Source organism: Neomonachus schauinslandi, chromosome 13 (genome assembly GCF_002201575.2).
Source record: "Neomonachus schauinslandi chromosome 13, ASM220157v2, whole genome shotgun sequence".
Classification (NCBI taxonomy): Eukaryota; Metazoa; Chordata; class Mammalia; order Carnivora; family Phocidae; genus Neomonachus; species Neomonachus schauinslandi.
In genome coordinates this window covers 29,861,304-29,932,861 of record NC_058415.1, presented here as the reverse complement: position 1 = coordinate 29,932,861, position 71,558 = coordinate 29,861,304, and the positions used below count along the sequence as shown (strand labels likewise).

At 41.6% G+C, this 71,558-nt stretch overlaps 2 protein-coding genes, 1 non-coding gene and 1 pseudogene across 4 annotated transcripts in view; 3 read left to right on the top strand and 1 right to left on the bottom strand.

Moving 5' to 3' along the window:
* The window catches only part of SLC35D2 (solute carrier family 35 member D2), a 57,681-nt gene extending 54,460 nt beyond the window's left edge, over positions 1-3,221 (top strand). The window contains exons 10-12 of one of the 2 annotated variants that reach the window (XM_021677905.2): positions 740-818; positions 1,819-1,901; positions 2,567-3,221. In XM_021677905.2, the coding sequence (XP_021533580.1) occupies positions 740-818; positions 1,819-1,901; positions 2,567-2,669 (265 nt within the window). In that variant the 3' untranslated portion in view covers positions 2,670-3,221. The remainder of the gene's footprint in view (positions 1-739; positions 819-1,818; positions 1,902-2,566) is intronic. The other variant, XM_021677906.1, reaches the window with a different exon arrangement.
* Positions 3,222-6,636: 3,415 nt separating this feature from the next.
* Positions 6,637-7,303, bottom strand: LOC110569968 (annotated as a pseudogene).
* Positions 7,304-20,575: 13,272 nt separating this feature from the next.
* On the top strand, positions 20,576-62,448 carry HSD17B3 (hydroxysteroid 17-beta dehydrogenase 3). Its single transcript, XM_021677908.1, has 11 exons — positions 20,576-20,739; positions 24,138-24,184; positions 47,397-47,472; positions 49,361-49,468; positions 50,602-50,669; positions 51,956-51,991; positions 55,031-55,065; positions 56,369-56,450; positions 57,106-57,171; positions 58,561-58,710; positions 62,209-62,448. The coding sequence occupies exons 1-11, from the start codon at positions 20,586-20,588 to the stop codon at positions 62,305-62,307; spliced, it is 921 nt and encodes a 306-aa protein (XP_021533583.1). The 5' UTR covers positions 20,576-20,585; the 3' UTR covers positions 62,308-62,448.
* Positions 46,196-46,301, top strand: LOC123326530. The gene has a single exon (XR_006541153.1). It is a non-coding gene; the product is annotated as a U6 spliceosomal RNA (small nuclear RNA).
* Positions 62,449-71,558: the final 9,110 nt, after the last annotated feature.

The following is a 71,558-nucleotide window of genomic DNA, read 5'->3' as shown; positions in this document are numbered from 1 at the left end:
TATCCAAAGCCAGCAATCCCTCGCTGATTTTCCCTTCTAACCACCAGGGGTTCTCAGCTGGCTGCCTGTTAGTATTATCTGTGGAGCTTTGCTGCTGCAAACAGCCAGTGGGGCCCTATCTCAGACCCAATGAGGGAGAACTTCCATCAGGCATTGTGTGTTAAAAATATGCCCGGTGATTCTTTTTTTTTTTTTTTAAAGATTTTATTTATTTATTAGAGAAAGAGAGCACGACGGGGGGAGGGTCAGAGGGAGAAGCAGATTCCCCACTGAGCAGGCAACCCGATGCGGGGCTTGATCCTGAGACTCCACGATCATGACCTGAGCCGAAGGCAGTCGCTTAACCGACTGAGCCACCCAGCTGCCCCAAAAATGTGCCAGGTGTTTCTGATGCACACAGAGGATTTAAGACCACTGTAGCTGTAAAAAGCTTTCAGACCATTAAATAAAAAACTCCCCATCCTTACCCCCTTTACATGGGAACATAATGGGAAATGCACAGACAGAACAAACTTCCTAAGGTAGGAAGTTTGGCTAATGCTCGATTGGACCATTTTCCTGTAAAAAGTCGGAGCTATAAAGGAGATGTTTTAAGATGTAGGTTATAAAATCTTTATGGGATGTTTTTCTTTTTTATTTGTTCAAAGTACTTGTGGGTGGGTCATGCACAGACTCTTCTTAATCTGGGGTACCCGGCACAGTCAGGCACACATCCAGGTGTTTCCTTCCTTTGCCCCAGGTTTCTGTTGATGTACTCCACAGTTTTGTGCAGCTATTACAATTCGGCCCTCACAACAGCAGTGGTTGGAGCCATCAAGGTAAGTGGGTGAAGCCTTGGGCAGTGGGGAACTGGCCGTGAGCCCAGTCTTCACGAGAGAAGCAGAGTTCGATTTTATTGTTGTAACGGGTGGAATAGGAAGCGTGGAGGCTTGTGACCTTTTCAGCTGTACCTGAGTGATCTCTTCTTAGATCCTCTCGACCCTAATCCATGAAACAGAGGGAGGGCTTGCTAATTTAAACAAGGAGAGACAAATTATGACCTTTAATTTGGGGGCAGTTAGGAGGGGATGGTCTGGGAAAATGAAGTAAAAAAAGCAGAAAAATATTCCAAATTTCTGCACTCACCAAGATACCTTGTTTGGTACCTTGTTTGTACAACTTGGTTTTCTGGGAGAACCCGTTGACTAAGAAAGGGAAGCCTTGTGAAGAACTGTTTTTAATTTAGATATATGCTCAGTTATAAGGTACTAAACTCATGGATTGTGTGTAGGTATGTTTTGTATCTGTGTGTTTGAGTACACACGACAATGAAGAGGAGGGTGGGGTGTTCTGTGCTCTATCCCTTGCTTTGTTTTTCCAATCACACGAAGAGAGGAGTGAGAAGGACCGCCTGCTCTAACAGGAGACTTGTCTGTTGACTATGTAGACCCTCCTAGAATACACAGGGCAGGGCACTGCTTGGAATTTGCTGGATGTCTAATCCATGCAAGTTTAGGGTCAGTATGATTAAAATTCACTACCCAATGGTGGTAGAGAGCTGGGATCTGGAAAGCTGATTACAACTCAACTCTTTCATCTTTTTTCCTGTGTATTAACTGTAAGGGGCATGAATGCTGCAGTGTTCTGTAATTACCATGCCATATAAAGCCATATGTAGCGGTTTTTTATTCGTTCATTCAACATTCTGTGAACGGCAACTGTGTACAAGTCTCTGGGCAAAGTAACTAAAATATTTAGTTTCAGATTTTACCATATATATATATTTTCCCCCTAAATCCTTCCCTTTTAAAATGACTAATCCTCTCTCTTTTTCTGCAGAATGTTTCCATTGCCTACATTGGAATGTTAGTTGGTGGAGACTACATTTTCTCTGTGTTAAACTTTGTAGGGTTAAATATTTGGTAAGTGGGATTTCTAAATGAACTCATTTTAGTAAAATATGAATTTTAAAAAGTGTGATTAATCTGTTACAAGTGAAAGAACGGGAGGTGTTTTGACATTTTAGTTTCTAAGATAATTTTACTTAAATCACTCAGTTCATCTGTTTTTATGACATGCTCCGTGGATCATGGGGATGTGTATGATGAAGATTCAAGGGGCTGAGATCTGAATTTAATTCATGTGTCTTTCTCACCAAAAAAAAGAAAAAAAAAAAAAGGCTCCTAAGTTGTCTGCCTTCATTTTGTGAAGTGAGCCTTACTGACGTCCTGCTCCCAACATTAAGGATATTGGGAGGAGGGGCTGAGATACTTTTGAAAGGCATTTTGGGGTCCTAGGTGAGACACTGTCTTAGGATAATAGTATAGTTTACTCAATAATAAACAAATATTTATTTTCTCTCCAAAGTTTTGTATTGGATTTGATCTATTCTTTTTCTGCCCCAAAAGATTTCTAAGTAAGAGGGGGTAATTCTCATCAAGTAATCCACAAGCTAGGAGAAAAACAGGGGTCTCAATCACTCCCTTCAAATTAAGCTGGTTAGATCTATAAAGATGTATATTTTATACAGACCTGGTGGTACTACCTATGAGTTTATTTACTTTCACTTTTTTTTTTCTCCTTTCAGCATGGCAGGGGGCTTGAGATATTCCTTTTTAACTCTGAGCGGCCAATCAAACCCTAAACAACCTGTGGATGAAGAAAACATTCCTCTGGATTTGAAGAGTTAGAATCTGAGGCAGGATTGCCGCCTGGGAACATGGGGGCGGGGGGGGGCATTCCCCGCTGTAGGAATGTGAAGCCAGATGTTCTGGTCACCGACAGCACAAAGCCCCCTGGTTAAAGCACAGCAGGAATGTCTGCTGGCTGCGAAGAGAACCTACCTCAGATACTACTGCACAGTGAGCCATCCTTAGCCCCGAGAAGCGTATTTGGGCAAAGCCTTACCATCTGAAAGTGCATCTTTCAGAGGAGACCATTGATTAAAGGGATCGTAACCGAGTGCGGGCAGAGCCCTGACCGTTTGGTCACCCAGCCACATCTCTGAGCTGTTGTTCTGCAGTTGCGTTGAAGAGGATGGAAATGGCCAATGGTGTGAGAGTGATTATTATCAGCACCTTGGCCTTCATTTCAAGGATCCCAGCCAAAGCGAAGTGCCAGTGAGAACCATTTTCTTTTCAATTTAAGCAAACAGGTCTTTATTTTAATAAAATTAGCCAATTAACTGCAAGTTATTTGTTAGCTCTCATTTGATCATATATGTTGGTATCTTTTCCCAATCATCAAAGTAAAATAAAAAATAATTTATATGCTGGTCTCATACTGTGATATTATTGTAGATAGGCAGAAAGACTGCCTGAAGGGTGATATTCCTTTTAAGGCTCATGCTGGAAAATATTACAAAATAACTCAATTGGGAAAAAACCTCCATGTGCCCTCTTCACATTTAAGTAGCTCGTATTTCTCTCCCCATATCCCCAGGTTTGTTCAGGGGGTTTTGAAATTCAGATCACTTGGATTTTAACCAAAGGTATATTTTTTCATAGGCTCATCTGACCTCCCAGACCTCATTCCCTGTGTGGGAATGAGCCCTGAATGGATGAACATTATTATTTTCATTTCCATCAAGAAATGGGCTGGGGTGCCTGGCTGGCTCAGTTGGAAGAGCACGCGACTCTTGAACTCATGAGTTCAAGCCCCACGTTGGGTGTGGAGCCTACTTAAAATAAAGCAGTGGGCCATCCCTGTTGGGGCTGTGGTGGAGGGCGAGGCTCCAGTCTGGGAGACAGGAGCCGTTCTAATCCCACCTCCACCACTAACCACCTGACAGCCTCACAGCTTACCTTGCCATTGTGGCTGCCATTCTTTTAATCTTAAAGTTGAACTGGATCTCCAAATCCTTGCTAGCTCTCACTTTCTAAGTTTCTAGAAGCTGAGCCAGATGTGGGACAGAGTAGCAAATGAAGGAATGATTATATTGATGTGTTATTTCAAATTACCTTTTAAAAAAATTTAGTTTTGGGGCACCCAGGTGGCTCAGTCGGTTAAGCGGCTGCCTTCGGCTCAGGTCACGATCCTGGAGTCCTGGGATCCACATTCTGCTCCCTGCTCAGCAGAGAGCCTGCTTCTCCCTTTCCCTCTGCCTGCCACTCTGCCTACTTGTGTTCTTTATCTCTCTGTCAGATAAATAAAATCTTTTTAAAAAAATTTAGTTTTAATTGTAAAACACACAGAACATAAAATTTACTATCTTAACCATTTCTAAGTGTATAGTTCCGTAGTGTTAAGTATATTCAGATTGTGGTGCAAGCAATCTCTAGAACATTTTCATTTTGCAAAACAAACTCTGCACCCATGAAACAGTAACTCACCACAGCCCCTGGCAACCATCATTCTAGTGTCTGTCTCTATGAATATGACTACTCTAGATATCTAAGTGGAATTGTACAGTGTTTGTCTTTCTGTGCCTGGCTTACTTAGGGTAATGTCCTCAAGGTTTCTCCTTGTAGCAGATGTCAGAATTTTCTTCCTTTTGAAGGCTGAATAGTATTTCATCATATGGATGCATATACCACATTTGGCTTATTCATTCTTCTGTCAATGGACACTTGACTATGAGCATGGGTGTACAGAGGTGTGTACAGACCCTGCTTTTAATTCTTTTGGATATTAGAATTTATTTCCTCTGTATACAGAACACTTCTGACATCAAATGTGTGGGTTTTTGTTTTGTTTTGTTTTGTTTTTAATCTCATATCAAGGAATTCTCCTCTCTGGACACCAACCAGGTGTCCTACAATTCAATTCTAACTGCCTGGAGCTAGTGCAGACCCCACAGGTGAGGGACTCAGTCCCCTAAGTCTTCCCCCACTTCAGATGCCAATCCCACGTCCTGTGCTTCTGACCAACTGGCCATGAAATCAGGGGTTTGTACACCCCCCTCCCTCAGGTTGGATAATTTGCTGGAATGGCTCACAGAACTCAGGGAAAGTGCTTGACTCTCTATTACTGGTTTCTTATAAAGAATACAGCTCTGGAACAGCCAGAAAGAAGAGATGCATAGGAAGCGGTGTGTGGGAAGGAGCTTGGAGCTTCTATGCCCTCTCCGGGTGCACCACCCTCTCACACATCATCGATGTGTTCGCCAGCCCGGAGCTCTCCAAGCCCCATGGTCCGGGCATCCTTACTCTTTCCTATAGCAGCCGCACCATTTTACATTCGTGCAAGGGTTCCAATTTCTCCACATCTTCTCTGACTTGTTATTTTCTGAGTGTTTTTTTGTTTTGTTTTGCTTTTGTAGTAGCCATTCTGATGGGTGTGAGGTGATTATCTCATTGGAGTTTTGATTGTATTTCCCTAATTTTTAATGATGTTGGACATATAATTATGTGCTTGTTGGCCATTTATATGTCTTTGGAGACGTGGCTTTCTAAATCCTTTGCCAATTTTTGAATTAGGTTGTGTGTTTTGTTGTTGAGTCATTGGGGGTTCCTATTTAATTTTTTCCTTTGGAATCACCCTGAATACTTCCTTCCATGACCCTTTCTTTTTACCTTTCTGTGGAGGCTTCGCCTGCTTCCATGTGTGGCCAGCAGAGGGCGCGCAAAGAGCAGCCCGGAAGCATTTGCAGTTTCCAGACGATCCTTAAAGACCCAGTTTCCCGCGCTGTGGCGGTGGTGGGAGCTCCAATCTGGTTTTCGAATTAAGATTAGTTGAGGAAGCTGGGTGCGGAGAGGTGGTACGAAAGGGATTCATGAGCCTCAAGGAGGCTAAAGAGGAAATGTAGCCTAATGCCCCAGGTCTCCAGATTTCTTTTATTCTTACTAAAAGATGTTGCAAAAGCCATTTTACAATGGATGGGACAAAGAAAATTAATTTAATATCCTTGATATTTTGCTTACTTCTGGCTATTGTACTACAAATAACAGTGACACCATTTGTTAACTTGGACTTTTCCCTGCTGTGTTAATATTTTTCCTGCATATTAAATGTATCTCAAGTACAGGGACACTGGAGTTTCACACAGCTAAATTTGCTTAAAGACTAGAACCTAGTTTAGAGAAGAGTTATATATATTATGTATATATACATATACCCACATTTCTATTTCTATTTATATACAGTATCTGAGCCCTCAGGAAAATGATGGTTACATATGTCAATTTCAGACTCTTCAGTTACTTTTTTTTTTTTTTTTTAAGATTTTTTATTTATTTATTTGACAGAGAGACACAGCGAGAGAGGGAACACAAGCAGGGGGAGTGGGAGAGGGAGAAGCAGGCTTCCCGCGGAGCAGGGAGCCCGATGCAGGGCTCGATCCCAGGACCCTGGGATCATGACCTGAGCCGAAGGCAGACGCTTAACCATCTGAGCCACCCAGGCGCCGCAGTTACTTTTTTTTTTGCACAATCATTTGAGTTTAGTTTTCTCCTTTCTTTTCAACTTCATTGTTTTTCAGCTACAAAATAAGCTTAAAACCACAGGTTTGGGTGTACCCTCTGTGAGCATACATGTGTTTGTCTCAGTTCTGGGGGGACATCTGGTCACAAAGCACTCTGATGCTGGAGACCCTGGACAGGCACCGTCTGCCGGGAGTAGGGGCAGCGCCGGCCACAGACGTTGCCTAGACAGGCTGTGCTAGCGATGGAGGAAGAGCAAGGGGAAGGAGCACATCGCCGGGGAGAAGAGCGCTCACGCTCAGAAGCCGCTTTCATCGCCCTCCTTGATATTCTCAGTGACTTCTACAACTACTTGGTGAAGGCCATCCATCTCGGCTTCTTCTTGTAAAAGCTTCTCTGTGACTATCTGTTAGAGTCTGGAAATTTCAACCACTTTCCTTTGATCTGCCCCACTTCATCCAATAGGCTGTACTTCACCAATTAGGCACTGATTTTCTTGTCCAAACATTTGTGTTTCTTGCAGGGATAATTCATTTTCCCTTTGCCGTCTCCCTGGGTGCCTGATTCAGGTTGTGCTTTGCTCTGAGTCTTGTTTGGATATTGCTCAGTGACAGGTTTTTCTTCAGAGACTTTTGAAGGTTTCTGTGAATTTTCTCAGAAGACATGGATTCTCTTTGTATTTGGTTCTGGTTCCAACTTAGATAATCTTTTCTCATCACCACGTGCTTAACTCCGGTGGCTCTTTGTCCTGAGTGAAGTTTGCATACTGTTTTAAAGTAACAGGCTGTGAAATCTGAAACAGTACTCCTGTTCTTGCTGGAAATGTATCTCTGTGGGCTTGTGTTCTTAGTTGCCTAATGGCTTATGAGCAGATCCTCACCAACGTCTGAGCGTCCCTGGTCTATCTGATCTTCTGTGTATGTCGTCCTTCAACATTCAGGCATGATGTGGCCATAAGCATTCATATAATAACTTCTCAGTTTGCCAGTGCGTAAAATCTTGTGCGGGACAGAGCACATGGATGGTGACCAGTTGGGTGCAGTAAGGGCTAGGACAGAGTAGGTGTGCAAGGCACCGAGATAGAGGCCACAGGCCTTTTTTTGCCCCAGCCTACAACCATCCAATCCATCAAATGAAGACAGCACCTTCCTCCAAGGGGTATTGTAAGAATTAAATGAGATAAGGCATGGAGAGTGTTTTGGCATTGCTTGGCCCCCAGTGACCGATAAAAGTTAGTTTCTGTTGTTAATAATAATATTATTGTTATCGTTCTTGTTTCTAATTATGGTGGGAAGAACTCTAAAGAGAGCATCACTCTACAGAGAAGGCATATTGGAAGGATGACTAGGAATTTATCAGATGGGGACAAGGGCGGAAAAACCACTTCAACTTTAAAGTCTTGGTTACTTGGCCTTATGAATCATTTTTGTTTTCTGTGAATGAATATGTGTACTTGGGGATACATTTTGGGTGCTGGGGCTTGGCAAGGGTCAGCAACCTAGCTGACCAGTAGCTGCTGCTCTGTGGTAGTTTTCAGGAAACTGAGGCTCTCAGCAGCTCAGAATCTCTGTTTCCTTTCTGTCATCAGACACTGAAACATGTGGACAAAGAAAGCATGCCCCTTAGGATGAAGCCAGAAAATCCCAAGCCCTTCCTGGGGATGCTCAGGTTCAGGACATTCTGTCTGTGTGCCTTCTGACTTTTTCCTCCACTCCTCTCATGATGAGCCTCAGGTCATAATCTCAGGGTCTTAAGATCAAGCCCCGTGTCAGGCTCCATGCTCAGCATGGCGTCTGCTTGAGATTCTCTCTATCTGTCTGTCTGTCTCTCTCTCCCCCAACTCTCTCTCTCAAATAAATAAATAAATAAAAGGATGGATTCAAGACTTTCCTGAATGAATTTTCTATTGTAAATTTGACTTTGAAGCCATGTAAATGTTTTATACATTTATAAAACAAAGTTAAACCACAGAGAATTAAAAAAGATGCAATCTCTAAAAAAAAATGAAAGTGAAACAAATATATTTACACCTCAGAGGACAAAGTCAATGTGTTAAGAATCAAGATATTCGGTGTCAGAAAAATAATCCAAATATAAAATAAAAGATATTAAGTAAAACTCATATAATCCTAACTTTGACTCATGAAGTATATTCACTTAAAAGAGTTCCCCAGTTTTGCCCTAGAAAGGGTTAGAAATAATGACAAACTGGGGCGCCTGGGTGGCTCAGTCGTTAAGCATCTGCCTTCGGCTCAGGTCATGATCCCGGGGTCCTGGGATCAAGCCCCACATTGGGCTCCCTGCTCGGCGGGAAGCCTGCTTCTCCCTCTCCCACTCCCCCTGCTTGCGTTCCCTCTCTTGCTGTGTCTCTCTCTGTCAAATAAATAAATGAAATCTTAAAAAAAAATAATGACAAATTTAGTAACAAAGAGTACTCTTGGTGTCCAATCTATAGTCTCTAGATGTGGTTTTCCACTAAAAGGAATCAGGCTTCTCTGAGAAAAGGCACATTCTATGTCTGAAGCAGTTTTTCATTCTGGAAAAACACAGACACTAGCAAAGATTGCTGGAGTCTTGTCGATCTTGTCCAAAGAACCCAGGAGTGAACTTGAAGAGGTCCCACTGGCCAAAGTTGGGCCATGTTGAGCACTGATAAGAATAATAACTACAAAGGATTGAAACAAATAAAAAATGTTGAAATCCACGTTTCATAATGATTCTCTCGCCAAAAACCCCGCAAAAACAAAAAACAGACAAACCACAAAAAACAACCAACCAGGTCTTTGGTCCACCTTGTAGGATGCCAGGGAACCAACTCATTACTTTAAATCTGGTAAATAAAGAGAAAGAATCAAGCACTTACTTCACCTTTTCTGTATTAACTATATTTCAGTGTTCTGTGCAGTCCTGTAGTTTAGGTGTTTTGTTTGTTTTGTTTTGTTTTTTAGAATAAAGGAAGAAAAATGATAGAATTAGAGTATCACCATTTTTGCAACTCATAATTAAAGACTGGATGTAGGCACTGGTCATGAGTGATGCTGGTGTCAGAAAAAGAGACACCAGACATCATGTACCTCCTCTGGAAACACACAGCAGCACCTATGAAGAAGGCTTGCCAGAAAATCAAACCCCGAATCTCATCAAGTCTTTAGGGCAGGAGTTGGCAAACTATGGCCTATAGTCCAAATCTGGCCCACTGACTTTTTGTAAATTAAATTTTATCAGAACACAAGTCATTCACATAGTTACAGTTTTTTGTTTTTTTGCTTCTTTGTTTCTGGTATTCAGAAAAAGAAAAGTGCTTTTATCAAGTACTTCTTATAGCCCAAGTATTGATATCTATATTTATATCTATATCTATATATAAATATATGTATATAGAATATTATATATAGAGAACATATAAAATATATAATCAATATATAATATATAAAATATATATGTATAATATATATTATATATGCATAATACTGTATATATATTTTTCATTTAAAGGCTTTAGTCCTCATTTTATTTTATTTTATTTTTTATTTTATTTTTTAAGATTTTATTTATTTATTTGACAGAAAGAGACACAGCAAGAGAGGGAACAAGCAGGGGGAGTGGGAGAGGGAGAAGCAGGCTTCCCACTGTGCAGAGAGCCCGATGTGGGGCTTGAACCCAGGACCCTGGGATCATGACCTGAGCTGAAGGCAGATGCTTAACGACTGAGCCACCCAGGTGCCCCTATTTTATTTGATTTTTTAAAAGATTTTATTTATTTATTTATTTATTTAGAGAGCTCGAGTGGGGGAGGGGCAGAGGGAGAGGGAGAAAGAATCTCAAGCAGACTCCACTCTAAGTGTGGAGCCTGAGGCGGGGCTCAATCTCATGACCCCGAGATCATGAACTGACTGAGTCACCCAGGCGGCCCCAGTCCTCATTTTATAGGTGAGCAAGCTAGGTCTCAGAGCAATTCTGTAACTTGCTCAGAGAAGGATCTCTGCCAATGGGAAGAGTTGGGAAGTTTTAATAAAAGAAGTATCAACTCAGCTGGTTCTTAAAGGTTTGGTGGAATTTTAATTCCAATTCATGATTTTTAGTTACAAAAGTAATAAATTGTGGAAATTTAAAAAGTATAAAACAGCACAAAGATACAACTAAAAAAACAAGCCCTTAAATCCACCATCTCAATATAAAAACATTGTTAACATTTTGGTGACTATCCCTATATTTCTTTTTTGCTAATTGTCACATATAAATGTATAACTGGGACTACACTGTTGAGTCACCTGTATTTCTACAGATGTTATTTCATCTAAACTTCACAGTAGCTCTGCAAAGTAAGGAGTATTAATCCCATTTTATAAGAGTAACTTGAGGGGCATAAAGTTTAGCTTGTCCAAGTCACATGACAGAGCCAAAATGCACATCTGGAATGTCTTTCTCAGAGTCCATGCCTTCCTCCTCACTGTCTCCCAGACCATGTGCTATGCCATGGAGATAGCAGGGCATGGAAAGGAAAAAATCACTGGGAGGGATTGGTTCTAATGTCGGATTTGGTGACTGCTTCTATCTATCAAGGAAAGAGAGAAATTTCCAGATGACTCTAATTTTTCCAGCCTGGGTAGCTGGGAGAAAGTTGATCTCACAAATGATACTGACTTCAGAATCTGTTTAGTAATACATGTAATCTCTACTAGGCAAAAAGTATTTCCTCAATCCAGACTCACCTCTAACTCAGGACTCTACTAACCATGTGATCCAGTGAGGTTTTATAAAATCTGTAATCACCAGTCATTCTGCACTAGGGAGACCCGGCCCTGTCTGAAAATCTTGGGAGAGTCAGCATAGAGGCTGGGGCACCTCATTTGTGCAAGCCAAGGCCTACCCACACTGTGCTAAAAATGGTCCCCTCCCTAAGTGGACTTTATTTCTGCCCTAGCAGAAATGGATGGGAACAACAAATTTTTGCTAAAAGAAAAGAAAAAAATCAAAGCACAAAATATACTTCTCTAGGCAGCATGTTACTGTCTTATATCACTTACATAACAGTGATATTATTTGTTAGAACAGCACAGAGAGTTTTAGGAAAGGCCAGAAATACTAGCCTGGGATTTGGTCCCCCAGAGTTCCACCACCGAATGAAGGGAAAGAAACATGGGTGTGTAGGAATCGGGAATGTCTCTTCTGATTCCAGGCTCTAGACCTAAGCTATACTCTGCCCCATAGACAAGGAAATGTAGCCCTGCAGACAACAAAGGGAGAGGGGCTTTGACACTGTTGGGGAGGAAAAAGTTTTCCTTTGCCATTTGAGGTTCTGCTAACTGGACCAAGAATTAAATTAACATGAGACAGATTAACAAGAGAAAATCAAATTTAGTTCTATATGTATGGGGAAATATAGACATGAGAGTCCAAAGACAGTCAGGCAAAATTAGCTATATATGCCATTCTGAACTAAGGAGAAGGGGGTAGGGGTCTGGGACTTCAAAGGGAAGGAAAGCAATTCACAGAAAGATGAAAGAGAGTAAGTGTTTGGCAAACCGATGTTTGCCGGACCACTCGGAAACAATGGGACATAGAGAGAACTTTGATCAAAACAGCCACGCTAGTTTGTGCTCCTTGTCTACCATACCTAGTTCATATCATGATATAGTTATCTATGGTGACAGCTCTCCCTTTTTCTTTTAGGCAGAGTGCTCAAGGGGAGGTCAAAGGTTCTGCCTGAGTCTTTTGGGCCTTGATTGTTTTCTGCTCAGCATCATCTACCTGCCAAAGTGAACCATCTTGGAGCAGCTGTCCTTGGTCTCTCTCTACAACACAAAGAAGGACGAGTGGGCACATGTTTCCTGGGACCCTTAGGATCCTGGAACTCTTTGGAGGTCTGTCTGACAAATTCACCTTTGACCAAGAAAACAAGTGATTTCCTGGTCAAAGAGCTCCACTTCAACTACTGGCTGGACACCTAACATCCAACTCCACCCTCCACATCCCCCAAGCCCAAGAGAATTTGTTTTGTTCCTTTTTTCTCTCAGATTTTCTAGACCTTACCACTTTCAGGAAATTCACCCTCAGGAAGCTAATTTTTACATAATTGTTTGTTTGTTGTGTTTTTGCTTTAGGAAAGCTTGTTCTCCATTTCTGGATGAACTACATCCACAGAAAACCTTAGCTTTGCCATCTTTGACTCTTAAAATTCGGCCACCAAAAAAAAAAAAAAAAAATTTGGCCACAAAGTCAAATTCCCTTCAGGTCTTTCTAGTGTAAAATTTCCTATAATCCTTCTCCCTAACATATACCACAGATCACTCACATGAAAGCTTTGGAGAGAAGTCCAGGCCCTTACAAATATCCTACAGAGATCCTTCTTCAGGCCTGTTTCTTCTTCTAAATTTCTCCAGCTTCTGATTCCCCTTTACTCACTCCTATATATTTTTATCACACTGTATGCAACTGTTGTGTCCTCTATTATGTATTGGAATAGATAAAACACCTAAACAAACATTTGATAATGGGGTGATTGTGAATGAATCCCATTCAATCTTTTCCTTTTCATTCTCATTTTTGCATTTCCTCATTTCATGGGCTTCCAGTTGAGATCTATACCTGCTCCCTGAGACTTTGCAATCTGCACCTTACCTGTACAGGTATATATCATCTCTTCATCAGGAAGTTCTTAAACACAATAAACTTCATGGCACCCAACCCAGTGAAAGCTCATTTTTCCCTTTTTCATTCAGTGGTAAATATTTATTGACTACCTTCTATTTCCAGACACTGTTCTCACAAAACAAATAAAGTCTCTATCCAATGGAGCTGACGTTCTAGTGGCAGGAGACCAACAAGAAGCAAATCGATAAAACAGTAAATAATATACTCAGAAGAAAAATGAACCAGAGTCATGGAAAAGAGTGATGGGGAAGGGTGGCTTGGCTTTTTACCAAACCTTAGCAAAAATAGTTACTTGTTGTCTTCATATTTATCAAACATCTAAGCCTTTTATTCTTTTGGCAGCAGATGTAGATGCATTGAGATCGCTGATCAACAATACCTACTTCCGCCAACCACCCCTTCAATGGGAAGAGCAATAATGCTCATCTCTTGAGGATGAGACAAGATATATAATCCTTGTAAACTACATAATGCAGCATCTGATACACAGAGCATACTAAATATAGGGTGGCCTGAAAAAAAGGGAAGGAACGGGGAGCTGCTATCAGCAAAGGCCATCTCATTTGCTCTAATTTTAGCTTACTCTCCATATTATTTGTGCTTTCTTTAGGCAGCTCATAGCTTTATGAGCAATTGACCCTTGAACTGAGAAGCTGCTCCCGATAAAGATCTTAGCTGAAAGTGATATGATCAACAAATGGCACAGTTTAGAGAGGAATGTAGGCTGAACTTAACAGTGGCTGGTATGTCTCACTTTCCTCCCTGGGGCTCCTCTTCACCCACAGGATCTCGCTAGTCATCTGACATACAGGCAAATCTGGAACTGAGGGAGGTAAGAGTCCATGGCGCAACCTTGATCAATGGGCACAGGGCCAGTGCATAAACACACTTTACTTCTGTACTTAAGGGAGAAGAGGTAGCAGTGCATTCTACAGTTTCTCAGAGCTGTCCCCAGGATGGAGCCTCAGCAGTGACCAGCCCAATGACACATCTGTGTCTTTCCCTCTTTCCCTGTTCAATCTCCTGGTCCCAACCTAAGTCCTGCTCACTGGAATCACTTTCCAATATAATTATCTTCACAAGGCCTTCATATCAAGAAAATCTCAGGCTAAGACAGTCCTGCTATTTATGTGCTGGTCTTTCCTTTCAGATTCTACTTTCAGTATTTATATATATAAATTACATATTTATTCCTATATATATGAAATTATCCATAGTCTCTTCTCTTCTTCATGGCTCCTTCAAGTTAGGAAATTTCTTTCTTTCTTCCTTCCTTTCTTCCTTCCTTCCTTCCTTCCTTCCTTCCTTCCTTTCTTTCTTTCTTCTTCTTTCTTTTCTTTCTTTCTTCCTCCCTCCCTCCCTCCCTCCCTTCCTTCCTTCCTTCCTTCCTTCCTTCCGCTTCCTTCCTTCGTTCTTTCTCTCTCTCTCTCTTTCTTTCTTTCTTCTTTATTTCGAGTATAGTTGACATACAGTGTTACACTAGTTTCAAGTGTACAACACAGTGATTCAACAACTGTATACTGTATGCTATGATCACAAGTGTAGCTACCATCTATCACCCTACAACACTATTACAGTACCATTGACTATATTCCCTATGTTGTGCCTTTTATCCTTGTGACTTATTCATTCCATAACTGGAAGGCTGTATCTCCTACTCTCCTTCACCCATTTTGCCCATCTCCCCATTCCTTCCCCCCTGGCAAACATCAGTTTGTTGTCTGTATTTATGGGTCTGTTTCTGCTTTTTGTTTGTTTATTTGTTTTGTTTTTTTTAATTCCACATATAAATGAAATAATACAGTATTTGTCTTTCTTTGTCTGACTTATTTCACTTAACATAATAACCTCTAGGTCCATCATTCTAGTGTGTGTGTGTGTGTATCTCACATCCTCCTTATCCATTCATCTATTGATGGACACAGGTTGCTTCCATATTCTGGCTATTGTAAATAATGCTGCAATAAATATAGGGGTGCATGTATCTTTTTGAATTAGTGTTTTTGTGGGTTTTTTTGAGGTAAATACCCAGTTGTGAAATTATTGGATCATATGGTAATTCAATATTTAATTTTTTGAGGGTCTTTCATACTGTCTTCCACAGAAGCTGCACCAATTTATATTCCCACCAACAGAGCATGAGGGTTCCTTTTTCTCCACATCCTCACCAACACTTGTTAGTTCTTGTCTTTTTGATTTTAGACATTCTGACATTTGTGAGCTCATATCTCATTGTGGCTTTGATTTGCATTTCCCTGATGATTAGTGAGGTTGAGCATCTTTTCATTGTCTGTTGGCCATCTGTATGTCTTCTTTGAAAAAATGTTTATTCGGATCCTCTGCCCATTTTTAAATTGGATTATTTGGGGTTTTTTGGTGTTGATTTGTGTAAGTTCTTTATATATTTTGGATATTAACCTCTTTTGGATGTATCATTTGCAAATATCTTCTCTCATTCAGTAGGCTGCCTTTTTGTTTTGTTGATGGTTTCTTTTACTGTGCAAAGCCTTTTTATTTTGGTGTAATCCAAATAGTTTATTTTTGCTTTTGTTTCCCTGACAGAGGAGACATATCCAGAAAAATGTTGCTAAGGCCACCATCCAAGAGATTACTACCTATGTTTTCTTCTAGGAGTTTTATGGTTTCAGGTCTCACATTTAGGTCTTTAATTCATTTGGAGTGTATTTTTGTATGTGGTGTAAGAAAGGGGTCCAGTTGCTTTCTTTTGCATGTAGCTGTTCAGTTTTACTGACACCATTTGCTGAAGAGGCTGCCTTTCCCCCCCTGTATATTCTTGCCTCCTTTGTCATAGACTAATTGACCATATAAGTGTGGGTTTAGTTCTGGGCTGTCTATTCTCTTCTATTGATCCATGTGTCTATTTTTGTGCCAGTACCATATTATTTTGATTACAACAGCTTTGTAGTATAGTTTGAAATCTGGAATTGTGATACTTTCAGCTTTGTTCTTCTCTTTCAAGATTGCTTTGGCTACTCAGGGTCTTTTGTGGTTCCATACAAATTTTAGTTTTATTTGTTCTAGTTCTGTGAAAAATGCTGTTGGTATTTTGATAGGGATTACATTGAATCTATAGATTGCTTTGGGTAGTGTGGACATTTTAAGTCAATATAGGAAGTTTCAATCATCAGATTATCCCAGAGTTTCTCTACCAAGGACCTCTTAGACTGCTCTTTCAGTATATGTTTGGCTCTAGATTGGCCATGCTGATTATAACTGTTTCTGTATATGTAAGCAAAATCCAGAGATCACATCACTTGTTACAGAATTTCTCTTTGATTCACAAAGTTTACATTGCCACCTCTAGAGCTGGTGGACACAAGATCTTAAATTTTTTTGCATTGGAAAACTGTCATTTGGAGGGTTACAATGAACTGTCATTTTGAAGGTTGTATTTTTAGGGTAAAGATTGTCCTTTAATTCTGGAAGCAACATTTTGATGAACCTTGTGGTAATGTTAATGCATCTACCACTCCCTGATTCCCATTTTATTCATATATATATGTATATATGCAAATGTTTCAGACTGAGATGTTAAATATTCTGTTTTGGAATAAAAATTGAATGTAAGTAGCAAATTATCGACCTGTAACATTAATTTCCCCCCCCAAATGTAGATCTAAGCTGTTTTATAACTAAATGTTTTTATTTGCCTTTGGAAAGGAGCAGAGAGATGACAGCCTAGAGAAGCAACAAGATGGCAAGGCATGACCAGCAGAAGAGGATTATTGTTCCAGAGCCAGAGAATATAAAATTGCCTGGCTAGATGGGGAGAATTTGGGGAACCGTTTTTTAGGGGTTCCCAAGAATTACTTGAGGGGGAAAACCTAATGAAATACTGGACTCCTTGATGGCAGTAGAATAGAGACTTAGACTACTATTATTTGGGCATTAATAACTTCTGAAGACTGGAGAAGATGGGGACATTTTTTAAAATTTAAATTCAATTAAGCCAATGTATTTCGCTCAGCATAATCCCCTCCAGTTCCACCTGTGTCAAGGTAAATGGTAAGATTCATCCTTTCTGATGGCTGAGTAGTATTCCATTGTATATATGGACCACATCTTCTTTATCCATTCCTCTGTCGATGGGCATCTTGGCTCCTTCCACAGTTTGACTATGTGGACGTTGCTGCTATGAACATTGGGGTGCAGGTGCCCCTTCGGATCACTACGTTGTAGAAGATGGGAACATTTTAATCACACATAATTCCTGATACTCTTGCACATCTCTCTCCTCAACCCCTTTCTTACTTTCCTTTAAAAAAGATTTAATTTATTTAAACTAAACAAAAACAAAAACATTTTACCCATTTCTTCCATCCCTCATCCGCCACTTCTGGGGGGTTATAAATATATATATTTACATTCCACATATAAGAGAGATCTTACAGTATTTGTCTTCCTTTGTCTAACTTATTTCATTTAGCATAATGCCCTTGAGGTCCATCCATTCATATTGTATTTATGACTAAGTACCTGTGACTGCTTTTGCATTACAATGGCCAGGGTCTTTGCAACAGAGACCATAGGGCCCACTAAGCCTAAAATCTTCATTATCTGGCCCCTTAAGGAAAAAGTTTTCTGTCCTTGCTCTACATCTAAGTTTAGAACAAATATAAGAGACAGAGGAACATGTTTGAGTAACACCACGGAGATGTAATCAGCAAAATTCAAAATGTGGAAAACTCTATAAGACAAACAACTTAATTTCTTTACAAATAAATGCTAGTAAAAGAATTTTTTTTAAAAGAGTGAGAGAGGGAAACTTTAAGAGACACATCAACTTAATGCAATGTGTAGGCCTTTAAGAAAAATCCTGATTCAAAAGTCAACTTAAAAATATGTATGAACAGGGCATCTGGGTGGCTCAGTCAGTTAAGTGTCCAGCTCTTGATTTCAGCTCAGGTCATGATCTCAGCGTTGTGAGATCGAGCCCTTTGTCAGGCTCCATGCTTGTGCCTGCTTAAGACTCTTTCTCTCCTCTCCCTCTGCCCCGCCTCTGCTCACACACTCTCTCTCTTAAAAAAAAAAAAAAGTTTAAATATATGTATGAACAATCAGAGATGTTTAGTATTGACTGAATTTTGATAGTATTAGAGAATTACTGTTAATGGTTCAGTTGTAATAACGGCACTGTTTTTATGTTATTCTTTTAAAGAGTCCTCGCTGTTATGGGGTGGGGAGGGTAAGAAAAGTGGGTATATGCAAAGTAACAATGGCCAGCGAAAGGACAGCTAATTTCTGGTACACAAATCACACTAAATAAAGGGCATTTATTTAGTAAGCTATAGTTACTTATATAATATTATAGTTACCTATAACATATGGGTAAATGGGAGTTCATTAACCTAGTCTCCTACTTTTGTATGTTTTTGATATTTTTCTTAATATAAACTTTTACAAGTACCAACATTTTAGGAGAAATTATAAAAATGTATTGAGCAACATTAAGAAAGACATTAAGAAGACCAAAAAGAAGAGGTAGACTATGTTTATAGTTGAAAGACTTGATACTGCAAAACTGTCAGTTCTCCCCAGATTGAGTCCTAGTAGGGCTCACCTCAGGTTTGTCAGCATCCCAGTGGGGGTTTCCTGTCCCAGGTAGCAATTCCCTGCTAATTAGTCTTATCCTCTAAACTGGAAGAGCTCTGTCTCAGGCAACCCAGAGAACTTCTTCACCATCCAGGTGCCTGCAATCCCACACTCTCCAGTGAGGTTTGAAATCCAGCCTTGGGTCCACATTTGCTTGTCCCTTAGATACTCTCCTTCAGCCCTAGGGTCTTTTGAGTTCTTTTTTATGGACTTTTGGTAGCTAATTCCCTATAAATAGTTAATAATTTTTTGTATTTAACAATAATCCAAAATGCTATGTGGTTTGTTGTCTTCTGAGTGGACCTGACTGAAACACTAGTAGAACTGAAGTTGTATAACATGTAGGACCCAACAATTGTGTGTGTGTGTGTGTGTGTGTGTGTGTGTGTGAGAGAGAGAGAGAGAGAGATACAGAGAGACAGAGGCAGAGAGAGAGAGAGGGGAACTTGCACATGTATGATAAAGTAGAAATACAAGAATATTCACAGCAGTGTTGTTCAGCATAATCTAAAACTGAAAATAAATCCAATAATCTGTCAATAGGAGACAGACTAGCTGCAGTATGTGAAAGAAAGAGAGGAGTCAAGGATATCGCCAAGATTTCTAAACTGAACAACTGGAAGATGAGAGCTGCCATTCCCTGAGATAGGAAAGTCTGCAAGAGGAGCAGGTTTTGACATTGGAGATAATATCAGAAGCCAGTTTTATACATATTAAGTTTGAGATGCATGTTAGGCATTCAAATGGAGGTGTCAAGTAGGCAGTTGGATACGCAAGTCTGGATGACCCTGCCTGGGTTATGGTTGAAATTATACGTTTGCAGGTCCTCAGCATTCGGAGTCCTTACAATCAAGGGATTGGGTAATGCCACCAAATGAGTGAGTGTGGATAGGAAAGAGAAGAGGGCAAAGGACTGAGCTTTGGGATAGTCTTCTTGGATGACTGCCATTATCTCCTCACTCCACCTGCTTTGGTGGTCATTCCCACCCTCCATTCCCATCCCAAAAAGGTCATCTTCTCTTACCATCCAGAGTGATCTTCTAAAAGCATGATTCAGGTTCTATGACTCTACTGTCCGAGCCTCTTCAGTGGCTTCCTGTTGCTTGTAGACTAAAGTCCAAACTCCTCACCAAGAAGATCTGGCTCCTCCCCTTGCCTCTACCTTCCTTGACTCTTTCTTTCCCTGTTCTCTACAGACAGTTCCTTCTGCTATATAGTGCTATTTATTCCTCAAATACATGGATCTTTCTCAGGGCATTTGTGCTAGCTGTTCCTTCAGCCTGGATGGGGAACCTCATCTTTGCAGGGCTTCTTTGCTCCTTCTCTTAATTCAAATTTCAGCTCAAAATGCCACTTCTTCATAGAATCCCTTTCCTGAGCACACTCTTTAAAGTAATTGTCCACTAGCCACTTGAACAGGTCACTCAATAGCACTTTTTCATGGCACTGATATATGACATTATCTTATTTATTGGCACATTGTCTGTCTCCTGTACTAGAATCTCAGCTCCCCCATGGCAGTGACATGGTCTTGTTTACTATTGTGTATTCCCAAAACCTTGAACAGCAATGCTACCTGGTAGACAGTCAATAAATATTTGTTGAATAAATAAATGCATGACTTACAGGATTTTGCATCCTTCTTAACATCCTTTTTAGCTTCCAAATTTAAGGAGAGAAGCCTGCACAGCCATTTTTTCTTTGTCCAGGCTTCATCTTTCTTCATGTCCTTTTACTTCTTCACCAGCTCCCCCATGGTCACAAAAGCCCAACGGTGCTATAAAAATATTAGAAAGAATACTTTATTCTGAAGCCTATGAATGAGAGGATTGTGTAAAGAAGTTACTCTAATCTAAACGTCTCTACACAGTGGAATGCAGCTGGTGACTCCAAAGGGTGACTGACCCGCCTCCGGAGCAGCCACGCCCTCAGAGGTCTGTGGAGGGGCCAGGCCAGGTCTGGAACTGGTTGAGTGCAGTCATGGAGGTGGCTCTGGAACAGTTCTTCATCTTTGTAGGGCTGCTGGTGTGCCTGGTGTACCTGGTGAAGTGTGTGAGATTCTCCAGATATATTTTCTGGCACTTCCGGAAAGTTTTGCCAAAGTCTTTCTTGAAGTCAATGGGACAATGGGCAGGTAAAGACAGCTTTCCATCTCTTGTTTCTTGTTATGTCTTATTATCATGTATATCTCAAAATATAAATTGCATTTTTTCCTTTTGAGAGCAAAGATGTAATTCTTTTGGGTGACTTTTATTTGGGTGTCTAGAAAGCATGAGTGAAACTGGAATTGTCTAAAAGAGAAGATGTGGGGCATGAGAAGAATTAAGTGGAAGAATGCCACCCAATTCTTGCCTCTGTGCTTGTTCCCTCATCCTTATTAGTTGGGTTTTCTCCTTTTTGGAGTTTCTGGTGACACAAATAATAAGTACTGCAGAAATTTCCGCAACCTTTTCTCCAGATTTTTGAAGGCGCAGGGTACTGCCATTTTGTGGAAGGGTGTTTCAAAATTCAGAAATACAAATAATTTTACTTCACTTTATTTAAAAAAATTTCTCTGAGCCCTTTCATGAAGTGAGGGTATTACAAAATCAAGGTAACAAAGGTCCCTATAGGAAGACATGTTCGAGATGGTAGTCTGGTTTGTGTCCCAAGTAGATTAATCACTGCCTACAAAAGAATGGGATTTATCTTCTGGAACTACCACGCAGAATTTCAGCCTGATGACTGGGTTTAAGGTGAAAAACATGAGGCTATGGTTTCAGCATCTCTTTGAATGAAGTGCTAAGGTTACATGAAGAAATCCAAGGAATCCAGTGACTTAAAAAAACAACCCAAAGAATTTAAACAGCTTTAAAGGTACCATATGTGGCTAAATAGGAGAGATTATAAACAACCTTATAGGGCTTCCAGGTAAAATATAGGATACTGAGTTAAATTTGAATTTTGGATAAATAAGGAATAATTTTTTAGTGTATGACATCCCAAATATTATGCAGGACATACTTATACTAAAAAATTATTTGCTGTTTACTTGAAACTCAAATTGAGCTGGGCATGCTGTATCTTTACTTGCTAAAGCTGGTAACTGTACAACCTTAGTAGCAGATATAAAACAATTGCCATATGGAAGTTGCTTGGAATGAAAAATGTGTTTTTTGAGATTAAGAATTCCTCCTATCAGTGAGGTCATATGATACATGTCTTTCTCTGATTGACTTATTTCGCTCAGCATAACACCCTCCAGTTCCATCCACTTCGTTGCAAGTAGGAGGGATGGGGTGCCTGGGTGATAGACACTGGGGAGGGTATGTGCTATGGTGAGCGCGGTGAATTGTGCAAGACTGTTGAATCACAGATCTGTACCTCTGAAAGAAATAATACATTATATGTTAAAAAAAGAAGAAGAAGAAGATAGCAGGAGGGGAAGAATGAAGGGGGGAAAATCAGAGGGGGAGATGAACCATGAGAGACGATGGACTCTGAAAAACAAACTGAGGGTTCTAGAGGGGAGGGGGGTGGGGGGATGGGTTAATCTGGTGATGGATATTAAAGAGGGCACGTACTGCATGGAGCACTGCGTGTTATGCACAAACAATGAATCATGGAACACTACATCAAAAACTAATGATGTAATGTATGGTGATTAACATAAAAATAGAATATTAAAAAAAAAGAAAAATGTGTTTTTAACTGTTGCATGTTATGTTTGAAGTGTGTGTGTGTGTCTGTGAACACTCCTTCACTCTTGGGGAAGTATCTCCAGAAAACTTGCCAAATAGCTTGAACTTGAGTGCTCTGGATCCAAATACCCTGCTCCACACAGATCCAAATGCCCACACACTTGGCAGGGGGTGGGGTGGTTCTTAAAATTCTGTACAAGGGCCGCTCATCAGTGTAAGGCAAAGCCCTTCTGAAAACACACACTCCAAAAGAAGTTCACATGGGGCCAGAGACAAGAGTATTTGTTGACTCACATTAAAAAAACATAATCTTAACCTATTATTTGAGTCAATATTAAATAGAATTATCACTAGCAAGATTAAAATGTCTTTGAGCATAGGCAGATCTCTGGGAGAGCATATATTTCTGGTGAAGAGCCAAAGAAAATCCAATTACTAAAGATGAAATTGTTTAACTCCTCAGAACTCTGTGGTTGATTAGGAAATTATGTCACTGGTGTATCTTTATAGAATTGTAGCCCCAAAATCAGATAGCCGGGTTTCAAGCCCTGTTGTTCTCATCATTTTTAGCAATGTGACCTTGACTGAGTTACTAACTTTCTCTCCCTCAGCTTCCTCCTCTATAAACTAAGGAAAACAATGGTCCCTGCATTATAAACTTGCTTTGAATATTAAATGAGATGATGCATCTAAAACACCTGAAACAGTACATGGCAGAAAGTAAGCACTCAATAAAAACCAGCCATTTATTGATGTTATTATCTTAACTATAGTACAGACCCTATACTGGGTGATTTGGAAGATTCCCATAAGGGAGGGGAAGGTGAGGCAGAAGATAACCCTGAGCATAGCACCTGTACCAAGAGGAACAGATAATATGCCTGGATTCACCTAGAAGGTCCCAAGTGAACAAAGAAAACTATCAGCCATTATGAAAATGAGAGTGCTCTGGGGCACTTAGGTGGCTCAGTAGGTTAAGTGTCTGACTCTTGATTTCAGCTCAGGTCATGATCTCAGGGTCATGAGATCAAGCAGCAAGTTGGATTCCGTGCTCAGCATGGAGGCTGCTTGTCCCTCTCCTGCTCCTCCCCACCAACCCCCCACTCACACTCTTTCTCTCTCTCAAATAAATAAATAAAATCTTAAAAAAAAAAAAAGAAAATGAGAACACTCTGCCAATGTGTTTCTGGAAGCTTGTACAGCTTAGCTCTTACTCTCTAATAAGCTAAATGTATGTTTTATTCACACTTGGAAAGTATACCCTCTGATTGTTGTTCAAAGGTAAATTGCAGATACATAATACTTAACTGTAATATAATTTCAAATTGTGACATTCACTCGAATGAAGTTTACCCTAGAACTCAGTCATAAAATATGTGTGTTAATGTTGGATATAAAAGGACTCAGTCAATCTGATCATTACAGATGTCCTGTGGGGGTGGCATGGGAAGAGGGAAACACTTGACTTTTAGGAAGAATCTTGAAATGTCCTTACCGTGAGAGTTGAGTGTGTAGGTAGAGAAATAATAGGGTACACCGTTTGGGGTCCGAAAGAAATGTTCCCTGGCTGAGGTTCTTTGTTTCCTTTTGGAGGCTATCTTCCACAACCTTACCAACCCCTCCAAAACAAAAAACAAAAAACCCACCAAAACCGAAAGCTTCATGTGGAACATGTAATGAGGGGAGTCAGGGCTGGAAGCTCCAGAGTTGAGTGGAGTAGGGCTGTAGAGCAGAAGGGCACTGCTTTGAAATACTGTGTCTTAGGCAGTAAGCCTGCAAAAAAATGTAGCTGGTGTGAAAGAGCACTTTAAAGATTAAGTCTGTCCTTTAAAACCATCTCTGCTTTTTGCAGTGATCACTGGAGCAGGAGATGGGATTGGAAAAGCGTATTCATTTGAGGTAAGTTTCGTTCTTTGAAAATTTCTCCCCCCTTGTATTGAACACACCGTGATCACATGACAGGCACCCCCAACACTATGCTTCTGGTTATGAAAGCCACAGACATGAATTTATGAAGGCAAATATTTTCTATAAAAAAGAAAACTTAAAAATCATAATCTCACTCTCTGGATATCTTTTAAAAAAACACAGTGATATTCAGAGGTGCCAGGATCATCCCATAGGAGTTGTTTTAGGAATTTAGGGGATGTTGTTATTTTCTAGTGTAATTGTACCATAAAAGTTCATATGTTTAAATACAATTAAAACTATAAAACACTTTTTATTTATTCTTACATTATAGGTAGGGTATATATTGATTTTTAAAAAATTATTTGTGTAGGCAGGACATATTACCTATGACCATCATTTCAGGAAGATTAATGGGCATTATAAAATATTATGTTAAGGGGTGCCTGGGTGGCTCAGTCGTTAAGCGTCTGCCTTCGGCTCAGGTCATGATCCCAGGGTCCTGGGATCGAGCCCCGCATCGGGCTCCCTGCTCTGCGGGAAGCCTGCTCCTCCCTCTCCCACACCCCTGCTTGTGTTCCCTCTCTCGCTGTGTCTCTCTCTGTCAAATAAATAAATAAATAAAATCTTTAAAAAAATATTACATAAAGAGAGGATATGATAGGGCTGAGAGTCACCGGAATTTGATTAGTGTCTCTGAGTATTTCCTTCCAGGCTTTGTGTTTATCTGCAGATAGATAGATATATGGGTAGTTTTTAAAAATGCCCTTATAGTATATGTAGTTTTGTATGTTGCCATTGCTGTTATGATGATTATTCTTACAAATTCCGCATTTTCATTCATGAAATATTGTGTCCTGGAATTCCTATTATTTTATTTCTTCATCCTGCCCTATTACACTGACCTCTAGAATCACGTAAAAGACAACAAAAGAAATAGAATCCTTGAAATTACAAAAGGAGGAAAAAATCAATAATGCTTAAAAATATAATGAGAAGCACTTCAGTTACAAAAACTGCATTCAACGACAGGCAGGACCCATGCATCCTCTTGTCCCCAAAGGCCTGAGTCATGATAGACACCAAAACATCTTCTGTGAAGTGGACAGTGCAAGGTATATCAGCGGCACTGTTTCAGGTCTGTCCCCCAACTTCCAAGGATACTTTCTTTGGTATGGACATTCTGCTTCAACTCTTTTTTGGGCTAAAGAGTTCTTTGCTCTTACCCTAATTTGTATATAGCAACTCTCTGATGACTGCTAGTGCCCAACACTCAGAAGACAGGTGGTCATATTTGAGTGTGGAGGTTAGGGAGACCACTCAGCAACCACTTTCCAAAGCCTTGTGTCTTCCTCACCCAAAAATCAGAAGGAAAGCTTTTCCAGCTATTTGCATTAGAACTATATCACCTTTTATATAACTATTTTCCACCTTAGACCAGGTTTCTGGAGAGGGCCTAACCCCTCATCCAAAAGATCCATGGCCTTACCTCTTTCTTAGTTCTCTGGATTGCCTTGAAATCCAGGTTCTTTCTTCATGATTTTCCAGATTCTTTCTTCAAAGTCATGCTGACCTGACCTACTAATGGTCCCCCTTGGTGGTTTAAGACTCGGACACTTTTCTTTCTACTTAGAGGAGACCATGTGAAAACTTAGCCATTCATTTCTTCACTGTTTCCAAAAGCAATGGCCTGGGGGTCAGGAACTGTGGGTTCCTGTCCTCGCTCTAGCACTAACTGTCTGGAGATTTTGGACAAGGTGCCCATCCTCTCTGGGCTTTTGTGTCTTTACCAGGGCAAAAGGTACCTCCCAACTTCTAAGTTGTTTCTGTTCTAACTAATTCTTGCTTTGCTCTTTCTTGTAGAATCTTTTTCTTCATTTCCTGTTGTTCTTTTCTAAGTTTGTGTTAAACAGTTTTCTGGGTTCCTTACTTCTCCTTCATTCAGGCTCTTCACCTTCCAGAGAGCCTGTTCTGGTCTGCTTGCTAACTGCTTCTCCAAGAAAAGCAGTTCAGAGTGAGATGCTGCAGATCGACCGACCTAAGGGTTAAGAGCCCAAGGTTGGGAATCAATCAGACATCTGTGCGTTCAAACCCTGCTTCATATGCTTACTGCAGAATTCCCACATCAATAAACTGGAGGCCCTGGTAATCCCACTGCAGCTTTTGTAAAGGTTTAATGGGATGAAGTGGGCAAAATGCTTTGCCTAGAGTAAGCTCTCCAAGGTTAGCCTATTATTACTGGATGTTTAAACTGTTCTTCCTTTCCTAGATACTGTGTTTTTTGAGAGGGACAATGTATTGTACTTACCCATATTTGTACTCTTCCCTTTATTCTTTCTTTCCCCCTGATATTCCAAGTTTTGTTCTTTTGTCATATCCTTTCTGTTTAGAGAACTACCTCTAGCTATTTTTTAGAGTAGGTCTCTTTGTTTTCCTTCATCAGAGAATGTCTCGATTTCCCCTTCATTCCTGAAGGATAATTTTGCTGGGTATAGGATTTAGCACTGACAGTCCTTTGCTTTCAGCACTTGCAAAATGTGTGGTTTTCTCTCTCACTGCTTTCAGGACTTTCCCCCTTGACTTTAGTTTTCTTTCTTTCTTTTTTTTTTTTTTTTAAAGATTTTATTTATTTATTTGACAGAGAGAGAGATAGCGAAAGCAGGAACACAAGCAGGGGGAATGGGAGAGGGAGAAGCAGGCTTCTTGCCGAGCAGGGAGCCCGATGTGGGACTCGGTCCCAGGACCCTGGGATCATGACCTGAGCCGAAGGCAGACACTTAACGACTGAGCCACCCAGGTGCCCTTGACTTTAGTTTTCTTAGTTATGATGTTTCTTGGAGTGGATTTCTTTAGGTTTATCTTGTTTGAGGTTTGCTCAGCCTCTTGAATTCTTTCATTATTCTTTGAATACTTTTTCTGCCCAGCCTTCTTTTCTTTTTCTGGGACTCCAATCACATGGATGTTAGATCTTTCTTAGAGTCTAATGGGTTTCTGAAATGCTGTTCATTTTCTTCATTGTATTTTTTTCTGTTGTTTAGAGTGGGTAATTTCTATTTTTTTATCTTTAAATCCACTGATTCTTTCCTTGGTCCCCTCCATTCTGCTGAGCCCATCCATTGAGTTTTTAATTCATTTATTTTATTTTCAGCCCGAAAGTTTCCATTTGGTTCTTCTTTATATCTTCTATTTCTTTATTGAAACTTTCTCTTTTTGCATTTGTTTTAAAAATGTTTGTAATTGCTTGTCAAAGCATTCTTAGGATGGCTGTTTTAGAATCCTAGTCCAAGGGATGCCTGGGTGGCTCAGTCAGTTAAGTGTCTGCCTTCGGCTCAGGTCATGATCCCAGAGTTCTGGGATTGAGTCCCGCATCGGGCTCCTTGCTCAGTGGGGAGCCTGCTTCTCCCTCTGCCAAAGAAATAAATAAAATCTTAAAAAAATAATAAAAAATAAAATCCTAGTCCAAGAAGCCTAACATCTGTGTCATCTTAATGTGGCCATGTATTGAATGTTTTTATCTCACTCAAATTGAGATCTTCCTGGTTCTTGGTACGATGAGTGACTTTTGAATTGTAGTCATTTTTAGTTTTCTGTTATGAGACTCTGGATCTTATTTAAATCTCTTTTGGGTCTGTACCAACACTGCTTCAGCGGAGGGAGGAGGGGGTGCCAGCTTGTTCCTACCAGGTAAGGTAGAAGCCCAGGCTTTCTACTTGGCCTCTGTTATAGGGGTGGGGGGGGATGCTGCCTCCTTGTTACTGCTGAGTGGGGGTGGGAGTGCTGGCTCCCTACTAGGACACTCAGGGTGGGAGAGGCAAGAGTGTTTCCTTACTGCTCCCCAGGAGGCTGCCAGTGGTATTTGGAGGAGGTGGCCTCACCACCACTTGGGTGGTAGTGAAAGTCCTGACTCTCCACTAGGCTTCCTCCTTTATCATTGCAGGGGTAGGGTGAAGGGAGGGAAGGGAAAGGTTGCCTTGGCACTGCCAGGTGGAAGTAGGAGTTCAGGTGTGCTGACATGGGAGGGGGTGGCTGGGATGGATGTTCTACCTCCCCCACTCAGCCTTCCCTGATGCCAACCTGGCCGGGGGGGTCTCACCAGTGTGGAAGTCTCAGCTCCTGACACAGCCTTTGGGGGTGGGGGTGGGGTGGGACCATGGGGTGTTTGGTTTTTTGTTTGTTTGTTTTTGAGCTGTTTACCTGGAGTAAAGCAGTTCTTTTCTAAAGTTTGCTGCCTTGCTAGGCTGTCTCTTTTCTTGTCCTTTGGTTAGAGAGAGCAGGCTTTTGTTGGGACTTCTTAGGTCTGTACCTGTGGTGTTTCTGAATTGCCAGCTTTTCCACAATAAGTCTGGGATATATGAGACAAAAAGAAAACCCAGGAACTCACCACTGTGCTGTTTCTTGGGTCTTGAGGCCCCTTGCTCATCTTCTCCCTATCTTTTAGAGTCATTTGATCTTTATGTATTATGTCCAGGTTGCACAATTAAGTTGCATATCAGGGTAGGAATGGGGAAAAGTACTTCTCCATCTTTCTGGGAGCCTATTCTATATTGCATTTTAGCTTAATCTGTATTTATATTTAGTGTGGCAAGAGAGGCTTTGCCTCCTGCTAAGGGAATTTCAAGTAGTACTGGAAGAAGGTGGAAAACAATTGTGGTGAGGGACGGGCTGGGGGAGGAAGCACGAGACGCGTCCACTATTCCCTCCCTCTGAGGCCGCTGCTTTCACACCAGTTTTGCTCCTTCAGCACCTGAATTTCTTTTATTCACTGCCATACAGAGGAGGTCTTGTTTTCCCTGGTGTTCGTACCACCTGTTACAGATTAGCAGCAACAAGCACTTTCCCTGAGGCAGGCCCTAACATAAAGAAGGGAACAGCGCACATTCATCTCTGCCGCAGCCCTTCTGTAGGACGGTGCCACAGTGCATTCTGGGAAAGGGAGGGCTTCTGCCCCTCAACCCCCTGAAGGAAAAGAGGCAAAACCTGTGTATGGAGCCTGTCAGCTGGGACATTCTAGAAATAAAATTGAGCCTTGCTTAAGTGGACAAAGGGAACAATCCTAGCCCAGACAAGTGTTTTCCGCGCCCCCCCTCCTGGCCCAGACCGCTTCACATAGAAACTTTAAAATGTCTGCGGCTCTTGAGAGGAATGGCACGACTCAGGAGAGGCTGGAAGCCCACCAGGAAGCAAACATCCTTCGTGCTGAAAATGCAAATTGCTTTCCATTTAATGGACAATCTTCTCTTCAGGAGGCTGATGAAGTGAATTGTGAGACAAAGGTGCTTAATTATTTGGCCGCCATTTTGATGGATTCCAAGGCTCAAAATGAGGGTTTGGAGGTGCGTGTGGGGAGTGTTTTCCATAGGGAGAGAGAGAGAAAACTCTGCGATATCACTCGCAGGGTCAGTCTTTTTTTTTTTTTAAACATTTTATTTATTTATTTTGATAGACACAGGGAGAGAGGGAACACAAGCAGGGGGAGCGGGAGGGGGAGAAGCAGGCTTTGCGCGGAGCGGGGAGCCTGATGCGGCTCGATCCCAGGACTCTGGGATCATGACCTGAGCCGAAGGCAGACGCTTAACGCCTGAGCCACCCAGGTGCCCCAGGGTCAGTCTTGAAATGGGACAGTCCTGGTTTTTTATTTTTTAATCTTTTAACCTTCCATTTATTTTTAAAAATTTAAGTGGACTTAATTTTTTTAGAACAGTTTAAGGTTGACCACAAAATTGAGTGGAAGGTATAGAGAGTTCCCATATCCCCTCTATCCCCAAACATGTGTAGCCACACACTATTGACATCCCCCACTAGAGTGACCTTTGTTAGGATGGATGAACCTCCACTCACACTTCATTACCACCCAGAGCCCATAGTTTACTTCAGGGTTCACTCTTCTTGGCTTGATTTTTCTGTGGTGGTTGTTTTTTTTAGAGGAAAGCACAAGACATGCACAGCTGAAGATGTTTTTGTTTTAGAGAACCTTCTTCCGCTTTCCCCTCCTTTCCTCAGTCTGGCCAGAATTTAGCTTTATCTAGAGTCACTCAAAATCGACATCATAGTCTTTTAGAGATTTTCTGTGGTTTTTAGGACCTTTTAAATAATAGCTGTTCCAGCCGAACTATCAGTAAATACACTTTTTTGTATGTCATGTTTAAATGTCGTAGGATATTGACTATTGGAAGGGAACAACAGATGTAGAGGATCACCCTTAATTATCTTTTTTGTATATCTGGATATTGATTGACTATTTTTTATAAAGTGAAACCTCACTGTAGAGATTCTAGGCCAGAGGTTGGGCTTGTGATGATCTTTTATGGCTGAAGATCATCAGTTAGAGTGAATGTAAATTTATTTTAAAATACTTCAGCTGAAATGATAATGATAGCATGTGGGTCAGTTTTCTATTTTACACAGCTTCTTGAGATTTAACTCACAATCCATAAAATCTACCTGTTTTAAGTATATAATTAAAGGATTTTTAGTAACTTAACCAAGTGTTCATCCTCATCACCATCCAGTTGTAGAACATTTCCATCACCCTAATAAGATTCCAATAAGATCCCTCATGCCTGGTTACAATTAATTCCCTATTCCTATCCCAGCCCTGGGCTGCCATTGATCTTTTTGAACATTTTGTACAAATGCTACCACACAATATGTAGTCCTTTTTGACTGGTTTCTTTCATTTAGCATGTTTTTGAGGTTCATCAGTGTTGTAGTATGTGTTGGCCGTGTTTCCCTTTTTATTGCAGAATAATATTCCATTGTATGGATATACCCAATTTATTTACTTACCAGTTGATGAATGCTTAGTTTGTTCCCATTTTTTGGCTATATCGATCTTTCTCAACTTATAATGGGGTTACATCCCTGTAAACCCATTGTAAGTTGAAAATATCACAAGTAGAAAATGCACTTAACGTCCCTAAACTACTGAACATCATGGCTTGGCCTAGCCTGCCTTAACTGTGCTCAGAACACTTACATTAGCTTATAGTTGGGCAAAATCACCTAACGCAAAGCCTATTTTATAATAAAGTATTGACTACGTCATGTAATTTATGGAATGCTGTACTGACAGTGAAAAATGGAAAGGTTGTGTGGGTGCAGAATGGTTGTCAGTGTTATGGGCCCCTCACCCTCATGATCGCTGGCTGATGGGAGCTGTGGTGGCTGCCGCCTAGCGTCATAAATGAGGATCATACCGCATATCACTAGCCCTGGAAAAGATCAAAATTCAGAGTATGGTTTCTACTGAATGTGTATCACTTTCGCGCCATTGTGAGGTCGGTAAATCCGAAATCAAATCATCATAAGTCGGGGACCATCTGTATAATAATGCTGCTGTGAGCATTCATATGCAAGTTTTAGTGTGAATATACACTTCCCTTTTTCTTGGGTAGATTACCTAGGAGTGGAATTGCTGGCTCGTATGGTAAATTTCTGTTTAAGTTACGTGAGTCTTAGTCCACATTTCTGCAGCGGTTGGTTATCAGTTAAAGCTAACACCCAGAGGTGGTGTGTGTTGGGTTTCTTCTTGCCCGTCCAGATCTACTCTCTGTCCTTCCTCACCCTGCTCTGTGCCCCAGGAGGCTGACCTGCCCCAACGGGCTCAGCTGGACTCTGGTTTCAGCTGGGTTTGACCAGTGGGAGACTCTGGCAACAGATGAGGCGGGAGGAGAGCGGGGTTCTTTTCCAGTTGTCTCCCTGCGGGTCTAGGGTCCTGGCTGTGTCCTTCTGTTGCAGGTATAACTCTGTTAGGCGGCCCTTTGCACATAGCAGCCTTCTCCAGTTCTGGCCACTGTTCATTCCCCAGCCCTTTGGGGCACACAGGTGACAGAGGCTGTGCTGTTATTAGCCCCAGAGTATTGTCGTTTCCTTACACCGTACCCATACATTGTAAAAACATCCTTTTATTAAACTCTCCTCAAGTTACCCAACTAGGCTGTGCTATCTGTTTCTAGCCAGGACCCTGACTAAATCCAGTGTTCAGTTAATTTTTAAAGATGCTAAATCAGAGTTCATCAACCTTTATGCTTCAGTTAACTGGACTTTCATTAGACGGTCTTCCCTTAGCCTAACAGATGTTATAAATAATTTCCTGAAGAAATGCAGTTCAAGATATGTGGATTGGCTAGAAATCTTGTACAGTCACTTCCACCCTTGTAGGAACAAATATGTCAGATCTGTGAGTGCAGCAGAGTAGGCCCTTGGCCTTGAGCTGATTTAGTCTCTTTAGTCGCTTTGTGGAGGATTCCTGACCCCACTAGAGGGTTGACCATATCCTGTCTCCAGCAGGCGAGCATTATCATATTTACCTGGGATGAGCTGTATGCAAGGCACTCACAGAGTGCATAAGGGACGGAGAGCTGGGACTCCACAAACCTCTAAGACCAGGTTCATGACTGTTTTGATGCCGGCCTACTAATAAATGTTTCTGGGTGGCAGGGTTTGGTTGGAGCCTTGCTTGCATTTTGTAACACACCATCTGCTGGCTGGGTTGTGGGGGAGGAGAGCTGTAGTCTTAATCTACCTCTGATTACTGGAGGCTACAAGAAAATCCCAATAACTACAAACACCCAAGTAGGCTTAGGTCAAAGACATCGAATTTACTGCCTCCCAGGGTTCCAGCCATTCAGGGTTCCCAGTGGGTGCTGCCCGGTCACAGGCAGGGCTCCCTAAGGGAGCAGATATAGCTGCTCTGGCTGGTGCAAAAAGCCAACCAACTAACCCTAAACAGGGCCAGTCCCTCTGGCTTCCCAGCTGAGCTCCACACAGCACCCACCCACTCCCCACACATGTCCTTCTCCCTCCTTAACCCCGGGCAACCACTAATCTGGTCCCCATTTCTATAATTTTGTTACTTCAAGAATGTTATATAAATGGAATCATACGCTATGAAACCTTTTTGGATTGACTTTTTTTTTTTTTTTCACCCAGCACAGTTCTTTAGGGATCTGGGGGGGTTCTTGTATCAATAGTCTGTTCCATTTTGTGGCTGAGTAGTATTCCATAGTATGAATGTGCCAGTCTAACTAGTCGTCCACTAAAGGGCATCTGGGTTAGGTTGTTTCCAGTTTTTGGCAACACGAATGAAGCTGCTATAAACATTTGTATATAAATTTTTGTGTGAAGAGAAGTTTCTATTTTTCTGGGATAAATGCTCAGGAGTGCAATTGCTGGGTGGTGGGATAGTTGCGTGATTAGTTCGTTAGTCTTTTTTTTTTTTTTTTTTTAAAGATTTTATTTATTTGACAGAGAGAGACACAGCGAGAGAGGGAACACAAGCAGGGGGAGTGGGAGAGGGAGAAGCAGGCTTCCCGCGGAGCAGGGAGCCCGATGCGGGGCTCGATCCCAGGACCCTGGGATCATGACCTGAGCCGAAGGCAGACGCTTAATGACTGAGCCACCCAGGCGCCCCGGTTAGTCTTTTTTTTTAAGTTTTAAGTTTTGCCTAATTATTTCCCAGAGTGACCGTACCCTACCCACCAGCAACGCATGAGTAATCCATTTTCTTCACATGCTCTCCAGCATTTGGTGTTGTCCCTATTTTTTATGATTGCCGTTCTGAGACCTGGGTACTGATGTCTCACTGTGGTTTTTTTTTTTTTTAAGATTTTATTTATTTGCGAGAGAGAGAATGAGAGACAGAGAGCATGAGAGGGAGGAGGGTCAGAGGGAGAAGCAGACTCCCCGCTGAGCAGGGAGCCCGATGCGGGACTCGATCCCGGGACTCCAGGATCATGACCTGAGCCGAAGGCAGTCGCCTAACCAACCGAGCCACCAAGGCGCCCTCACTGTGGTTTTAATTTGCCTTTCTCTGATGGCTAATGATGTTTACATACATTTTTTTTTTAATTTAAAGAGATGTAAAGAAGAAAACAGCAAAGGTCATCATCTACTTTTTGTTTCTCTGATGTATGTGTTCTTTATTACTGCCCAGAGAATACTGGAAGCAAAACGCATGACTAAAAATTGTGTGGTTTCATTCCTCCACCTCTGGGCAGTTCCAGTGGTGCTCCCCAACATCTGGGACGGCTGCCGCTGCAGGCGGGGCTCCCAGCCCCAGTGTGGCCGACAGGGGCATAGTGCTTCTGCCGTCCGTGTTCCCGGCAGCCAAGGTACTGGCACGGAGCTGGCCCTTGGATTAAAATCACTTGGCCAGCTCTGCCTCAGACCAACCCAAGAAAAAGAGCTGCTTTGCTCTATTTTTGAGTGTCCTCACACATTTATTTGGCAATTATGGTCTTTTCGGCAAGGAAATTCTTCTTCCTAATGTCTAAATGCCTCTCCTCTGAAGTACTCCTGTTGCGCTCTCACATTATTCTCTTTCCTTAAGAGAATATTCTCTTGCCTTAAGTGAAAATAGCAGCTTTTAATTAGTTTTATGTTCCCCTGGACTCACTGCCTTGTTACTGAGCGGCTTGACCTCAACCCTATAATTTCTGACCCAGGCTTTGACTATCCCACGTTACTGGAGTGTGCATGTGTGCGAGACAGAGAGAGAGACAGAGATGGATCAGACAGGAGTGTATATAATCCATAGACGTGATTACAAAAAGTCATAAAATGAGAAATGTGTCCCTTATCACTCAGCTTAAGAATGAGAACATCCCCAGCGTCCTTGAAGCCTGCCGTCCCGTCACATATGTCATGCCTTTGTGTCCCCCCTCTGTTACCCCCACAAATAGAAGCATGATCATGAACATCATGTTAACAATTTTCTGACTTAAAAATAAAAGTTATATTACACATGCATGTATCCCTAAACAACATATTGGTTGCAGTGTTTGTTTTGAACCTGATGTGAATTGATTCATTTGTCTTCTGTAATCTGTTTCTTATTGGTCATTATTATGCTTTTGAGGTTCATCCATATGGATGTGTGTAGAACACAGTTCATTCATTTTCAGTTTTGTATAATATTCTGTGACATACATATATCCCAATTTATTATACTTTGTTTTGTTGATAGACATTTTTGCTGGTATGAACACTTTGTCCATGCCTCCTGAAGGTCTTGTGCAAGAGTTGAGAACATGCCCCGGGGCAGAATTGCTGGCCTGTAGGTTATGCATTGTCAACATATCCAGATAATGCCAACTAGCTTCCAAAGTTTTGGTGTCAAAGTTATATTGACCTCATAAATTGAATGGGGGAATTTTACCTTTTTTTCATAGTTGAAAAAGATTGCACAATTTAGGCATGATCTTTTTTTTTTTTTTTTTGGATATTTGATAGAACTTATCTGTAAAACCATCTGTCAATGGAGTTTTCTTTGTGGGACAATTTAAACTACTCATTTATACCATTGTCAGTATCATCTTATTATTGTTATTTTTAGTGGTTATAGAACTATTTGAATTTTTAATTTTTTCTTGTATAAGTTTTGGAAATTTATGTTTTTCTCAAAATATATTTATTTCACCTAAGTTTTAAAATTTATTGGCATAATTTTTTTGTAGCATTCTCTTCCTATGTTCAAAAAGTGAAAGCAGGAAAGGAATTTAGTCCAAGGTTGTCATTTGGTTCACAAAATACCTGAGAATGTTCAGAAAGTGAGCAGAAGTATCGAGAGGTTAGGCAGTGGGGGACACAGCCGGGTCACCCCATAAAGCAAGTTGCACCAGGGCGTTTACTCTCTCCCCACTACACTCTCCCCGCTTTCTCTCTACTTTCCGGAATTCCAATTACTCAGATGCCGTTTTTTTTTTTTTTTTTTCCTGGAACTCCTATTATTCAGATCCTGAAATCATCCTCTACTTGTCTCTTTTTCCCCTCACAATTTCCATTTTGTCTCTGCTTTCTTTTCTGCAAAAGGATTGCATTCATTTTATCCTGTTTTATTGAACTTTTCACTTTTTGCCATTTGCTTTTGAAATTTCAAATTTCTAAAAATTTAAGAATGAAAATTTTTTAAGAAATGAGAAATTGTTTCCATTTCTGAGAGCTCATTTGTGTTTTGTTTGCACCTTTGCGGAGCAGCCTGTTCTTTGAAGAGAGTAACAACTTCTCTTATCCCTCTGGGATATATATATATATATATATTTTTTCTGCTTTCAAAAAACTGTTTTTCTCCTTCCAAGTTGCTTTTTTTTTTTCCTGTTTGGCTTTCTATCTTTCACGTTAGCAGCTTTCCATAGATAACCCTTGGTCTGTCCGGGTTTGAGAGCTGGCTGAGGGGGATGAGATCTCTGGCTGGACTGTCTGAGCGTGCAGGGGGGCGCGGGGGAGGCTCGGAGCTGAGTGTGAGTGGCTCATGCTGCGTGCTGGGGAGCCCCCAGCAGTGTCTTGATGTGGGTGAGATTCCCCAAAGAAGAGCTAACCTCCTGCCTGAATAGCAAAGCCCTGGCTGCCATCTTTCTGGAGTTGGAACTGGTAGGGGCATAGTTTGGGTATCCCCTTGCTCTCAGAGAGGACCCCTGTCTTCAACATGTGGCACGGAGGTGGGCATCTAGGGCTCTAATGGCTTCTCCAACAGCTCTTACCCAATTCCCTCCCCCCCCCCATTTAGCTCCCCCTTTGCCCCAGCTTTGGTGCTGGCAGTGCCTGGGACTTTTGAGGATTTTAGTGGTATCAATTTTCCCATTTCTGTTGTAAGACTTGGGATTCTGTCGGTCTACTTTCTAGGAACCAAAAATTTGGGGTTGCTCTTGTCTCTTTTTACTCCCTGTGGATTTGTGTTTTTCTTGAAAGAAGTTGTTTCCCATTTAATGGGATTTCAGGAGGTAGCAAAATTAACTATTGTGTTCAGTTCCCTCTCTTAACCCCCTTTCTGTATTTTAAATCTCAGCTGGATCTCTAATTATGCCACCTTTTCATTCCTAATATTGCTTACGGTTTACTTGTGCCTTCTCTCTTTTTGATTAATTTTCCTGGAGATTTGCCAGTTTCATCCATTTTTTTTGAAAGACTCAACTTTTGAAAGAATGTTACCTGCAATTGTTTAGTGTATATACATGCCTATTAGATCAAGTGTATTATTTATGTGGATTCAATACCCTGTATCCTTACCAAATGTTTGTGTGTATCACCCAACAACTACCAAAAAGGGAAATTAAAATCTCCTGTTCTGATGGTGTATTTTTCAACTTTCCTTAGGTTATTCTATTAGGTGATCCAGGATTAGAATTTCTATATCTTTTTGATGACCTGAACTTTTTACTAGTCTTTATTTCTAGTAACACTTACATGCTTTAGTAGCCGTTTTGATTGACATTAATAAAGCTATGCCTTTTTTCTTTTTGGTTGGTATTCACCTTATGTATAAAATTGTTTTCTCCTTTTAGTTTCAACCTTTCTGTGACCTTATGTTTTAGGTGTATTTCTTTTTTTTTTCTTTTTTTTTTTTAATATTTTATTTATTTATTTGACAGAGAGAGACACAGCGAGAGAGGGAACACAAGCAGGGGGAGTGGGAGAGGGAGAAGCAGGCTTCCCGCGGAGCAGGGAGCCCGATGCGGGGCTCGATCCCAGGACCCTGGGATCATGACCTGAGCCAAAGGCAGACGTTCAACTGACTGAGCCACCCAGGCGCCCCTAGGTGTATTTCTTGAAAATACCATAAAGTGAGATTTAAAAACTCCGCTCTGATATTCCTTGTCTTTACTAGAACATGGTAGTCCAGTCATTTCTGAAATCTTGTAGATATTAGGGTTATAGTCTAACTGTTGTGGCCCTTTAGCCAAATAACTTAAAGGATTGACCAATATTTTATCTTCAGTGTTGTACAAACACAATTCTCAAACAAAGATACGTGGTAGCACTTGTTAAAGTTTTATTCAACTTAGTAAGGAAGGATCCAGTAGGAACCCAAACTGCTGACTGCAGAGTGTTTGAGAAATAAGGATTTAAATAGTCAGTTGGAAAGGAATGCGCAATAATATTGCCAAGTTAGGTACTAGATGGGCCAACTTTCTACAGGGTAATAACTATGCCACCTCTGGGTTAGTTTTTCTGCCAGACTATGAAGTCCTGACAAGTCCTCTGTCCCTAACTTTGCTGGCTGTGAGCTGTCTGTTCTTTCTTTGGCTAAGGACTGTTAAAATTCTGTTAACAGCAAAGTTACATGACCCAAAGTCTCAGTTGAGGTCAAGGCTTCTTAGAAAACATTCTAGAGTGATCTTAAAAAAAAAAAAAAATCAAGCAATCATCATTTTGCCTGTATTTAAGTTTGGGATGAAGTTTTCTTTCACAATTTAACATGGAAATATAAAATTCTTTGTCAGAAAGTATGCAAATGGGCTTATTCATTGATAAGGTTAGGGGTAAACTTAGCTAAAAAATAAACTAGAATGGCTAAAGGCAGCTGTAAAATAAGCTTTTACAAACAAGAAAATTAACTTTGGTAGCATGGTCATTGTAAAACTTAGAATTGGTATAATTAATAAGGAATAGATGGTAGGGAGATGACACATCTACACCACACTTATTTCCATGAAAATATAGGTCTACCCAGGCAGGTGTGCCCTAGTGTTTTCTATTTTCCTTCCTTCCCTGTTCCTCACCTCACTCTCTTTTTATTCGTCTTCCTTCTCTTTCTTATTTTTTTTCCAGTAGAATTTAATATATATATATACACATTTTTAATTGACATGTAGTTGACATAAACATTATGTTAGTATATGACGCAATGATTAGACAATTTTATACATTACCCAGTGCTCACCACGATAAGTATAGTTGCCCTCTGTCACCATAAGAAGTTATTACAATATTATTGACCATATTTTCTATGCTGTACTTTCCATCCCTGTGACTTACTTATTTTATAACTGGAAGTGTGTATACCTCTTAATCTCCCTCACCTGTTTCACCCATCTCCTATGCATTACTTATGGTAGCTAAGATATGGAAACGATGTAAGTGTCCACTGAGGGATGAATGGATAAAGAAGGCATGGTATGTATACACAATGGAATGTTACTCAGTCATAAAAAAGAATGAAATCTTGCCATTCTCAACAACATGGATGGACCTAGAGTGTTTTATGCTACGTGAAATAAGCCAGACAGAAAAAAAACCTAGATGCCATATGATTTTACTTATATGTGGAATCTAAATAACCAACCAAACAAACAAAACCCAGAAATACCCTCTTTCTTGTTTGTTAATCTGAGACACAGGAGATTGAATTGCTATCATCAATCCATACAAGGTCCCTCTCTCAATTTCTTTTCTTTCATTCCCATTTCCCATTTCTCTTCCTCCCACATGCAACCTTACTAATATGTTTGGTGTATATTCTTTTGCTTGTAAGTACTTTTATGAAATGTTTACTGTTTTGTGAATATTTTTTCATTTATGGAAATGTTTTACTAATCCAGATATAGAATTGGTCTTTCTGTATTTAGTTTGGGAAAAAAAAGGCTGTTCTTGTTTTTGTAACTTATTTTCCAAAAAGATATGAATTTGTCTTTGCTATAGTATAACCAAGTTCAGTTCTCAACTGCCCAATATTAGGCAAAGCCGTGGAGGCCTGGTGTTGAGACAGTGGAGCCAATGGATAGAAAAGTTACGGCTGGGGCTGAGGTGAGGCATGGGTGGTGACCGTGTACCTGAGAGTGAGGCCCTCCTTAAATTTTGCACCTAGGTCCTTTGCTTCCCTCATCTCAGTTTGAGCCCTGGGAAAAAACCTAGATCCCTGAGTGATCACATGATGGGGGGTGGCCTGGACTGTCGGGTTCTCTCCTGAAGACATGGTGTGAGGATAAACAAACCTCTCTTGTATTATGCCACTGAGATTTGGGGCTATTTTGTCACTCCAGCTTTGCCTATCCTGTCTTGCTTACTACACAGTGAGAACAATAACAAAGGAAACACAGTGAATAGAAAAACTAAAACAAGATAGCCAGAGCCATTGTAGTAAATTTGCAATCTCAATAAGTGTGACTTGGTTATATTTCCTAATAAATAACAAATATTCAGAAGGAGCTAAAAAAATAAAATCCAATGTTACATACGGGAAGGTTGAAGGTAAAGGGATGGAAAAATATATCCTAGGAAAATGCAAAAAGAAAGGAAAAGAGTGGGAGCAATATCAGTATTAGACAAAATAAAATTCGAGATAATAAAAGAAAAATGTTCATATTGATAAACTTCATATTATTCATATTGAGCCTATTCTATTTCTGATGATACAACTTTGAAATACTGAAAGTAGAAACTGATTGAAATAGAAGGATTTGATGAATTTGCAACCACTGTGGGAGATTTCCATGACTTTTTCAGAAACAGAAATAATACAGTGTGACCAGTTTTTTTAGATAAGTGGTCTTGGCAGGACTCACAGGGCACACTCATGGTCACAGTTTCCCTTTGTCTCTTTGAACCTGTCCCACAGCTCTGGTTCTTTCTCTGCCTCTGCTCCTGTTACTTCACTGATCCCTCTTAGGTAAAACAAAGTCTTCTGGTCACTTCCAGATGTGAACAGATTTCGATTCCACAGTCCTAGTGTCCAATCACCAGCAATAATCAAGATGCTAAACATGAACTACAGTTAAATCTTCTCCCTTCCTGCAGCTGGGACCTGCTTTGGAGACCATGCTCATGGGACGTGACATAGTGCTATGGGCTGTTTCTCTTTCCTGGTTGCGCGCTGAGGTATCTGAGCCTGCCAGGGGTGGGGAGCAGGAGTTTAGAGAGGGTGAGCAGAGGGAAGGAAGGAAATGCCTGGTATCATTATGAGAGGGAGACTGGCTGTCTGGGCCTGGTAACAGTTTGATGCTCACGCTCCCTATGGGGCACATTCCTGGGTTCTCCAGCACAGCGAGCTCTTCTCACATGGCTCTCGTGAATGGGCTCTCATCTTGCACCCTGACCTCCCAGCCCTGAATTCCTCCCCACCTCTGCTTTTGCTGAGGTCTGTTTGCCTAGCGGTGGACATTTTGCATAGAATCTCACCGCACACAGGTTCTCTCCCATATCTGGTCCAGGAAAAAAACTCAACCGAGTCTGAATGGTGGCCTAGCCCACGGCAGCAGAAAGCTCCAATGCCAGACAGAGCACTGAGAAGCCGTGGTTCTTGCTCTATAGATTTGGGGGAGCATTGGTCAAATGGGTCTACAGTTTGAGCATAATGAGTAAGAGATAAACCTTTGTTATGTTAAACTGCTGAGATTTCAGGGTTAACTTGTGACCACAGCATTGCTGATTAACTGATTCAGGCAAAAACAAAGGTGGGGAGCGATAAACAAGAAGGTACAATGCATATAAAATATGAAATGAGATGGATGGTATCCCACTCCCATGACTTGAGGCAAGAGGTAGGTAATGCTCCTCTCTCACCCTGACCTTGGGGACAGGAGTCACAGCTTGACAGCAGACAGAACCAAAGAAATCCTCTTCATGAAACTCTCTTAATTGTCACGCTCTTTATCTTGTCATATTTTTTTTTATATGAGTGTGGGGTGCCCTGGGGATGGGCTCAAGGACCACGTCATCGGTTTTTAGGTTTATTTTGCATATTTTTTTCTTGGTTCTCTCTCTGAAATCACTTTGTGATCTGATTTCTATTGGGTCTTTGTATTTCTGTTGAAACTTGTAATTTAACATCTTATTACATAAATAAAAATAATCACGGTTATAAGGAATTTGAATACCCTCTCACACCGGTTTAACCAGTACTTGGTAAGCTATTTGGTAAACCTCAACTTTAATTTAAGAGACAAAAATATATAAAACCTAGCCAACAAAGAGCAAATACACATTCCTTAAGAATACACATGGAACGTTCATAAAAGTCCACTTATTGGGCTAAAAAGAAAATTGTGATAAGTTACAAATAGCAAAAAAACATACCATGTGTTTACTGACTACTTTGCAATAAAATTAAAAGTGATCTTAGAAAATGATATCCACCCTCTCATCTATATTAAAAAGTTATACTTCGGTGTTGCTCCAATATTAAAGAAAAAATAAAAACACTCCTCTGATTTATGGTCTAAGTGCTATGCCGATGAAGATTTTTGGCTTTAAATGACTCTTTTAGAAAATAAGGAAGACTCTAAGTAGTCTTAGTTTTCAAGAAATCTGAGAAAGGGAACAATAAAATAAATCCAAAAGAGACAGAAGGAGGAAATTAATAAAGAGAAGAACAAAAGTGGGTGACAGAGGCGACACAGAAATGAACTGATCATTCAAAACTGTTCTTAAAAAAAATAATAGAAAAGGGATGAAATCTTTCAAAAACTCAAGAAAAAGAAAAAAAGAAAAGGAACAATATTAGGATCCTAGCTACAGACAAGGAGATTAAAAAAAAAAAAAGTAGAGGAAGAAGAAAAAAGAAAGAAAGACTATTTAAATCTTTGTGTTAATTAAAAATCTAGATGAAAGACATGATTTTCTATGGAAACATAAATGATCAAAGTTGGCTCAAGTCATGCCTGAGATGGAAGAGGCAGTTATGAATAGCTATACCTAAATAAGAAACCCAGATATTTTTTACAAGTAAATATTATTAAATCTTCAAGGAATAAGAAAAAAAAAAAACCCAAAACATTTCTAGGATGACCAACCAGTTTGATTTGCCTGGGACTGGGGCAGATCCTGGGATGTGGGACTTTGAGTTTTAAAACTGGGAAAATGCTGGGACAAGTAGGTGACCCTACATGTTTCAGGAATTGTGTAGACAGATTAGCATGATTCTGATATCAAAATGGGACAAAGGTAGCATAAGAGAATTGGGATCCAAGTTAAGTATTAGCATACTGAATCCAGCCATTTAAAAAATAAGTGATTTGGCAAAAAGGAATAGATGAAAATGTTCTCAAGTTGATAAAAAAATAACTTCCAGAAATAACAGGAAACCTCATACTTTGTATTGAGAAACATTCTAAGTGTTCTCAGTATGGTAGAGAACAGACCATATATTAGCTTAACAGAGTGCAGGAGATATTAGCCAAGATAAAGAGGCCAAAAGTATGCAAATATTGGAGAGGAAGGGACAAAACTGTACCTTGTAGAGAATATCATTGTCTAAGATGGAAAGCCAAGCATTGAGGAAGAAACTATTACAATGAATAAAAGAATTCATTTGCCTTGGTGGCTCGGCAGAGTTCCTAATCACAAAGAGTAACGGAATAGGATATATAGAACAATCACAAAGAGTAATGGAGTAGGATATATAGGACAGTCACAAAGAGGAACGGAGTAGGATATATAGAACAGTCACGAAGAGGAACGGAGTAGGATATATAGAACAGTCACGAAGAATAACGGAGTAGGATATATAGAACAGTCACGAAGAGTAACGGAGTAGGATATATAGAACAATCACGAAGAGTAACGGAGTAGGATATATAGAACAATCACGAAGAGTAACGGAGTAGGATATATAGAACAAATAACTGACACTCTTGGGTGCTTGCTGTGTGACAGGCTCTGCACCATGCACTTCTAGTGTGTTTTTTCATTTGATTCTCAGAACAATTTAATGAAGTATGTCTATTGGTGTCCTCAATTTGCCAACGAGGAAAGTCTGGTTTGAGTAACTTGTGCGTACAGGTTTAAGTGATGGAAACAGGAATTGAACCTAGGTATTTCATCCTAGAGTTTCTTCTGCTTTCCATAATTACTTAATTCATGATGACAACAAATAAATGTACGGTACTGGTGGCAGGAACAGCTAAATGTCCTCCCAGATCCCTACTCTTTTTTCCACGGTGGAGAGTTGTAGCTGGAAGTGGTGGCCAGCCGGGGCATTTCCCAGACTCCTTTCCAGCTATGTGGGGCCATGTGACTACACTGGCCGATGAAATCAAGCAGAAATGGTGTGTGTCACTTCTTGGTCAACGTGGTTAAAGGAGGGGATGTACCCTCTTTTAATCTTTGCACTGGCTGGCTGTGAACACCTACAACAGTTTTAGAAATCCAGTGTTGAAGATGACAAAGACTTTCTCAGCCATGGGACCCGAATGACTATGTGAAATAGAGTTTACAAATTCAATGTGTGAAACCACTGAAATTTTGGACTTCTTTGCGATGTGAGCTAATGTTATGCTAACTAAGGTAAACTAACAAGAAATGTCCAAGATTTATATGAAAAAGCTTCTAAAAGTTTTTAGAAGAACACATGAGATTGGGATAAATGGATACCAAATTTATGGATGAGACAACTGATTACTGCAAAAATCATAAGATTGTAAAATATTATTTCCCTTACATATCTCTAATTTCTCTATACTACTTGACTAGACAATTTTATCATTTATTTGGAAAGTTAAACTCAGAAGATAAAACAAACACATTTTGAAAGAGAGTAATAACTGGTAGGAACTTCCAGTTCCACATATCAAATATCAAAGCCTCTTATAAGATTGTGATTAAATCACAAGTGGCACTCGCACAGAAATTGGCTAGTAAGTCAGTGAAACAGACCAGGTAGATCAGAAACAGACCCACATACATATAAGAATGTGGCATATGACTAAGTTAGCATTTTAAATCAAGAAGGAATGGAAAAATAGAAAAATGTTGTCAAGAAAATTGCCACCCATTTTGAAAAAAATAATGCTGGGTGATTTCACGCTCACATTATTCTTTTTTTTTAAATTTTTTTTTAATTTTATTTATTTATTTGAGAGAGAGAGAGAGTGAGAGAGAGCACAAGAGGGGGTAGGGTCAGAGGGAGAAGCAGACTCCCCGCCGAGCAGGGAGCCTGATGTGGGACTCGATCCCGGGACTCCGGGATCATGACCTGAGCTGAAGGCAGTCACTTAGCCAACTGAGCCACCCAGGCGCCCTCACTCTCACATTATTCTAAAAAAGAAACAAGAAAGATAAAAACACTGTAAAGGGTTATAGGAAAATATATTTATATCCTTAGAGTTAGGGAAGTTCATAAAGGAAATTTTTAAGAAGCCATAGTAAATATCTACAAACTTGATAACATGAAAACTAATATATAATGTATGGTCAAGGTGCCAAAAATAAGAGAGAAAACACTTGCTAAATATATAGTAGGCAACTAATGAATACCCAGAATATATTAAAAAAACCACAAGACACCTACAAATTTATAAGAAAATGACAAGCCAGTAGAAGAAAGGGCAAAGTGTGTACACTGGTAACTCACAGAAACATACAAAAAAGTGCTCAGGCCCACTGATAATTGGAGAAATACAAGTTAAAACAATATAGGGATATAATTTCTTGACCACTAGGTTGGGAAAAGTTGAGAAGGTTGCTAATAAAAACTACTGGCGAGAGAGTGAAGAAATAACTATGGTTGTATTTTTGGTGGTACTTTTTAAGGGAGGGCATTTTGGCAACACTGTTAAAATTTAAAAAACAGGCACCCTTTGATAAAACAATTCCACTTCTTGCCTATCTACTCTAGCAATTAATTTGCTTGTATACACAAAGAGCTATACAGAAAGGGGTTTATTGCTACAGAAAGTAGCAATATTGGTAATAGGAAAACTTGAAAATAACTTAAGTGCCCACCCAAAAGTGAGCTACGGGACACTATGAGGCAATAAAAAAGGATCAAGTGGCTCAAGCCGTACTGATTCGGAGATAGATATGATATTTAGAGATAAGACACACCATTAAGGTAAAAACACAGTATTTACAATGCCATTTATGAAGTGTGAAAGGAAAAAGAAACCCCACAAAACGAATGTTTATTTCTGTATGTACTTCTATATGCACGTAGATGCAGAGAAAAAGGCAAAAGGGTCAACACCAAACTGAAGGCCGCAGGAGCCTGGGGGTGGGAAGGGAAGTAGGCCTGGGGGGCCTCCGGGACATCTTTTACAATGGGCATTACTTGCATATTTCATAATATCGTTTAATAAATTAAAATAGAAAAAGATGTAAATGCTGATGCTTCAAACCCAGACATTTTTATTTGAATGGTTTGGGTGGGAATTTGACATCTCCCTGGGTGATTTGGAAACCACTGGCTTGAAGACTGAGTTGTTGGCTATTGGAGATCACATATTGTGGTCTTTGATTCAGCTCTTTATGTGTTTTCTGTAATATATAATTCCGTATTAAAATAATGGCACAGTGCTTGCTTCTGCAGCCCATATGCTAAATCTGGAATGATACAGAGAAGATTAGCAGGGCTCTGCACAAGGATGACATCTAGAGTCATGAAACAGTCCATATATTTGTTAAGATGGCAGATTTTATGCTATATGTATTTTATCACAATTTAAAAAAATACAAGTATAAATCACTGAATTAAAACCACAGAGAAAGATTTCACTTAACGGGCCCCTTGGTCACTAACTCAAATGTCATCAGTCTCTGTTTAAACGAATGCTGGTTTTTCCTTCTGTCTTCAGGGAAAGCTCTAGCTTTTCTCCTGGTGGCAGTTTTCGGTGTGAGGAGTCTTGGGCACAGCGAGTTTGCCTGTCGTCTGTGCCATGTTAATGCGCACACTGCTGCTCAGCCCCCCGCTTCGAGGCACAACCCACTCTGAAGAAGAGCTCCTTCCTGGTCTCAGGGAAGCCTCGGTTTACCCCCCGGTTCCTTGTTCTATTTTTTTTTTTTAAAGATTTTATTTATTTATTTGAGAGAGAGAATGAGAGACAGAGAGCACGAGAGGGAAGAGGGTCAGAAGGAGAGGCAGATCCCCCACCGAGCAGGGAGCCCGATGCGGGACTCGATCCCGGGACTCCAGGATCATGACCTGAGCCGAAGGCAGTCGCTTAACCAACTGAGCCACCCAGGTGCCCTCCTTATTCTATTTTTTGTCCTGCTGGGAGCCAGAGAACAGAGAGGACGCAGGCTCATGACCATGCCCGAGGGGAGGGAGCCATGACAAGCAAGGACAAGAGGGTCCTTGTAGGAAGCAGCTCAAAAGTTCCTGCAGAAATACCTCTTTGTACCAGGGGGAGCTGCCCTAGACTTGCTATCTAAACTGTACTATAAAACCCTCCAAATGTTGAATTCCAACACCATTTGACCCCCGACATTTCTGATGAGAGAGCATTCAGATCGTGGGCCTGTAGACAAAAGCCACTTAGAATAGTTCTCGGCACATGATGAGCACGAAAGTCAACACTACTGTCGTGTCACCTGTAGCCTCGCCCAGTGTGGCTGTTTCGCTCATAATCCAGAACCTTTGTCGCATTTAAAGCCAGGAGAAGCAAGCACACCACACTGTGACCAAGTGGGTGATGCTCCAATTCACCTTTAAAACGAGCCTTCCCTGTCTGCTTATCATCTTTCTCTTTTTTGGTTTTCCCACCCTGGCTCCCAGCTAGCAAGACAAGGACTCAATGTTGTGCTTATCAGCCGGACACTTAAAAAACTACAGGCCGCTGCCGCAGAGATTGGTGAGTGACCCCGAGAGATCAGGGAGATGTTTGTGGAGCCCACCGACCAAGTGCGCTCTGTCCCGCGTGCAGAGGCTCCATCACCATGCCTAAGGCTGGCTGCCCTTGGAGCCTGCGGCGCTGGCCCTTCTGTGGGGTGCTCACTGGACAAAGTTAAGTGCAGGCCATAAGCAGCTTTAGTTCGGCAGGGATTCCTTGGGCTAGGTGAAGTAGGAACAGACTCATGTACACATAGGTCCACTATCTCCTTTGGTCCAGTGTCTTCATCTCCAGAATTAGTTCTGCTCACCCAGAGGGCCCAGCTGCCTTGTTGCTTCTGCTACTCCCTTCAAAAATAGGATCTGTTTAGGACTTTGTTTCCCTATGCCCTGTTCCTTGCAGGAAGGTGAGGGATGATGCTTACTGGTGGTTGTCAGATTTTTTTAAAAAAAAGATTTGATCCAGGCCTGCCACGTATGGTTGTGAAGATTGTACACCGTACAATTCTATGAGGCACCATTTATATGTTTTAATATTATGACTCACTGTGAAGTGTTCTTAATAATAATCATATCCCTTTTTGGGTAATTTATTTTAATAATTTTTTAAAAGATTTTATTTATTTATTTGACAGAGAGAGACACAGTGAGAGAGGGAACACAAGCAGGGGGAGTGGGAGAGAGAAGCAAGCTCCCCTGCTGAGCAGAGAGCCCGATGTGGGGCTCGATCCCAGGACCCCAGGATCATGACCTGAGCCGAAGACAGACACTTAACGACTGAGCCACCCAGGCGCCCCAATTTATTTTAATAATTAATTTTTAATTTAGTAATTTGTCATCTCCTTAACTCAAAGGAATGAGTCTTCAGTTATGAAGACTTGTGAGGACTGGGACAGGCTGCCAGGGAATGGTGCTGTGTCCCTGGGGGAGATTTGGGATAGGAGACGGATGTGGGAGGTGTGGGGCTGGAGGCCCAGTGGAGGCTCAGTGCCCTTCAACTAATGAATTCTGCTTTTGTTCCGTGTCTGGATATCAAAAGTACTCTGACAAGGACTAGGACATTCTTCAGTGTTTCCCTCATAATGTTAAGATGTGCTTTTTATTGTCCTCTTGAAAAGCAAGAAGTCTCTTTGGACTGAAAGCAACTCCCACTCCCCAAACTAAGCCTCAAGATCACTTGTCCCAGAAATATTGGGTTTAACCCCGTATCTGAGCAGGCAGCAGTTGGTGAAATCTAGTTGTTGCTTTTATATCTGCCGAAACCTCCTGCACAAGGCCAAGTCCACATGGAACAGCGGAGCGGCATGGACGTGGAGGGAACAGAGTGTGAGTGTCTGGGCAAGTTAGCCTCTCTGAGCCTCAGTTTTCTCCTCTTGAAAATGGGTGTAATATCTACTTTACAAGGTTGTAGAGAGGATTAAAATAAGATATTGTGTATGTAAATGCTTTGTGAATGCTACAGTGTTAGACAAACACAAAGGATTGCTCTGTGTAAGCCCAGGGGACCTGACACTGAGCAGAGGCAACATCACATTATGCTCTTACAGCCTGTAGACCAGGGGTCTCAGACTTGAGCATGGAGCAGGGTCACTGGGAGTGTGTGCAATAACAGATTGCTGGGCCCTAGTCTCAGGGTTTCTGGCTCAGTAGGTCTGGGGTGGAGCCTGAGAATTTGTGTTTCTAACAAGTTCCCAGTGATGCTGATGCTGTGGTCTGTGGACCCCACTTGGAGAACCACTGCATTAAATTTATTTTGGTGCATACACTTGTCACCGTCGTAACTCTTAGAAACACCAGAAACCATCACTCACAAATCTTTTAGCATATTACAGGAGCATTGGAGAAGTCCATGAGCAAGGGAGGGATTTGGTTTCCTGTTCATTCAAGAGTAACTGTTGTCTCTGATGCAGAGCGCACTACGGGGAGTAATGTGAAGATTATACAAGCAGATTTTACCAAAGACAACATCTATGAGTATATTAGAGAAAGACTTAAAGGCTTAGAAATTGGAATTTTAGGTAAGTAAACTGCAAAATGCAAAGCTGATTGTAAGACATCAGTGAAGTAATTATCTTAGTGACACGTGATTTTTCTGTGGTAAACTTGAACTTAAGTCTGGACTGTCTTTTAAGCTGTAGCATTCAACAGAATATTACAGCTCAGTTCTTCAAGAGGCATATTGAATACATGAATGTATTCTCCAGAGTATCTGAATCTTATTTTTGCATCCAGTTTTGTCACATTTCACATGTCACATGTCTCAAATTTATTTATGGCTTTGGAATGCATGAAACTAAGATATTTCAACCTTCCCAACCATATTTATAATGTGAAAATGGATTTTTTCCTACTGATACTGACATTAGACAGGAGGAGTCTCAGAAACACCATCCTAATGAGTTAGTTTAGCAAACAAACATTGCTGTGAGTGATTCATGAAATAGTGAGTCAGCATGGTTCTTTGAGAATTGACTCTGGTATTCAGGAAACAAGATAATAATAATAATATTTAATATTTTTTCTGTGATAAGATATTTTATAACCTCATACAGAGCACAGCATCTGTACTGTACTTGGAAGGAAGATTTGATTTCTAAACTTCCTGTTGAATTTTAAAAATAATTGTATTTTTTACTAATAAAGATGTAAACCACATTGTTGCAGAAAAACCAAAAAGAATACATGAGCACATAAAAGATTTACAAATTTCTTAAAATCCCAACAGCCTCAGATAACATTTTGGTGTATATCCTTCCAGACACATACACACAAATGTTCAAAACTGGGATGAAATTTACATACTGTTTTGTAACATTTTTTAAAAAGACGGTACACCCAAATGTCTCCCGGTGTCTTTAAACGCTGAGCGGCAAGAGCGTTGAGCAAGTGTGCCGCATTCCACCGTATGGCTGCCCTGCGGTCCACCTGATGTGCTCCCTATGATAGGACGACTGTTTTCCCTTCCAATTTCCTCACTGTTACCAAATCACGTTGCGAAGAACAGCCTTGTCTATAAATTTTTTCTGTACGTGTTTCCTTAGGAAAACTTCCCAAGAAAAGGAACTTCTGGGGTTGAATATAAACATGTTTAGGCTTTTAATAAAGATTTGCTACCGGCTCTTCTGATATCTTTTTATTTTGCTTCTGTCAGTCAACAATGTCGGAATGCTTCCAAACCTTCTCCCGAGCCACTTCCTTGATACACCAGATGAAATCCAGGTAGGTCTGGGCTCTTTCTGTGGATGATCTCCTCTCACTGCGGACTGGGCCCCCTGGCTGGGTAGTCACTAGGGCCTGGGAAGGGGTACCTGGGAGACGGTCAGGCTGAAATTCTGTATTCCGCATGGATGTGTGTGGCCTCTCTCTTTACCTTAGTACTTGATAGACAGGTGAGGGCACCACTTTTCATGACCATCTCTGGGATAGAGACATCTTCCTTCTTCTCTGCACATCAGAACTTACATGTCCACTGTCCCATTCGTTTGGGGTTCTGCGTTCTGCTTTAATCTTTTGGGGCTTTGTGTCAGCTCACAAATTTACATCTGTGGTTATAAGTGGGAGAAGGCCAGTTCTTTGGCTCTCTCTGTCTTCCCAAGTCATAAGATTTCCTTCAGCTTTCAGCGTGAGGAATGTCTGTGATAGAAACTCTGTGTGAGGGGGTGTTGCAAGCACAGTGAGCTCGATGGACCCGTGGATGCCACGGCGGGGCATGAGTGCAGTTGTTATGCATTTAACAGTCCTTGAAAGCACTGTTGGCTGACTCTTCTTCAGGCCCTGACTTACGAAATCATGGAGTTATTCCCATTCTAAACAGGCTGTCCTGCTGTTCCCGTGGTCCTATTTAAGCCCCAAGTCGACTGCATAGGCAAATAATGCCGCCCGACTTGGGCACTGCTGCCCGACCTTGCAAAATCCCCCTCCTCGCCACACGTCTAGCCCCATCTAACTCCCTGGTTCTGGCACAAGTCTGTGTCTCTCCATTAAGCAGGCTCTGTTCTTGTTTTTCTTTCCCTATTTATGTCTGCATTAGTGCTTGCTTCTATTTGTCCCTCTTTTCCTTTCTGTCTTGGGTGGTTCCAGTAGTTTCTCTGTCTGGCATCTTGTAGCCCAGAACCTCTACCTAATATTACCATTCACCTTTCTATTCTCTATGTTATTGTCTCTAGGCCCACATATGCCAACCTCGCTTCCTCCAGATGGAAATTAACCATCTCCCTTTGAAATACCGTGTTGTGAAGGAAAATCCCTAAATTTTGAAGGAAATTCTTAATTAGCTTCCATTCAAGATCACATTCTTATAGAATCATCGCGGCTCTCAGACGTTTACCAGTTGCAGTGCATGCTTGGTGGCCATCAATTAGGAGCCTAATTTCCAGGCTGTGCAAGCGAGGAGCACTGCTCAGACACACAATGTTGCCCACTTTATGGCTCTCTAGCACTGACTACTTCTCAAGAGAATGTCTCAAATCCTCCAGCTAATTTGTGGTTGTGATTATTTATTACAGAGTCTCATCCACTGTAACATCACCTCAGTAGTGAAGGTATGTAGTCAATATATGTGCTAAATGCGTTAAAATGTAGCAGCTGTTGGGCGCCTGGGTGGCTCAGTTGGTTAAACGACTGCCTTCGGCTCAGGTCATGATCCTGGAGTCCCGGGATCGAGTCCCACATCAGGCTCCTTGCTCAGCAGGGAGTCTGCTTCTCCCTCTGACCCTCCCCCCTCTCATGTTCTCTGTCTCTCATTCTCTCTCTGTCAATAAATAAATAAAATCTTAAAAAAAAAATGTAGTAGCTGTTGAAATCTGGCAATTCGGGAGAATTGCTTTCTTCCCTGCAGAAGTCTTTGACATTGAACTGCACTTGATTGAGAAGCCATGTAGTGGTCTTTTAATTGTCTTATTCTGTTTTCATCAAGAAAATACAGTGATGAATGTATTCTCCAGAGTATCTGAATCTTATTTTTGCATCCAGTTTTGTCACATGTCAGAACATATTAGCTCTGATGACACGGAAACTTATTCAGGATTCTAGGGTGACTTAAAAAAAATAATACCTTTCTCTAGTTTTAGTCTTTGTTAATGGTGGAAAGTTCAGTCGGTTTGGAAAAATGACAGAAGGCCTGGCTTGGATTTTCTGGACTTTTGATGTTCAATAAATATTTGTTGAAGTGAAACTCAAGTTTGTATGTGTTCTGATCTCATCTCAACTACTAGTTAGTTGGGCAGTGTTGTTGTTTAACTCCCTTGACCTTCAGATTCTTCATCTGCTATTGAAAGAGTGTTGGATTAAGGGATGTGTCAGGTGCCATTTGGCACTCAGGTTCTTTGATTAGAGTCAACTGTATCAGCATTTATAGGCATGATTATCACAAAGTGGTCCTATATTGTGTCTTTGAATGAATAAGAAAATGGCACCCCCTCTGGGCAGACAATTTGGAAAAAGGTGCTGCTTAAGAGTGGATAGATGATGCTTTTGGGTGAACGCAATGTTTCCCTTTCCTTTGAATGGGGAGAGCCGTTCTAACTGCCTGTGAGTGAACCCTGGGCTTTTGGCTTACAGTCACCCCCACAGCTGGACACCTTGCTCAGTATACAAAATTCACAACTGTGCATGGCAGTCCTTGTGACCACTCTGATTCACAGCAGTGAATCAGGTATGATCCGTAGTTTCATGGAGGAGGGATCCCAGTTAGGGAGCAGCAGGTCTCATCTTTACAGCATGGCCTGGCAGAGGAGCGCTGGTTTCCCAAAGGAAAACAGGATGCTATTCACATAAGGAGGGAGATGGATGCTGAACAAACCATGTAAAATTTTTTTTAGGTGGATAAGCTGAGTTGATCGTCAGTCGTTCTTCTGTAAGCATACTGGTATTTTATAGTTTCCTGCTCAGTTTTTATTGGTACATACATTCTTTTTATGCTGAGCAATCAATAGTTTTTTCAAACCCCAGCTGATGTAATTGTAAGTTTTATATGTCCAACTGTTGTCTGCTGCCTTACCACTAAAATCTTTCATGTTATTTTACACATTGATCTTTCAGGCTTGGTCCATTTGGTCACAGGGTTTCCTGAATGTATTTGACAACCCTCTGACTCCTTTAGCAGAGAATTGCTTTGGTTTGCTAAAAAAAATTTTTTTATGTATATTGATAGACATTAATTGCTTAAATAGGGAAGAAAACTAATTGAAGGTTAGGTTTCTAAGTACACCATGCCTCAGTTGGCCACACTGGTTGGAAGCATGACTAGCGTCACTTAGTTACCCCAAAGGAGCCATCTGGAAATAGTAGAGTTCTCTGTCAAGGGCAGAGATGCAGGAATGAGTTTGTGGGCAAAGGGAAGTTCAGGTAAGAGACTAAATTTCGGGAGCTTTGAGACAGAGAGACCCACAAAGTCCAATGTTGTCTCTCTGTTGGGATCATTTGACCAGTAAGAATAGGGGATTCAGTGGGGAGGCTTTGAGGAAATGCTGGTGCTGTCCAGCAGCGCTCCCGTGGTGCCCTTCGTGAGGTGGGCAGAGCCGAGGGGAAGCTAACGGCATGATCTAGTCCTTGTGCTTCTCCACCTCCCTCCAAACCCAGTATTTCTGGAGGTCGTCGATGCCACTGCACCCCCCCCACCGCTGCCCCAGGACAGTGGAAACATAGTCTGGACGTCCCCAGGGTTGGGCTCAAGGGCCTGCCCTATGGTGGGGACAGAGCCTACTAAGAAGCTCCTGCAGGGCCCCCGACAAGAGGGAAAAATAGGCAAAATTTGTCTTCTGGTCTTCAGTCTCCTTTATTTCTCTGCCCTTCTCCATGTGTTTGGATCCTTTCTCCTCAAACCTGCTCCCGAGACAAGGCCTGATGCCACGCAATTGTACTTTTGAGAACATTTCAGCCTGTGGGTTTGCCTCTTCCTTAATTCTTAGAAGGGGTGCCTTGTAATTATGAAGTGAAAACTCTTTTAATGGGCTATTTAAGTTCCAGAATAGTCAGGAAGACCTCTTCCAGGGCCAGCAAGTTGGGACAGGGAAAGGACTTCTCAACACTGCTGTAATTCCAATGGACAGACAGACATGGTCCATCTATGGAGCTATTTCAGAGACCACCTGCAAGCTGCTTATGGGGCTGCTGTTGGATTGAGATGTCCTCTAGCTTGTGCCTCATATGTGGATTGTTCATGGACACTGGTTAGGTTTCCTGAGGTCCCCCCACTTCTAACTCATGGGTGAGGTTTATGATGGCCAACCTACTTATGCCAGAATGAAGAGTATCTGGGGAACCTCAGTGTTGATCTCATGGGCACAAGCCAATTTCCATAGTTTTTCACTGCCTGCATTTTCCAGGAAGACTTTAGCTTTATGGGGAAGAAATCAGAGGCCTCTAACCATTTGCTGTTCGTCTAGGTTGCCTTCTGTGGGTTTTAGTCAGACTCTAGTGTTGCCAGAATTACCTCCGACAAGTGTCAGCAGATTTTCAAGGCCACCTGAGAGATTAAGCTCATTTTCTGGCTTCTTCCAGCACCTGCTTCCCTAAGCCCCCACACCCTCGGTACTCCGCTCCTTTGTCAAGAGGGCTTAACTCTACCCCTTCTCTTATAGATGACACAGCTAATTCTGAAACAGATGGAATCAAGGTAAGGTCTTTTTTGTTTTTGTTTTTAAAGATTTTATTTATTTATTTATTTGACAGAGACAGACACAGTGAGAGAGGGAGCACAAGCAGGGGGAGTGGGAGAGGGAGAAGCAGGGAGCCCGATGCGGGGCTCGATCCCAGGACCCCGGGATCATGACCTGAGCCGAAGGCAGACACTTAACGATTGAGCCATCCAGGCGCCCCAAGGTCTTTTTTTTTTTTTGAAAAAGCACAGAACGGCATGGCCTCTCTGGCCTGGCAGTTAGCTGACCTGGGGACTTGGGACGGGGTGAAGGTGGTGGGCAGATAGGGTTCATCTGGCTGCAGCTTTAACCAATGGTAAAACTGTGATGAAGGACATGGAGATTGCAGGAGAAAATGTAACATTCTGGACCAGGCCAGCCTTGCAAACAGATAAGCATATTTGAAAGTCAAGTGTAGCATCTACTGGAGGAAGAGAACAGCTATTTCATCACATTATATTAAAAATATTAACTCATGTTGAACATAAAAGAAACTTCAGAGGTTGGCCTGAGATCAAGGCCATCTCTTGCTATTACCCAAACTTAGTGGTAAAAATCACCACCTCTTGGTGTTTCTATTTAGTCCATGGTTTTATTATCCTATTACAACAGCCCTTAGAGAACTGGCTTTTCTCACATGGTATTCATTAAATGCAAATGGTTGATAGTTTTATCTTCCCTAGAGGAAGAGGGGCTTGGCCTTGTAGTCTAATTTGCAGTTCCTTGGTTTTTCTGGATTGAACCCATCTATTTGAGAAGGATTAAAATTACCCAATTTCAAAAAGATTAAGTAAGGACCCTGGAGACTCGTGTGTGGGTTCCTGTGTGAGCAGATGATGGACTGTCAAATTCCACTCAAGACAGGATTCTGCATTTGACATCTGTCCTGGTGTGGGTCCTCTTTAGGGGTTAAAAGGGACCTTGAGCTCATGGGGTCACATTTGAGAAAGAAGGGTTCCTTCCCCCTTAATAAGACTGGCTGAGCTGAGTTGGTCCTCGGCATTTTGCTGGGGGATCTTTGTTGTAGCAGAACCCCTGTTTCCAGTCACCAACCCTTGATGTCAACTGACTGCTGAGTGGCACCACTGTTTGGTGTCGTGATCCAGGCCGTGGGGACGCACCACTCATGGTTCTGGGGAGCAGAACTCGCCGTGCACATGGAAGTCTAGAGAGGATGGACTTTCCCGGCGAAAGTCACAGGAGCCCCTTCACTTTCTTTCCTCTCAGGGTGTGGCTCATCAGGCAGCAAACTATTCAGAACTCTACTTCTTTGTGTTTTAGGCAGAAAGGCCTTATCTTGAACATTTCTTCTGGGGTGGCCCTCTTTCCCTGGCCTCTCTACTCCATGTATTCGGCCTCCAAGGTGAGTGACAGCATGGAGCCCAAGCTTCCTTCTCCTTCTTCCTCTTGTTTCTCCCAGTTGGCATTTTCCTCTGGACTTCAGATCATCTGGCAAGCTGATGGACATATTGGCCTGGAGGACAAGTGTCCAGGGGGCTTCTATGTACAGGGCCCGCCAGCAGATGTCTGGGTACAAATTAGAAAAAGCCATGGCCCTGGGGCTGATGGAGCCCTGCAGCGGGATAGGCGCAGCCCCCGTGGGACTCTGGGCCCCACTCACCTCCTTGCCTGGAGCCCTGTTCTCTTGCTGCCAGCAAGTAACACTGGAACTTTCTTCTGTCCTGGGGGCCTGGCCAGGTGTCCCCATGCCCTAGTCCTAAAAACAAACCCTTGGGGGTGGGGGTGTTCCCAGGCAGGGAGACAAGGGAGAGCTCTCCCTGGGTAGGGTCATCTATATGCAGTGCCCCTTGGCATGTATTTATCCCAAAATGTATGTTCTTGCTCATTGAGGGAGCTTTTTCCAGGCCAAGAAACAAAGTCCTAACTCCCATCAGACACACTGCTGCATTTTAAGGGCAAGCAGGTAGGCTCCCTGCAGTCCCCTTTGAAATCTGAAAAAGTGGCCTCCGATGACAAAGCAAGCTCTCCCCATAGGTGTTTTCTCCTTCTTGCTCCAGGCTTTTGTGTGCACATTTTCCAAGGCACTGCAAGCCGAATATAGAAGGAAAGGAATCATTATCCAGGTGAGGTCAACAGCTCTGGGTCCTTGGGATGAGGAACTGCAGTACCCCATGGAGCTGGGGCCACTGCCCCCTGCAGGGCCGGCTTTGCATGCACAGCCAGGGGGGGAGGGTCTGCATGACACCATGGGAGTTCCTGTGACCATCACAGTGGCAACTGAGCCACTCTGGTTCGGCCTGCTGCTCCCTCACGCATGCCCTGCAGGAGGCGGTGCCGTGAGTGAGCACTGCATCAGGACAGAAACTAGGGTCTGGTCTAACCACCCTTGACTCCCTGACCCAGGTACAGGAGACAGGCTTAGGTGGGAGGAATTGTGGAGAAGAAACAAAAGAAAACTGAGCAATCGATCCACGTTGGAATGAGGCAGGGGGCTGGGGGTACTTTGGGAGCTGTTCATCTGTGATGGGCCACAAAGATCCCCATGCTGTGGTTCTTGAGCAGTTGGGGAAGAGGTCCTTGGCTTCCTCTTTCACCGGCCATGGCAGAACCATCGAGGAGATGACCCTGTCCCAGCTGTCAACAGAACTGGGTTGTCACAGCCATCTGTAGTCTTGAGGTGTCAGGGACAGGCATGGGCTTGGTTCAGCAACATAGTTAGAGCTAAGTGCTTTCTGGAACCTGGAATAAACAATTTGCAGACATTTTTGTTATTGTTTGGGAAGAAGTTTTATGACCTACTATTAGAAATGAAAAAGGCACCCTCACAGTTAAATCTTTAAAATGATTGCTGTACATACTGATGGTGTCGGCTTTGCGGGCCACAGTGTGTGGTTGTTTATTTTTCTTATCACAACAGGAAAGATGATCAGGCATGTGTCACTCCTGGCTTGTAACTGAAGTGTGAAAGTGGGAATCTAAAGAGCTTTCAATTGCTCCAACTTTGGCTGTATGTGTTAGAAATAAGCCTCTTGCATTAGGGTGCCACATAAAATACAGGACATCCAGTTCAATTTGAATTTCAGATAATAACTTTTATTTTTTTTAGTATAAGTATACCCCATGCAATACTTGGGACATATTATACTGAAATTTTTTTTCCTTGTTTGTCTGGCTTTGAAATTTAACTGTCCTGTGTTTTTATTGTTGGTCCGGCCACCATGTTCTAAGAGATAATTCATGTCCTCAGTCACCTTGTATACATTTGAACCAGCTGACGTTGTGTGGCTAAGGCCTCAGCTTGAGTTAGTGATAAAGGTAAACAAGAAACCAGTTTTTCTGAGTCACAGTTCTGTGCCAGCTCTATGCCTTTCCAGTGCTCCATCATCAGGGGAGATCCTGAGGCTTCTTACAGAAGAACGGAGTTGGCAAACGAAGGGAGGGCTAGAATAGGGGTTCACTTCTCAGGGGTGGGCAGATTGCTCCCGTGTTATGGCCTTTGTTCCCCATTGTAGGTGCTGACCCCATATGCTGTTTCCACCCCAATGACGAAGTATCTACACACCAACATGGTAACCAAGACCGCCAATGACTTTGTTAAGGAATCACTGAATTACGTCACGATTGGAGATGAAACCTGTGGTTGCCTCACCCACGAACTCTTGGTAACTGACAACTTCTTTCTCAAAGTTCTGGAGGCAGGTGTGCGGGCAGTCCCAGCAGAGTTCTTCTTTGCTATTGGAGCAACCAACCCTGTCCTCTCACGGCAAGGATCGTGCTGCCAGAGCCCATGCTGCTAAGCTGTCACACAGCCATGTGAAAGAGCATATGTGGCAAAGTGGGGAGGCTGGGGGCCTGGGGACTCAGCCCAGAGATAACCTCCACATTGGCAAATACCCTCACCTCTTTCCTCAGAAAGTAAGGTGGCTTCCTGAGCTCTCAGGAAGGGCAGACCAAGACACAGGGACCATCCCTGGGTGGGGCTGGGTGCTGCTCTCTTCTCTGGCTCCCTGTGTTAAGAAATGTTTTAATATCTGGCTCTCCAGGAAAAAACCCCAAACACTTTGGTTTGTAGGGTTTGCTGATTTCCATGGTTTAAATAATGCCGCCCCCCCCCCCCGGCTGATTTTAAGCTCCCATTGTGTTGTCACTGCCCCCGAATTTAGGAACGTGTATAATTGGCTCTTGAGGGCAAGTTCAAGCTGGTTCTAGCACAACATGGACTCCGTTGAATCCGGAAGTAAGATTCAGTCAGTGGCATGTGGTATGAGGAGTTCTTACCATCCCTGGGCTGCTTTTAGAAGCAACCACAAACGTGAAACAAAGGTAGAGTTAACTTTTGCACGCTGATACTGAACACATAGTGCCAGGGTGGTTCTGTTTCCAGTGTCACCAAAAATTTTAGACAGATCTTTACTTTCCCTTCATATGTCAAATTTCTCCTCTGCCTCATGTGCTTTTCTGTCATGGGAATTAGGTTTCTCCCTACTCTCTTTTTCTCTCAGGTGCTAGAAGGAATACACTGTATCTTCCCAAGCATTCCATTACCCACTGGGACTTTTGGAGACTCTAGAAGAGATACTGAATTGTCTTAGAGGATCACTTGCAACTTTCACTGTAGAGCCTCAACAATGTGCAGAATCACCAATTTAACACACACTACAAAGTGGACATACAGAAAGAATATAAGATCTTGATTCTGTCTATTGCTGATCTGGTCTTTCTCCAGATTACTACTTGCTGCATGGCAGGAGAACAAATTAATGGAATGTCCAGTGAGTTTAAATTTAGTTTGATCTAGTAACCTAAACTGGATATTTAGGAAATGTGCTTTCTGTTAATTATTTAAAGTGTTCAGTTTTTCTGGGACCATCCCTTTCTCCTGCCTCTTTCACTAAGATGATATCAGGGAGAAGAATCTTCATGATCTCCTGCTGGTCCTAAAGTGTGTGTGGCTTTGTCCCATATCTACCTGGTGGTTGTGCACCTTGCTGATTTATGGCTCTGGGGAGCAATGACCCTTTCAGCTTGGCCGGTGAACTCCCACCTACTGAGGACTGCAGAGCCCTGAATCTCTGCTACTTCCCCCGTGCAGCCATAGGCCTATGGTTCATCTAGATCTTTGGTTCATAAAGGCCCTTTGGCTCTCACTTCTGTATCAGCATCAACATGGACTTGACCGATGCTGGAAAACCAAATGTCAGCACCTCTCTTGCCATGCTGAGATAATGTTCTATGGTTGCACTCCCGAAGGATGGGGGCAATATCTCCTCCTTTGCCCTCAGTGCCCCCCTTACTTATTTATCACATGTTCATATTCTTCACCTGAATCCCCTGGTCCCCCAGCCCTCCACCCAGCCTAGGTCCACATATAGAAGGACACACATCCTTTGGGATGTTGATGTCTTATATGGAACCCATCAGCATCAGTCTTGAGACCATAGCCTGGCTTGCAAGGTTATCGTCTTGCTACACAGTGCAATTCTAGATGTCAAAAGTTGAAACAAATTTTTTTTGGCTTTTCTCTTTTGATTTTTTGTGTAACAAATCAAATCTCTTCTGGCAAATAGATGCCAAGAACAGACTAGGCAAAAGAGTCTTTGTGCCTGTTGAAGCAAAAGAGAAGACAAAGGAGAACATACAAATCATTAAAGCGCTTAAGGCCAATTTGGCGTTTGCTGGAATTTAGAAAAATCATTGACTCTAAAGTTTGAGCAATCAAGTAGAATCGACTGGTAAATAAGCAAACCTTCTGTTAGAAAAAGGCAAGGCAAAGACCGCATGCTCTTCACTCCCAAGGAGTTTTAGGGCAGGAACTAGGGCTGGAATAGAGCCTCTAATGTAGAGTCCATGTGGTACGGGGGGTTACTTCACTTAATTCTCCTAATCATCTTGTAAGACAGATCATTTGATTCCTGTTTTACAGTTGAGGAAACTGAAATTCAGAGCTAGATCAGATGCCAAAGTCCACTTGGCTGGTAATGGTGAAGCTAGGGTTCAAGTCCACCTTTGTCCAATGCCGTGCTTTCCCTGGTTTCTTCTAAACCGTCCTTCTAGGTTGGGAGGAGGTAGACAACAATGGAAGCAGAAGAAGGGACTTTTAGAACATTTTCTAGGGACCTGGAACTTTAATTTGGCTGACTTCACTAAGCCAAAACATTTAGTTTAAGGCAAAGCTAATGAAAGGGCTTGATTTTGCTGTGACATTAAAAAGGTCTAAAGGGGAGAAAAATGAAGTTCCTAAGGAAAAATTTGCATTCACTAATTGACTCGGCTAGTGGATGAAGGGTTCTATGTTGTTTCCCCAGAAGCCATCTTTGGTCCCCTGCTTTGAAATATCTCAGTGAGTGCAAGAGTCTGAGAATCTGAGCTGTCTGAAGAATAGGAACACTCCCTGAAAAGCTCATATTTTCCTCTGGTTGAAATCCTGTTGTTCAGTGGGGAGTAGGTAGGTTGAGGAATGTTGGATGCACAGGATTACACTGTGGACAGAATGACTGCTTCTGGGTCCTGGACCTGTCTTACAGGACATGGGTATGATTTGAGGGCAAAAGGTCTTCCAATGCCTGTGCCTACTGCCTGATGTACATCCAACTAAGCATTCATGCCTTGACTTGGAGCCCCCCACGATGCCCCCCCTCCACCTTTCCAAGCAAATGTTCAGTGTTGGTGATTTATACTTTGTTGTGTCTGACTTTTGTTCATGAACTCATCGATGCATTTGTGTATTTGCTTAGTGCCTACTCTGCCTCAGGCATTGTGCCAGGTGGTAAAAGCATTTCTGGTTGTTTTCTGGAATCTCATTTTAGTAGAACCTTGGTAAAAAGAACATGAAGACACTGGGAGATTGAACAGTAGGAAGACGAAGTGCTTGCTAAGAGAAGGAGAAAGGGGGGTAGGGTGTTACTCGGGGCACAGTTCTCTTAATTTAAACTTCCTTGGGGCTGATTCTACAAGTGACTGTTTTGGTTTCTGAGAAAACCTTGTTTGCTGAGAAAGGTCATAAGACCTTTAAATTTTAGCATGCACTTAAAAGATTTTGAGACTTAAGTTCAGCAGTCAGAAAAATATTTTTAAAGATGATGAATATACACTGAGCTGTTTCCTTCTAACTTGCTTGCTCTTCTTTCTTCCCCAAATACTCATGTTTTTGTCTATTTAAGCGGAGCTTCCTGAGCCTGATCCCATCATGGGTTTTGTACAGCAGCACATTCCAGAAGAAATACATGGACTACCTCAAGCAGAATACCAACACCATATAGTCCAAGTGGGCTGACGTACCATCCAGCATTGTTCTCTTCACCATGTTCCCTGTTGGCGGCAGAAAACTAAGGAGCAGAACAGCCCCTGAACTCCCCTGAAGCTGGAGAGGCTGTGTCACAAATACGGTCCACAAATACAAATTTTTTTTTTTTTCCATTTTACTTGAGTCTGGAGATCTTTGGGAAAACTGTGATGTCAACACATGTGTGGTGCGGTGGGGTTTTAGGGTTTTGTGTGTGACAAGATGAGGGTGTCTTAGGGGAAACTGGAAGAATTTCTATGTGAGATTATAGTATAAATGTGGTGAGAATAAAGCCTCTGATACTGTGAATATTGAGAACATTTATACATATAAGCTACTTTTATAGCTACGTTAAAGAATGTCAAACGTTACTAAACTTTGCCAAGACTGCTATGGTTCTCGAGCACTCAAACGGGGCTCCTCAGAGACCCAGGAAACTCTAGGGTAAGGTGTGGGGGCAACAGCTACAACAGGCCTGTTTCTGGGGCCTTCCATTTCAACGAATGCAGAACCAGCTGTATCTATTTTATTTATATTTGGGGTTCTATGTCAGAGTGTGTTCGTAAAAATAAAACAGAAAGGCATACATTGATAAAAATAGCTGAAAAACCATTGCACTAATGTAGGAGTTGATACCTGCAGAAATGAGATTTTTATAGGTCTCCAGCTTTGGGGATGCTGGGCCGAGGGCTTTACTTGTCAACACATAGGGGGTGGTGTGTTGGGAGAACTCCTGGCCGTCAGCTCTTGAGGGAGTCAGAGGGGGAGCATACCAGCTGGTGACCATGTTTTGGCTGGCCTTGGTCAATCTACCCTGTGCTTCCCCCAAGACATCACCATGCTCTAGGCACTGCAGAGGCTTGGTGGCACTCATCTTTTCTGAGACCGTCATTGGCATTTTTGGTGTGAGAAAAGAATTTAGGTACTGCTGCTCTAGTTATAAAAGGAGTCTGGGAGATCTGGTTTAATTTATGGGGCATTTTGATGTTTTGGGGGAAGCACAGGGTAGATAGAACATTTAAAACCTTGGTAAACTTGGAAATCATGGCCTGAAATATCATAGCTTTTATTAAACCTGCTCTGGGGAAAAGAACTGGGAAAAATTCATTCTGAGGCATGGCTATCTATTTAAATTTTCTCAGTTATGGGTAACAATAATAACTACAGTACAGAATGTTTTTATGGTACCCATAGGTATTGGTTATTTACCTGTTGTCTTCTGTCCTAAGCTCCACATTTCATACTCTGATTGTTGATGGGTTGGGCTGGGAAATTTCAGGCTCAGGTCTTAAGACGCTTATGCCAGCAGGCTTTGTGTTAGATTTTGCCCATGGGGGGCAAATTTGGGAGAGTAAAAGAAGGTGAGGCCCGAGGGAAACTCCTTCCTGTTTGCATTCTTGTTACCATCCCTCTGCGGAGGGGACAGCATTAGCCAGACTCCGCACCAACCAGGAAGCCGGATGTTAGCACCAGCCCCACAGTGCCCCCTTTAGGGAATTGAGCATTAACCATGCAGAAGCTCCCCCTTGGAACACCTGGTTCCTAGAAACACCACCTCCTCTGCTGGTTCTACCAGCCCTGCAGTTACTGATAACTGAGTTACTAAGTATCCTCTTTTTGCTCTTTCAGCCTTCTGCTGTGGTGTCACCAATTCCTTCTACCAAATCCCTTCTCTTTGAAATGCTCAGTGTGCTTTCTCTTTTTGTCACTGGTCCTGACTGAGACTGCGTTCAGCTGATTATCTTGCCTGATCTGGGATTAGGCTGGATGGGTGGACTTTTTTTTTGACAACGAAGAATCAGAAACTCTTTATCAGTCAGGGTCTCCAGAGGAAACAGAAGGCATGACTGAGCAATTGGGGGAATTATTTGCAAATATATGGGGAGGGTGTAGGGAAGTCATCAGAGCTAGGAGAGTGGTGCTTTCGTTACCACAAAACCTTAAGGGCCTGGGAAGGGAGCATTTAGAGACCCAGTGAGAGAGACAGAGCAAGGAAGTGGTGGTTGGGGGGAGGGAGAGGAAGAAGAAGAGGGACCGAGAAAGAACAGTGTAAGGAACACTGCCGCAGAGGAGCTTGACCTCTAGCTGAGAGATGCTGCCAGACTTTGGCCACACCATAGACAGGGAGAGAGAAATTGTGATATTGTGATTTATAGTAAGAAATATGTAGGTCATCTTCATCCCCATTCCTTGGAACTTCCCAGGTGAGAAGAGCAATAAGTGTGACGGGCGCCTGGGTGGCTCAGTCGTTAAGCGTCTGCCTTCAGCTCAGGTCATGATCCCAGGGTCCCGGGATTGAGTCGCACATCAGGCTCCCTGCTCAGCAGGAAGCCTGCTTCTCCCTCTCCCACTCCCCCTGCTTGTGTTCCTGCTCTCGCTGTCTCTCTCTCTGTCAAATAAATAAAATCTTTAAAAAAAAAAAAGAGCAATAAGTGTGACATTTGTTATTCATAACAAGACCCTTTCAACCACAATTTATGTTAATGAGGCGACTTTTGGAAAGCCCCTAAGGATGGGAGCTGGATGCCAGGGGAACTGACCATGTGATTAGAAGGTTGGAACTTTCAGTCTTTATTCCTCAACCTTTGCGGAGGGTAGAGAGGATGGAGGTTGAGTTCAATCACCAATGACCAATAATTTGATCAATCATGCCTATGTCCTTAAGGCTCTATAAACTATGGAGTTTGGAGAGCTTCCAGATTGGTGAACATGTGGAGATGCTAAGAAGGTGGTGTGCCTGGAGAGGGCATGGAAGCTCCACACCTCTTCCCCTATACCTTGCCCCATGCACACCTTACATCTAGCTGTTCCTGAGTTGTATTCCTTTATGATAAATCGGTAATCTAGTGAGTAAACTGTTGTCCTTGGTTCTGTGAGCCCTTCCAGCAAATGATTGAACCTGGGGAGGGGTCGAAGGGACTTTCTTTTACTTTTTTAAAATTTTTTATTGTTATGTTAATCACCATACATTACATCATTAGTTTTTGATGTAGTGTTCCATGATTCATTGTTTGTGCATAACACCCAGTGCTCCATGCAGAACGTGCCCTCTTTAATACCCATCACCAGGCTAACCCATCCTCCCGCCCCCCTCCCCTCTAGAACCCTCAGTTTGTTTTTCAGAGTCCATCGTCTCTCATCATTCATCTCCCCCTCCGATTCTCCCCCTTCATTATTCCCCTCCTGCTAGCTGCTGCTGCTTCTTTTTTTTTCTTAACATATATTACATTATTTGTTTCAGAGGTACAGATCTGTGATTCAACAGTCTTGCACAATTCACAGCGCTCACCATAGCACATACCATCCCCAATGCCTATCACCCAGCCACCCCATCCCTCCCACCCCACCCCCCACTCCAGCAACCCTCAGTTTGTTTCCTAAGATTAAGAATTCCTCATATCAGTGAGGTCATATGATACATGTCTTTCTCTGATTGACTTATTTTGCTCAGCATAACACCCTCCAGTTCCATCCACGTCATTGCAAATGGCAAGATCTCATTCCTTTTGATGCTGCATAATATTCCATTGTGTATATATAACACTTCTTCTTTATCCATTCATCTGTCGATGGACATCTTGGCTCTTTCCACAGTTTGGTTATTGTGGACCTCTAGTTGAGAGATGCTGCCAGACTGCTGCTATAAACATCGGGGTGCACGTACCCCTTCGGATCCCTACATTTGTATCTTTGGGGTAAATACCCAGTAGTGCAATTGCTGGATCGTATGGTAGCTCTATTTTCAACTTTTTGAGGAACCTCCATACTGTTTTCCAGAGTGGTTGCACCAGCTTGCATTCCCACCAACAGTGTAGGAGGGTTCCCCTTTCTCCACATCCCCGCCAACATCTGTCATTTCCTGACTTGTTAATTTCAGCCATTCTGACTGGTGTGAAGTGGTATCTCATTGAGGTTTGGATTTGGATTTCCCTGATCCCGAGCGATGTTGAGCACTTTTTCATGTGTCTGTTGGCCATTTGGATGTCTTCTTTGGAAAAATGTCTGTTGATGTCTTCTGCCCATTTCTTGAATGGATCATTTGTTCTTTGGGTGTTGAGTTTGATAAGTTCTTTATAGATTTTGGATACTAGCCCTTTATCTGATATGTCATTTGCAAATATCTTCTCCCATTCTGTTGGTTGTCTTTTGGTTTTGTTGACTGTTTCTTTTGCTGTGTAAAAGCTTTTTATCTTGATGAAGTCCCAAGAGTTCATTTTTGCCCTTGCTTCCCTTGCCTTTGGCAATGTTTCTAAGAAGAAGTTGCTGTGGCTGAGGTCGAAGAGGTTGCTGCCTGTGTTCTCCTTTAGGATGTTGATGGACTCCTGTCTCACATTTAGGTCTTTCAACCATTTGGAGTCTATTTTTGTGTGTGGTGTAAGGAAATAGTCCAGTTTCATTCTTCTGCATGTGGCTGTCCAATTTTCCCAACACCATTTATTGGAGATACTGTCTTTTTTCCACTGGACATTCTTTCCTGCTTTGTCAAAGATCAGTTGACCATAGAGTTGAGGGTCCATTTCTGGGCTCTCTATTCTGTTCCATTGATCTATGTGTCTGTTTTTGTGCCAGTACCATACTGTCTTGATGATGACAGCTTTGTAATAGAGCTGGAAGTCCGGAATTGTGATGCCACCAGCTTTGCTTTTCTTTTTCAACATTCCTCTGGCTATTCGGGGTCTTTTCTGGTTCCATACAAATGTTAGGATTATTTGTTCTATTTCTTTGAAAAAAGTGGATGGTATTTTGATGGGGATTGCATTGAATGTGTAGATTGCTCTAAGTAGCATTGACATCTTCACAATATTTGTTCTTCCAATCCATGAGCATGGAACGTTTTTCCATTTCTTTGTGTCTTCCTCAATTTCTTTCATGAATATTTTATAGTTTTCTGAGTACAGATCCTTTGCCTCTTTGGTTAGATTTATTCCTAGGTATCTTAAGGTTTTGGGTGCAATAGTAAATGGGATCGACTCCTTAATCTCTCTTTCTTCTGTCTTGTTGTTGGTGTATAGGAATGCCACTGATTTCTGTGCATTGATTTTATATCCTGCCACTTGACTGAATTCCTGTATGAGTTCTAGCAGTTTTGGGGTGGAGTCTTTTGGATTTTCCACATAAAGTATCATATCATCTGCAAAGAGTGAGAGTTTGACTTCTTTGCCAATTCAGATGCCTTTTATTTCTTTTTGTTGTCTGATTGCTGAGGCTAGGACTTCTAATACTATGTTGAATAGCAGTGGTGAGAGTGGACATCCCTGCCATGTTCCTGACCTTAAGGGAAAAGCTCTCAGTTTTTCCCCACTGAGAATGATATTCACTGTAGGTTTTTCATAGATGGCTTTTATGATATTGAGGTATGTACCCTCTATCCTATACTCTGAAGAGTTTTGATCAAGAAAGGATGCTGTACTTTGTCAAAAGCTTTTTCTGCATCTATTGAGAGGATCATATGATTCTTGTTCTTTCTTTTGTTAATGTATTGTATCACATTGATTGATTTGCAGATGTTGAACCAACCTTGCAGCCCAGGGATAAATCCCACGTGGTCATGGTGAATAATCCTTTTAATGTACTGTTGGATCCTATTGGCTAGTATTTTGGTGAGAATTTTTGCATCCATGTTCATCAAGGATATTGGTCTGTAATTGTCCTTTTTGATGGGGTCTTTGTCTGGTTTGGGGATCAAGGTAATGGTGGCCTCATAAAACGAGTTTGGAAGTTTTCCTTTCATTTCTACTTTTTGGAACAGTTTCAGAAGAACAGGTATGAATTCTTCTTTAGATGTTTAGTAGAATTCCCCTGGGAAGCCATCTGGCCCTGGGCTCTTGTGTGTTGGGAGATTTTTGATGACTGCTTCAATTTCCTTAGTGGTTATGGGTCTGTTCAGGTTTTCTATTTCTTCCTAGTTCAATTTTGGTAGTTGATACATCTCTAGGAATGCATCCATTTCTTCCAGATTATCTAATTTGCTGGCATAGAGTTGCTCATAATATGTTCTTATAATTGTTTGTATTTCTTTGCTGTTGGTTGTGATCTCTCCTCTTTCATTCATGATTTTGTTGATTTGGGTCATTTCTCTTTTCTTTTTGATAAGTCTGGCCAGGGGTTTATCAATCTTGTTAATTCTTTCAAGGAACCAGCTCCTAGTTTCGTTGATCTGTTCTACTGTTCTTTTGGTTTCTATTTCATTGATTTCTGCTCTGATCTTTATTATTTCTCTTCTCCTGCTGGGTTTAGTCTTTATTTGCTGTTCTTTCTCCAGCTCCTTTAGGTGTAGGATTCGGTTGTGTACTTGAGACCTTTCTCGTTTCTTGAGAAAGGCTTGTATTGCTATATACTTTCCTCTTAGGACTGCCTTTGCTGCATCCCAAAGATTTTGAACACTTGTGTTTTCATTTTCATTGGTTTCCATGAGTTTTTAAAATTCTTCTTTAATTTCCTGGTTGACCCATTCATTCTTTAGGAGGATGCTCTTTAGCCTCCATGTATTTGAGTTCTTTCCAACTTTCCTCTTGTGATTGAGTTCTAGTTTCAAAGCATTGTGGTCTGAAAATATGCAGTCTTTTGGTACCAGTTGAGACTTGATTTGTGACCTAGGATGTGATCTATTCTGGAGAATGTTCCATGGGCACTAGAGAAGAATGTGTATTCCATTGCTTTGGGATGGAATGTTCTGAATATGTCTGTGAAGTCCATTTGGTCCAGTGTGTCATTTAAAGTCTTACTTCCTTGTTGATCTTTTGCTTAGATGATCTGTCCATTTCAGTGAGGGGGGTGTTAAAGTCCCCCACTATTATTGTATTGTTGTCAATGTGTTTCTTTGCTTTTGTTATTAATTGGCGTATATAATTGGCTGCTCCCATGTTAGGGGCATAGATATTTACAATTGTTAGATCTTCTTGTTGGATAGACCCTTTAAGGGTGATATAGTGTCCTTCCTCATCTCTTATTACAGTCTTTGGTTTAAAATCTAATTTTTTCTGATATAAGGATTGCCACCCCAGCTTTCTTTTGGTGTCCATTAGCATGGTAAATGGTTTTCCACCCCCTCACTTTCAATCTGGAGGTGTCTTTGGGTCTAAAACGAGTCTCTTGCAGACAGCATATCAATGGGTCTTGTTTTTTAATCCAATCTGATAGCCTGTGTCTTTTGATTGGGGCATTTAGCCCACTTACATTCAGGGTAACTATTGAAAGATATGAATTTAGTGCCCTTCTATTGCCTGTAAGGTGACTGTTACTGTATATTGTCTATGTTCCTTTCTGGTCTATGTTGCTTTTAGGCTCTCTCTTTGCTTAGAGGACCCCTTTCAATATTTCTTGTAGGGCTGGTTTCGTGTTTGCAAATTCCTTTAGTTTTTGTTTGTCCTGGAAGCTTTTTATCTCTCCTTCTATTTTCAATGACAGCCTAGCTGGATATAGTATTCTTGGCTGCATGTTTTTGTCATGTAGTGCTCTGAATATATCATGCCAGTCCTTCCTGGCCTGCCAGGTCTCTGTGGATAGGTCTGTTGCCAATCTAATGTTTCTCCCATTGTAGGTTACATATCTCTTCTCCTGAGTTGCTTTCAGGATTTTCTCTTTGTCTCTGAGACTCATAAGTTTCACTATTAGATGTTGGCATATTGACCTATTTTTATTGATTTTGAGAGGGGTTCTCTGTGCTTCCTGGATTTTGATGCCTGTTTCCTTCCCCAAATTAGGGAAGTTCTCTGCTATAATTTGCTCCAATATACCTTCTGCCCCCCTCTCTCTTTCTTCTTCTGGGATCCCAATTATTCTAATGTTGTTTCATCTTATGGTATCACTTATCTCTCAAATTCTGCCCTCATGATCCAGTAGTTGTTTATATCTCTTTTCTCAGCTTCTTGATTTTCCATCATTTGGTCTTCTATATCACTGATTCTCTCTTCTGCCTCATTTATCCTAGCAGTTAGCACCCCCATTTTTGATTGCACCTCATTAATAGCCTTTTTGATTTCAACTTGGTTAGATTTTAGTTCTTTTATTTCTCCAGAAAGCATTTCTCTAATATCATCCATGCTTTTTTCAAGCCCAGCTAGTATCTTTAAAGTGATGATTCTGAACTCTAGATCCGAACTACTAATGTCCGTATTGAGTAGGTCCCTGGCAGTCGGTACTACCTCTTGTTCTTTTTGTTGAGGTGATTTTTTCCATCTTGTCATTTTGTCTAGAGGAGAATAGATTAATGAGAGAACAAAATGCTAACAGGGTAACAATGTCCCCAGGAAATATACCCTAAGCAAATCAGAAAAGTCTGAAGCCAGGGGAAAAGAAGGGAAAGAAAGAAAAAAGAAAAAGAAAAAAAAAAAGAAAAAGAAAAAGATAAAAACAAACAAAAACAGAGCAAAACAAAACAAAACAAAAACCCAGAATATGATCAAATATGATCAGGCTGGTGCATAGATCCATGCCACACACTAGATTTTGGGTGTATTTTGGTCTGTTAGAAGAAAGTGCCTCCCCAAATTTTAAAGAAAGGAAAACTTATATATGTACAAAAATAAGGGTTCATATGTTGAGGGGATGGAATATGACTGTAAAGATGAAAATTATAAAAAATTTTATAAAAGGAACTGATAAGAAGTTGTTTGAAAAAAGAAAGAAGAGGATTTAAAAAAAAAAGAAAAAAAAGGGAGAGAATGTGATCAGGCAGGAGAGTAGAACAAAACCATACACTAGAGATTTAGGGTATATTTTGATCTGTTAGAAGAAACTATCTCAAAATTCTAAAGAGAGAACAACTTATATATATATGCCAAAAATAAGGGTAACTACTATGAAGGGATAGAATATGACTCTAAAAATGAAAAATAAAAATGTTTTTTAAAAAAGGGATGGGTTGAAAAAGGGAAAAAGAAAAATTCAAAAAAAAAAAGACAGTAAAAAAAAATTAACTTTTTTTTTTTTTTTTTTTAAAGATTTTATTTATTTATTTGAGAGAGAGAATGAGATAGAGCATGAGAGGGGGGACGGTCAGAGGGAGAAGCAGACTCCCTGCCGAGCAGGGAGCCCGATGCGGGACTCGATCCCGGGACTCCAGGATCATGACCTGAGCCGAAGGCAGTCACTTAACCAACTGAGCCACCCAGGCGCCCAAAAAATTAACTTTGAAAGACTAAAGAATCATGGTAAAAAAGCCATTAATTCTATGTGCAGTATTCCCCCAGTGCTGGAGTTCTGCCGTTCTCATTGATCGGTAAACTT

Excerpts from the sequence above, each read along its gene's own strand:
- HSD17B3 (XM_021677908.1), top strand. The coding sequence starts at position 20,586 with ATGGAGGTGGCTCTGGAACAGTTCTTCATCTTTGTAGGGCTGCTGGTG. Across the intron at positions 49,469-50,601 it reads CTTAGAAATTGGAATTTTAG|TCAACAATGTCGGAATGCTT; the intron begins GTAAGTAAACTG and ends TGCTTCTGTCAG. Across the intron at positions 57,172-58,560 it reads GGAAAGGAATCATTATCCAG|GTGCTGACCCCATATGCTGT; the intron begins GTGAGGTCAACA and ends TCCCCATTGTAG.